Genomic DNA, 71,688 nt, shown 5'->3' on the forward strand with positions numbered 1-71,688 from the left:
AGAGGCAGGAGAGACCCTTGAAGACTTTGCGTTTCCAGGTCAGGAGTAGATAGAGGGTAACTGGAATCAAGATGAGGTGGGAGCTCAGCGAGCCTTCCCTGGCAGTCCAGTGGTTTGGGCTCCATGTTTCCACCGCTGTGGGTAGGTGTTCCATAGCTGGTTGAGGAACTAAGATCCCTCGTGCCACATGGTATGACACGGAGCCTGAGGCGAGCCTCATGTGAGGGGGTTGGGCAAGAAAACAGCGCCAAGTGACCCCATAGCTCATCTTTACAGATAGCAGAGAAAGGAGGTTTCCAGAACGTGATGGTGCTGAAGGCAGGTGTCCTCTGTTCCTTGCCTGTAGCTTCTTCTCCCTTTAGGGCCAGGGGACCATCTAACACCCAGCCTGGCTCATGGGAACTTTTCTCTAGGGCTGGACTGGCCCTGACTCCTCTGTGTGGCCCGGGGTCCTGCCATGGACCTCCTAAGTCTCTACACACACCCCAGTTGCAGCTGCTGAACTTCAGCCTGCTTAAGATCAAAACCCAGGAGCTCCTGAAGTTCCAGCCTGCCTCAGCCTCTCTTTGACCTTGAGTCCTGGAAATGCCCAGCTGCCCTGAGTGGAGCCAGCTCTGCAGCTCATCTGCCCTGTGCCCAGCTCGGTTCTTCTACCCAAAGGTGCGCGCACCTGCCAAGCCTCCTGCTCTTGCCCTAGGTTAAGATCTTGGCCACTCCTCCCTGGACTACGTCTGGTCCTCTTCACTGGACACTCTGCCTGGCCTCTCCGACACCAGCCCATTCTCCCAAACCAGCTTCCACACCATGTACTCAGATGCAAATCTGACCATGTCCCTCTCCTGCTCACAACTTTCCAATGGCTCCCCATTACCTATGACAGAAAGTTCTAATTCCTTAGCCCAGGATTCAGCGCCCTCCACTCTCTCTGTCCCTTGACACTTCTCTGAGCTACAGCCATTGCAAACATCTTTTCACACCTTCTTTACACTTGTTCTCACTGCCTGGCACATTTTCCTTAAGTTCCTACTCATTCATTAAGCATCAGTCCTACTCTGGTTCCCCCCTGAGTTTACAACACCCTGCACACAACTCCGCAGTGGCCATAATCGCATTGTGTTAGAGCCGTTTCATTGTGTTTGCTTCCCCAACCACTGGGAGTTCTATGGGAAGCCCTATTCTGCCAACAGCTTCACCCTTGCTGTCTGGCCCCTGGTACGTACATGCTGAATGAATGAGGGAAGAAATGAATGGACGGCAGTGAGTGACAGTGACATCCGCAGCACCCACTCTGGTGATGGTGTGGGTGGGATGGAGTGAGCAAGGGAGGGTCATGAAACAAAAGAAGAGAACCAAAGCATGAAGCCAAGGAGGTTGTAGTAACACCAACACCGTTCTAAATTCATCTCCCTGCATGGGTCCATCCTGTATGGGTTGCTGTGAGCTCTGAAATCCCGGGAATCCCTGTAATTTCCTCCTGTTTGTTATTTCTGCTGCCCCTGTGAGGAAATGCTCAGGCCTTACCCAAGGCTGTTGCCTTCTTTGTGGGCAGCAGGGTGGGGCACGGGGGGATATCACATAAAATATCCCTCTGCTGAGCACCAGGACCCTCCTAGCAGGGGGCACCCAGGGACGGCTGGGAGTTGGGCCAGCAAGGCCTGAGCCACATGGGAGAGGAGACTGGGCCTGTGGGACAGGGGGAGCCAGGAAGCTGTGGGATTTGGAGGACGGAACCACCGCTGCTGCTGTCTGAGCCCATGGGTGGGTCTCCTGTCCGTGTTCTCTTGTAGTTAGCCACATTCCCAATGCACTCTAAGCTCAGTCAACTGAGGGAGTCAGGAGAGATGGAAAGTTCTCTAGGAGGACACAGAGTGTCCACTTTATTCCCCCTATATCTCCAGGACCCAGCATCATGCCTGGCAAATGGTAGGGTGGGAAGCTCAAAAACTGTGTTGAACGGGTGGATGGATGGACAGATAAATGAATGGACAGAGAGAAAGAAGGTTGCCTTTCCTGAAGCCAGAGGGCTATAGGGCAGTGGCATCCCCAAGGTCCATCTCTGGTTGCAAATGTGACCATCAAAACGTGGATGTCCTTAGGAAGGAAGTGGGAGGCTAGGGGTCAAAGTCAGGGGTTGCTTGCACACACCTCCCCCATCCTCTCAAGTTCTCTGCTCAAATCTAGCATCCAGTAGTGCCTTTGCACGCTCAGAGACACCCCCTTCCCTTGGCTGGGTTTCCCATAACAGGGTGGGCATTAGAATTTCCTGGGGAGCTTTAAACAGTATAGATTTCTGAGTTCCACCTGAAACCTACCACTCAGAATATTGCCTGGTGGGACCAGGAATCTGTTTGTTTGATTTTTGCTTGTTTGTTTGTTTGGCCATGCCTCAAGATTTGCAGGATCTTAGTTCCCCAAACAGTGATTGAACCTGGGCTTTGGCAGTGAAAGCACAGAGCCCTAGCCACTGGGAAGCCAGGGAATTTCTGGATTCTGTGCTTTTAAAACATCTCAGGTGATTCTGCCAGGTAGACAGGTATAGGAACTCCCCAGCTACTAGTGTGAGTTAAAACCCCAGGCAAGGCATACTGTACCTAGCACCTCCCCTCCCCCAGGGCAGCCTCATACCTTGCCCTCCACCCCAGACCTGCAGCCTAATGAAAAGGCTTCACGTTCCCAGACATACTGAGGTTCTCTCACTACCAAGCTTTCACTCAAGTTCATCTCTCTGCCTTTCCCTTCCTCCACCTGAGAACTTCTACACCTCCTTCCTTCGAGGTTCAGAAAATGCCACTTCTCCCAGGTAGCCTTCCACACCTATTTTCCAGCCAGACAAAACTTTCATCTTCTTCCTGAGTCTCACAGCACCACCCACACCATCACAGTCCCTGTCACTCTGCCCCGTAATTATAGTCAACGCTCCAATCCACGGGTTACACATCCATGGCTCAACCAATGTATTTCAGGGAAAAAAAAGAAAATGGCAGAAAGTTCCAAGAAGCAAAATTTGAATTTGCCACATGCTAGCAACTATTTGCATAGCATTGACATTGTATTAGATGTTATAAGTAATCTAGAGATGATTTCCTATATCTGGGAAGACGTGTGTAAGTCATATGCAAATACTATGCCAGTTTATATAAGGTACCTGAGCATCCTCCGATTTTGAAATCCACAGGGATCCTGGAACTACTCCCCTGTGGATACCAAGGGACGTTGTATCCAATAATACCCCTGGAAAACAGTTTGCATCTATAGACTTGATGAAGTCTCCCAGGAATCCTTTGAGGTAGATGATGACGACGATAATGGCAGCAAAAACTCATTTTGTGAAAAGCTTGGCGCCTTCTACATATGCTGTTAGACCTTTGAAGTTTCACAACAACTGGGTGAGCAGCTGCCGTTATTATCAGGCCCATCTTACAGATGTGGGAACAGTGGCCCAGAGAGGTGAATTCACTTGCCCTGGGTCACACTGTAAGTGGTGGAACTAGGATCTAACCCAGGAAATGCTCCAACCCTTTTACAAATGAGGACACTGGTGCTCAGGGAAATATTTGCCCAAACACACCATTCTCATAAGTGCTGCCAAGTAGCTTCAGTCGTGTCCAACGCCTTGCGACCCCATGGACTATAGCTCTGTCCATGAGATTCTCCAGGCAAGAATACAGAGTGGCTTGCCATGTCTTCCTCCAGGGGATCTTCCTGACCCAGGGATCAAACCTGTGACTCTTAAGCATCTCCTGCATTAGCAGGTGGGTTATTTACCACTAGCACCACCTGCACAGTCATTATTTGCACCCAGTAGCCTCTGATCCCAGAGCTCCATACTTCCATGTGGCCCCAGTTTAAACTCTGCTAAGCCATCCCCAGATCAACCCTGTCCTTGGCCTGTTCCAGGCTCCCTTCCTCTTTCCACAACCCCCCACCCCTTGAGACTTGCCCTCTCTTCTTCCCGCACTGACCTGCCCTCTGATCTCATTTCTAGCCAGCCTGCCCCACCTCGAGTTCCCTGGAAGGAACACCCAGCCCTTGCAAAGGCCACAGCTCAGCTGGCAGGCACAAGTCCAGCGCCACTAGCAAGCTTTTCCCCATCACTTCCCCCTCCACATTCCAGAGTAAGCATCCTCTTCTCCCTGAGCCTCAGTCTCTCCATCTGTTGGGCAGATAATGGCAGGGCTAAAAGAAGATTCTGATGATCACGGGGTAAAAGGCATTGTAAACTCTGGTAGTCCAGGCCTGAGCATCCCACTCCCGGGGCCTGGTCAGGAGGGTGGGATCCTCAGTCTGCCTGGAACCCAACTCTACCGCCCTGGCTGGCTGTTACCTGCCCACCTAACGTCCCTGCAGTCCGCGTAACAAACAGGGTCACAACCAAAGCATATACATAAAACATACTTTGCAGAGTAATAGCTCCTTAAGTAAATTATAGCAGTTATTAAATGAAGAGCCCTGCCTCCCTCCGTGGAGAGAGCAGACTAAAGCTGACGTACAATCAGGCACCTTTCTGGTGGGAAACTCGGCTCTCCCAGGGAGGTCTCCAGCACAGCCATCCCACCCACCGAGAAGGACTCAAACCATCTAGAGGGAGACTGCAGGTTGTAACGGTAGCTATTCTGGACACATGTTGCAAAACTCTTTCACGTGCATGTTTCTCCTCCAATCCTTTACAAAATCTATAAAAGTTGCTGATGTGGGCTTTGTTTTCAGGTTGGCTTGAGCTCATTTCCAGCTCTGCCACTTATGTGCTGCATGATCTTGGGCACATTATTTCTTTCCTCTCTGCCCCACTCACATCTGCAAAGTAGGCATAATACTTATAATACTCATTTATACTTATTTAATACTCATAATACTGCAAAGTGGGCATAATACATAATATACATAATAACCTTTGAGGGTTCCATGAGAGTTACAAGGATCAGGCATAGAGGAAGTAAATTATAATCCTTAAAGCTCTATTACCTTCATGCTCTAGATGAAGAAACTGAGGTTCAGAAGCCCTATTGCTTGCTCCACAGCTAGTAAGAAGCAGGGCTGCCTTTGAGTTCAGGACCCCTGTTTCCACACAGGAAGGTGTCCCTCAATTCATGAATTTTTGAGGCCAGGAGGTAAGGCTCTGGATGCTCCAGGTCAAGGACTGACGTCTTTACACACCTTTCCTTACAACCCTCCTTAGTCATCGCTGGCCAGGTCCCAGGTCTCAGCATCAGGTCCTCCAGAGCAGGTCAGAGTGAACAGGGTAAGAGTCAGGATGGGCTAGGCAGGTGCAGCGGGTGGGGCCACGTGCCCTGTGTGCACCGGAAAACCTGCAGACACAGGACAGGAAAGCAGCAGGCTTGTTGCAATTGATCTGCCCCATGAGGACGCAGCAACCTCACCTCCACAGTTAAGAGCTCCGCTGTCAGCCCTGTGTTCCTTTTAACAGCCTGAGTCAGTGGGCAGAGACACCCCGCATGGCACTGCCTTTGAGCCTGCGGATTTATTAGGGCTGCTTCCCAGAGAAAAGCTAAGAACCCTTCCTAAGGATCTGGCTCTGGGCAACTTTTAATTTTCCCTTTGAAGACAATGATGAGATACCATTTCTCACCCATCCAACTGACAGAGATTAGAAAGATAAACCACACCAAGGATTCACTAGAGGATGGTGAAGAGACTGGTTACTTTACAGTCAATGGAAATGCAACATGTACTATATTTTTGAAGGGCAATTAGGCAAAACTTGATAAATCCCCCCCTCCTTTGACCCTGTAATCACTCTCCTACAAGGATTTGTACCTAGTTTTTGGTACAAAGTTGACCTTCACAGAGATATTTATAACTGCTCCTAAAATGAGAGCAACTAAATATTCATCAGTTGGGGACTGGTTAAATCAATGATGGGCTATCAGTGAGTCATTAAAAATCAGGCTGGGGAGAATATTTACTCACAGAGAAAATGCTCATTACAGAGACAAAGCAAGTCATATCCAGAATGATTTGCACTGATATGAGCAGGCATGGTAAGATTTTCTACACCTGGACATGCTCTTTCAAAATGCTCCCTCTTGGCCCCAGCCGTCATGTTGTAAAGGAAGTCCAGGTTATCCTGCTGGAGACAGAGGAGGATGCAACACTGCATGTGAAGAATGGCCCCAGCCAAGTACCCCACTGAATGCAACTGCATAAATAACCTCGGCTGATCACAGGAAACAGAACTGCCCAATCCCCTATATCAAGAGAGATAACACATCATTGCTGTTTTATGCCACTAAGTTTTGGAGTGCTAATTCTATAGCAACAGATAGCTGAAACACCCTGTCTTTCATTTCCTGGATTTTCAAAATGTGTACAGATCATTAGAACAGAAACACCTGTGTCTGAGCACCCAGACTATTGTTCAAACTTTGAAGGCAGAGCCTTGGGAACCCCAACTACTGAACCTCTATTGCTGGCCAATCACTGTGCAGCTTTCACAAGCACTGTCACATACTAGGTGCCTAATAAATATTTATTAAATAAGTGAATAAATGTCTTAGTTAACATACACTGCAGCCAAGTGTGGTAAGAATGATCATTTTATTATTTCTCAACTGATATTCATTCATGTGAGAAAAATCAGAAAAATGCAGATATTACAAAAGAAGAAATGAAAAATTACCCCTAATTTTACTACCCATAATTTCAATGAACATTTACCATCTCTGTAGGAAAGTCAATTACATTACATATGCATATTTACTTTTTAAACTGTGATACACATACTGTTTTGTAACCCACTTTTTCCATTCAAAAGTATCTTGATTGTCTTCCCATGTCAATGAACGTATATCCCTGTTTCACAGCATTTTTAACAGATGCATGTGTTTGCCTGTGTGACTCCATTAGGGAGTCACACACGCTTCCTCTGCCCCACCCTCACACAGACGTGAGTCCCGCCAGCCTCGTCCATTCCCTGTGACGCCATCACCTAACCATAGCCAATAGGACCCAGGACGAACATCTCATCCAAACTGGCCCAATCTACTTTTCTTGTCTAGAAACTTAGAATCGAGACCAGGAGAGAGCTGAGCCAGCCTTGAAATGGTCCCAGGTAAATTCTGGCACTGTGTGGTGGTCATATTCTGCCACGTGGAACAGGACATGCCTGTCTGTGAAGAGAAAGAGAAATGAAACAATTATGAGGGATGCCGACCATCCTGGCAGCAGCGTACTCTGAGCCCCAAGCTTAGTCAGCATCTGACTGCACCCCACCAGTTTGTGGGACACCTCTGGATCCCTTGGACTTCCCTGGTGGCTCAGATGGCAAAAGTGTCTGCCTACAATGGAGGAGACCCAGGTTCGATTCCTGCGTCAGGAAGATCCCCTGAAGAAGGAAACGGCAACCCACTCCAGTACTCTCACCTGGAAAATCCCACTGATGGAGAAGACTGGTAGGCTACAGTCCGTGGAGTCGCAAAGAGTAGGACACGACTGAGCAACTTCGCTTTCATTTTCTGTATCCCTTGATAAGGTCTCCTTTATTAGTTGAAGTTGCCTTAAATATATTGACACAGGCAACCAAAAATTTCCTAGCAATCATTACTCTAAGGAAATAAGGAAGATGAGACTCTCAGCCATAAGACCAGGTCTCTGGAAACCAATAAAAAGAATACACAGGATAAAAGACTATTGCCCCAGCACCTTCTATCAGCCATTTTACAAGTCAGGGGATACAGACTGGAATGCCAACTGCTCGAGGGGAGGGCTCCATAGCCTAGCAGTCAGGGCCTCCTTTGATACCATGGCCCCACCTCCCAGCCTCAGCAGCTAACATCTGCTGGGCACCTTCCATATGCAGGGCATGTGTGCATGGGACACAGATGCACGTGCATGTATAAAGTTCCATAGGTGGCTTTAGGCAAGTCATATCCACCTCTCCAGGCTTCAGTCTTCTCATCTATAAAAGGGTTGAACGGCACAACTCTAAAATCTCTCCAACTCTCACATCTACTGATCTAAGCCCGTCCCAGCACTCCAGGAAGAGGACATATATAACAAGCTGTAGAAGTGGCATTAGACTTTCCCAACACCTCCCCATCCACTGTCTTCTGTGAGCCTGCCAACAGCCCTGCAGGGCTGGACTCAGTAGGCCACTGGTAGGGATGTGGAAATGAAGAGGCAGAGAGGTTAAGCAACCTGCCTGAGGATATACAGCTGTTGAATGGAAGAGCTGGAACTTAAAATCCAATTCAAAGCCAACTGCCCACAACTGAAGGATCGTTTGACCTTTGCCCTCATAGTTTTGTCATTGTTGTCACAGTTTTAAAGACAAGGAAATCTTATATTAGGTACCTAGAGTAGTCAAATTCATGGTGACAGAAAGTAGAATGGTGTTTGCCAGAGGGCTGGGGAGCTGGACAGTGGAGAGGTATTGCTTAATGAGTAAGAAATTTGGGTTTGGAAAGATGAAAAAGTTTTATAGATGGATGGTGGTGATGGTTACACAACAGTGTGAATGTATCTAATGCCACTGAATTACTATATGCTTAAAAATGGTTAAAATGGTAAATTTCATGTTATGCATACTTTGCCACAATTTTTTAAATGAAGAAACCGAGCTCTAGCAGGATAAAAGGAGTAAGAATAAACCCACTTAAGCGAGTTCTGTGGACAGACGGGGCTAAATTCTCAGATCCGCTATGGCTTACTTGCTTGACCTGGGGCAAATTCCTCTGAAACTGTGCCTTGGTTTCCTCCTTTATGAAGTGGGATGGAGGCATTTTTTCTAGAACTTGTGATGAGAATTAAAAGTGATAATTTTACATCAGTCGCTCAGCTCTGCCCCTAGCACACAGCAAACTATTGACACACACCACTTATCATGACAAGGCTTCTCAGCCCAGAGCTAGAAGGGCCTTGGAAGTCACCTGTTACAACCCCTTCATTATGAAACCAAAGAAACTGAGGCTTAGAAAAGGACAATGACTTGCCTGAAGTCACCAAGCAAGCCTGTAATCTCCCAGAGTGGAGTCAACCACTGCCCTCTGAATTCAGAGATGTCCGCCTCCAGGCAGACCACGGTGCTTTCTCTTTCCTAAGAGCTAAACTGCCTTCCTGAGGAAGGGAGAGCTTCTCCAGGTTTTCAGGTTCTCACTTTCCATCTTCTAAAATGTGAGTCAGCTCCGGTATAATAGGGTGAGTCAGCCAGCTCCTCGGTGATGAATGTATGTGTGGCTGCCAGGTGGCATCCAGGTGGGGCTGGGGGTGGGGGAAGCGGGCACAGCCACACGTCAGTCGGGCCATAGCCGCTCACTCAGCAGGTGAGCTCTGTCCTTTCTTTTGACTCCAAATGCTGCATGGTGGTGGTGAAGAGGTCCAGGTCACACACCTTCTATTTGCTACCCAATACCTCCTTTGGTGTAATTTCAAGCAAATGGCTTTAACCTTGGTATGCCTCAGTCTATTCACCTGTGCCATGGGTACATGAATAAATCTGGTCTTGACCTCCTCACAAGGTGTGGGGAGCACTGAAGGAATGACATGCGAGAAGGTGTTTGGCACAGTTAAAAAGTTGTACCAGCACAAATGGTATTATTTCACTGCGAATAATAAGGTTCTAAGACCAAAACAGAGCCCAGACAGGCTATTTGTTTTTCCCATCAGTCCTTAGATTTCCCAGAGTCTCTAAGAGCCTCCAGTCTCCTGGCTCTTCCCCAGGGTGCCAACCTTAAAGGAACATGTACTGTGGGCTAGACTTAGAGACTCTGGGGAATCCTCCCCAGAGCCCCACAAGGTAAAGATTATTCTGAGTCCCATTTTACAGAGAGAAAAGTGAGGCTCACAAAGAAGCAACTCATCACAGATGACACCACCAGCAGGATGGAGTTGGGCTACCGGACTTCTGGACAACTTCAGCACTGGTCTTCTCTGTGGGCTCAAGGAAGAAAGTTACTGGGGAACCACATCAGGTCCCCTCCTTCCAACTCCAGAGATCCCCAAGAAAATAATACATGGAAATCGAAAGAGGTAGATCCCTGACACCCTGAAGTAAATCAGACTTTGAGAATGTGAACCACTGGAAAGAATACTACTGCAGTGACATTTTCCATGTGTTATATTCCAGTCACCCCAATGATCATTTCCTCACTTAATATTTTCATTACAGTTTTGAGGTAAGTACTGATATTATTCCTGTTTTTACAGTCGGGGCAACTGGTGCTCAGAAAGACTGAGTAACAAGCCCGAAGACACACAGCTAGCAGATCTGCCTCCCCAACCTGTGCTCCACTCACCACCTATCACTGTCCACCTCCTCATTCATTCATTGTTTGCTTTGTTCATTTATTAAATATTCAGATCCTCTTCCTGTCCTAAGTACCTAGCTGGACAGAGAGAAGACAGGTATGCCTGAGTCCCTTTCCCAAGGAGGTCGTCATCTGCAGAGAGATATGGCTCAAAGAACTGTAATCTCAGGTATAAAAGCCAAGCCCTGGTGCACCACGCCAGTACTGGATCAGGTGCCCGAGCAGCTACCACAGGTTGGAGTTTTTGTTGATTTTTTTTAATTGAGGTGCTAGAACTCACACCTACTACCTATGTGAACTTGAGCAAATCATTTCACTTCCCTTAAATCTGAGTTTTCTCCTTTAGAAAATGGAGTGAAAAAAAGACATTTCACTGAATTCTTGTTGGGATTAAATTAACTGGAAGAATATTGTATTCATTCATTCAACAACTATATATTACAACCCAGAGTGTGTCAGTACTATCTTGGGTCCTGGGGATGCTAGAAGAAGCAGAAAACAGTCATTTCCTTGGAATCACGGAAAGGTTTTTTTAAGTTAAAAAGATTATTTTTTAATTGAAGCATAATGTGCATAATGTAAAAACTGTAAAAATTGGGACTGTCCAAACTAATGAGTTGTCACAAACGGAACACACACATGGAACCAGCACTCATTGCAAAACACCACCGGCAGGGTCAGGACTAGGGCAAGTGAGACACTCACCTCCTGAGTAAAATGTAAGGGGGTGCCAAAAAGCTCAGTCATCAAGATAAATAACGTTTTAATGCAATATTTTTTAAAAATCAAAACTAATGCAAAAAAAATTCATGATGACAGAATATCAAAATGTTAGGTAAAGACAGGATTAGTAACAACGCCATGATGAGTCACATGAAAGCTTAGGGCAAAGGGTAATATCTGTAAGGCCGATCCTACCTCATCTGCCTCACCACAGCCCCAGCCCTGATCACCAGCCCCGCTCATGGTCACTACCATCCCTCCAAGGTAACTATTATCCAGACTTCTAATCCATAGATAAGTTTTGCCTGTTTTTGAACTTTGCATACACGAAATCACACTCCTTTGCATTTGGCTTCTTTCACATCTGTGAGCTGTAGCCACATTCTTGCATGCCAGGGAAAGATGTTTAAAAAGGGAAATGATGATGTGCTGGCTGAGTGTTTGAGAGACTAGGGAGGTGGCAGGTGGGAGGACGAACCAGCAGCTATAGCCAGGCCAGTGGGATGAAAGAAGGGGATGGAGTCCAGTGCCTGTTTTGGAAGGGCAGAGTCCACACGATTGACTGGGTTGAGGAGGAGGGAGAAAGAAGTGTCCAGGAAGATGTCAGATCTCTGGCTTGGGCTATCTGGTGGATAGAGGAAACGTCTCTGCAGTGGGGACAAGGAGAGATGGGAGAGGGTGATGATTTTAGACTTAATCATGGTGAAGGCTAGTTACCTGTGGCTAGGGACCTGGGGGGCACTCAAAGGGCTGTCTTGGAGGCACCTGGACAGACAAGCCTGGTGCGGGAGACAAGGAGGAAGGGTTCCCTCAATATCCCCCAGCGTTGAGAGCAGGTGGTGGCCCTGCTGAGAGCAGAGGGCCGGGGAGAGGCACGTGAAAGGATAAAGAAGAGGAAGCTGAAAAGTGCTCTGTGAGCAGGCGGTGTGAACAGGTGCGCAAGTCAGAATGAAAATGGTAAACACACCAGACTGTCCTGCCGGGCGCATCAGGCCTTCCAGGAGTCCAACACCGTGTTTACCTGCAGCCTGGGAGGATCGGGGTTGCAGGACGTCCCGCGGATTGGGGGCTCTCCCGTCCGTCCCAGCCCCTGTCAGCCCCACTTGCGTCAGCGGCAGCTGACTCAGCAAAGGCTTTTCTCCTGGCTGCCAAGGACGCTTGCCTTTAAAGGCAAAAAAAAAAAAAAAAAAAACCAGCGTCTTTCCCCAGGCAGCCTTACTCACTTGTGACTCCGGAGTTGCTAAGACCGCCCCCGCACAGCGGCCAGCGCGGCTGGGGACCTGGAGCGTGTTAGCGTGCTCACAGGCACGCACCAGGCCGCCCAGCCAGTCCCAGGGAGCTTTTTTCCTCCAACTGGCTAGGACTAGAACAGCCTGAATCCAAAAGTTCGAGTTCCTTCCAGAGCTAAATGCAGCCTCCTGCGAACAAAGCTGCCAGTGTGAGCGAAGCTTGGGGAGGGGTTACTTGGTCCTTCCAAGCGGAGCCCTAGGGCTTCACCGCCTCCTTACACTCCCCTTTAAATCTTAGGAGTGCGGTAGGCTTGACAAAGGGCTGAGACTTCCTCCAGTCCTTCCCTGCTCAAAAACCCTCGATGGCTCCCCACTGCCCACTGAATAAAGTCCTAACTCCTATACCTAGCATTTCACCCCGCCTCTTCAGCTGCTTCTCCCACTCAGATTCCGAGAACGTCATCCCCTTCTTGCTCCCAACCCTTTGCACTCCCGCCGCAGGGGCTACTGAGCCTGGCTCCCTCTGCCCTAAGCTGCACCTCCATGGCATCTGCTCTCTCTCCCCAGGCATCCCAACCTTCCAGGCTCACTTCCTTAAGCTTTCTCTGATGTTCCCTCCCTGGCTGGAGTTAAATCTGGTCGCGGAGAACTCAGCCATCCAAAAACTAAACTAGTCTACCTGCGAATCTAATATCTGGCCGGTGTCAACAGCGCCTGATGAGTTTACCTCTACACAGTACCTTCTAGGGATCATAAAGCTTTTACAATGAGAACATTTAGAAATGGAATTTCAAGAAAATGATAGGGGTCTATTGGGGCAAGTATGATGGGGGAGGGTGAAGGCAAAGCTGTTTTTCTAGCTACTCTGCTCTGTCTTCAAGTTCCACCCTGACCATAGCAAGGCAGTTTGATTGAATTTCTGACATCACAAATTGTGTGTGTGTGTGTGTGTGTTAGTCACTCAGTCATGTCCGACTCTTTGTGACCCCATGAACTGTAGCCCGCCAGGCTTCTCTCTCCATGGAATTCTCCAGGCAAGAATACTGAAGAGGATTGCCATTTCTTCTCCAGAAGAACTTTCCAACCCAGGGATAGAAGGCTGGTTGCCTGCCTCACAGGCAGATTCTCTACCGTTTGAGCTACAGGGAAGTCATAAGTTATTTGGATAAACTTTTGTACATAATCCGTTTTTCCTCTGGCCAACTCAGGAGGGGATTGTTACACCCATTTTACAGATGTAGGTCTTGAGGCTCAGAAGAGAGAAGGGATTTATCTGTTCAGTGATGTTTGGCAGGTAAACAGCAGAACTGGGACTCAGGAAACCGAATCCAGGGCTCCACCACCAGGTGTGTGGTCAAGAGATTCTTTCTTCCCTTCAGCAGTTACTCTCTGTCTGTCTCCTGTCTTTGCAGGTGATCTTCCCCTTGCCCAAAATGGCCTTCCCTCTGACCCACCTGCTGAACTCAAATTTAGCCTGCTAAACCCTGCTCAGCCTGCCTTCTCCCTATCCTGAAGCTCTCTCTACTCCCTCTCCTTCCTTTGTGGTACAAGATCTGCTCCAACACACATTCTTAACCATGCATACCCAACTCAGTATTGTTGCTGTGCACCTCCCCTCTTCATTCTCTCCAGTCTGGGGAATCCATAAGGTTAGCAACAGTCTTGGTTGCCTCTGTCCCTGGGGAAGCAGCCAGCACAGACAGGGCTGGCCTGGAGAAGGAAAGAGAGTCTGATAGTGAGGGTACCCCCGTGAGCTAGGTGGGGCATAGCCACAGCTGGGAAGAGGTGTACACAGTAGACTGAAAGTATTCGGCAATAGGGATCAATGGAGAGACTTGAAGCAGGAAAGTGGCAAAACCCAAAAGGTACTTCAAGGAACACTTGTGTTGGCAAGAAACAGGCAGACTAGCTGCTCATGTTTTCATTCATTTCTGCCTTCTTCCTTCACCTCTGTGTCTCAGCTATAGAAGCCGTCCTCAAGGTGCTCAGTCTGGAAGAAGAGAGAAAGCGCAGCAACACACTAAGAAACACCAAAAGGTAAAAGGGAGAACAAGCCCCTCGTGGAGGACTCGGCACGCCTCCTGGAAGGGGCCCCATTCTAGAGGTACTTTGTGCCATCAGAAGCACTTCGGCCTGATGAGGTAGGGGTGAAGGGAGTCAGGCAGAGGAAACAATCTGAGCAAAGGTACAGATGTGGCAAGTGCAAGTGTGAGGGGTGAGGCTAAGCCTGTGAACTAATGCCCTGAAGGCCTTGCTAGCCAGGCTGGACCTTGCTGCCTCTATGGCGACAGGGGACATACAAACAGAACAATGAGGGTCAGCACTAGAGGACGAGGGCCAGAGGTGCCGGAGGCCCCGCAGACAGCAGAAGAGAAGGAGGATGAGGTGGGACAGAAAGGTGAAATCGACAGGACTTAGGGGCTTGGGCACCAGATGCAGAGAGGTGGCCCCAAGCTTTCCGGGCTGCACAACTGGGAGACCTTAGAAATAGGAGCCATGGGCAGAGATGCACCGAAAAGGGGGTTGCCTTCCCTGCCAGGGCTTCTTGCCCAGCCAGGGAACCCCAATCCCTTGGCCAGCAATGGACCCATAGCCCAGACAGAGGACTCCAGGGGTCATGCCCAGGCTCCTCCTTTCCAACAGAAAATAGCCCCTCCTGACCCCTTCCATAGAGAAAGGGACCCTCAGGTTAACCTCAGGATTTTGTCCAGACCTTTGGACTAGGGGTCTTTCCCTTCACTGTGTCTCAAGTAAGACATGAATCCAGAAGAAGAAATAAGGTGAAATCAAATGAAATACGGTGAAAAAATACCATTACCACTAAAGGGGGCCTTACATGCAAGTCAACATGTGCTAAGTTCTTCATGGGCTGATCTGGACATTGTATCTCTCATGAAGCACCCGAAGTTGGTGGTGGTGGTCATTCCCGGTTAACCAGAAGAAAGCAGAGCCTCATCGGCTAGCACCTTGCCTAGGATCATACCAGGGCTGGTCTACAGCGGAGCTGGTTCAAACCCAAGTTCTCTTATGTTCTTACCATTCATATTTTTCACACTTACCTGTCACCATAGAGTCACAGGTACTCTCAGGAGTAGAGAAAAGCTTCACAGAGGAGGTGATATTAAAGTCCTAAGAAGAGGTGGGCATAGATTTTCAGGCAGAGGGCCCAGCCTGTGCTAAAGGCAGACTTGGTTTACAAACAGGAATGTGGGGTTGGAGAGGAGAAGGGAGAAAATCACGGAGCAAAACCTCTTGTAGTCTAACAAACACTTAAATACCACTTACCACAAAACAGAGGCTGCTCTAAACACTTTTCAAATATTAACTCACTTAATCTTCATAACAAACCTATGAGGTGGTATAATCATTACAGCTAGTTTCCCGAAGTTATCCCTTGGCGGAGTGAGGACTCCAGTCCTCACTCTCACGCGCGACCGCGTGCGGCTCCTCGTTTTGAATCACAGCCGGTACGAGCTCCTCCATTTTGCTACTGGCCGCTGAAGCCCAGAGAGGTGCGCACACTTGCAGAGAGTCACACAGCCAGAGAATTCTCAGGACTCAGGGAGAGGTGAAGATCCGCAGCCAGAACAAGGTACCCAGCGGGCGCGCTCCCTCCCCACCCCCCTCACTCGCCTGGACCGTGACCGCGGCCCCCTCCCCGCGGAGCCCCGCCCCGGACGTGCCCCAGTTCCCGCCCCTCAGGCTCTGCCCACCCCCTCCGCCCCGCCCCCCCAGCTTCGCTAGCCAATGGCTGGGGTCCTATAAAGGCGACAGTCGGAGTGCTCAAAGGTAACCAAAGCGAGAATTCGGACAGTGGGCCGCAGGTCTCAGCAACTAGCTCGCTAGGCAGAGGGAGGCCAAGCGAGTAGCAGACGGAGTCTCGAGACCGAAGCCGGAGCGGGATCCACAGAGCGCAGCCCGCCCGCGCACCCGGTGCAGCGACAGCCTCCGGCGCAGCGCGGCCATGGAGCCCACCAGCAAGGTGAGTCCGCGCGCCCGCGGGCCCTCCCTGCCAGGAACAAAGGCGCGGACCCCCGCTGATCGCTCCGCCGGCCTGGGCCTCTCCCCCGGCCGGGAGCGCAGCGCACTGCCGGGCCGGGAGACAGTGACAGGGATGGGCTCGGGATCTGGCGGGCGCAAGGGCGCCGCGTGCGTAGGTGGCGCCCGCACTGAGTAATTGGCTTCCTTCCGGGGAGCGGCGCGGTCCACGCGGCCCGGCGGGGCCCGGGGACTCAGGGCCCGGGCGCGGCACGTCGCTCACGATCCTCCCCGGCTGAGGCCCCGCGCCCGCTCCTCCAGGGGCGGGGGAGGGTCCGAGCGCGGCACCCATTGGCTGAGCCGGCCGAGCCCCCAGCCGGGCCCCGGCCCTTGCGCGCGGAGGAGGAGGGACCCGCCCCCGCTCGGCAGGCTGGGAACCGCTGCTCTCATTTCCCCGGCGCAACACTGGGCGCGCGGCCTTGTGCTGGGCGTTTTCCGCCGCCCCGCGAGGTCCCCGCGCCAGCCCTCTGGGGCTCCTAGGTGGAGGGCACTCTGTTAAGGCCCGGCTTCAACCCCAGGATGTCTGGCTGCAGGGCTGAGGCGAAAACCCCGCGTACGAGGCCCTTCTTTCCGTGTAGGGCAGGCCCAGAGCTTTAGCTAAGTGGGGTGATGTGCTCCGAAGTGGCACGTTTCCCTGTTCAGGCGGGGCTGATGAGGGCCGCGTGGAGAGCATATCCCTGGGGCCGCCGCTGCGATCCCGGAGGTGGGGGCAGGGGTTCGGGAAGGGGCCCCGGGCTTGAGTGGAGTGGGAGGAGCGCGCGCCAGGGAGCTGCGGGACGCGGGACTCTGAATAGATGAGGACTCTTCCCGCGGGAGCAAACTGCCTCGATACGATCTCTTTTCTTCCCCCCTGTCCTACAGGGGATCTTTGTGACTTTCCCAGAACGACTCCTTTCCAACAAGTATTTACTGGGCCCCACCTTTTGTGTAGGGCTTTATTTCTTTCCTCCCTCCCTTCTTCCCCCTTCTATAGAATATGTCGAGTCACTTTTTTTCTTTGAAACTCGGCAGGGAAGGCGCGAGGGTGTACGTTTTTTCACCTGGTATGTGTTAGTACTGAATTGCGCACTACCCTTCCTATGGGCGAAGGAAGTGTCCAGTGGAACTGAGAAAGGTTTTGGCTGAGCAGAGAGGTGCGTGACAGTGTGGCCAGGCTGTACTCTCAGCGGGAAAAGGCTCCTTTGTGCCTGAGGAATCCAGACGACTTGCTTCATCAGCCCACCCTGGCCGAAGGGAGACCCTGCGCCCAGAACACATTTCCCGACAGCCGTTATGCTGGTGTATAACAAAATACAAATAAAATGAGAAGCTCTTTTAGCTAATGGTAAGAACTTAGCACTGCAAAGTTTAAATGCTTGCTTGCTGTGTTAGCTCAGGGCTCTAGCAGGTCACTTAACCTCCCTGGGCTTCAGTTTCACTGTCTGTAAGAGAAGGATAACTTTTTCACTCCTTCAAGGGAAAGAAATATCTGTTCCGCATATGATGCAGGACCTAGGTGTTTATTTCTTGAGTGGATAAGTCAGTATTCTGAGTAGAGAAAAAAGTGGAAGAGAAAACAGCCACTTAATAGTTTACTAGGCTCTGGGCGCAAATGCTTTTCAATATCACTGACCCTCCATATGGTTCAGGAAGGGAGCTCAGAGAAGTAACTTTCCTGAAGTCACACATCTAGTAATTGGCTGAACTGGATTTGAACCCAGGCTAATCAGAAAGGGCTTTCAGTCTGCACTGTCCCTTTTCACCATGAGCCTTTCTTGAATTTTGAATAGAGGGGAGAGAGTTTGCCTGACTTCCAGGGCTGCCTATGTGCCAGCCAGTTCTAAATGCTGTAGCAGATGGGTGTTTTTCATGCAGTACCCTCCAAACTCTTGATTACCTGCTCCATCAATAAATAAATTTGGAGTGCCTCCTTCCCAGTGGTTTGTCTGCATTTATTCTTGCCTGGGAAATCCCATAGACAGAGGAGCTTGGAGGGCTATAGACTGTGGGGTCACAAAGAGTCCGACGTGATTGAGCATGCACACATAAATTCATATACGTGCACAGTTATAATAATTGATTACATGTGTACATAAAGTAGAAATTTCAAAAGGCAAATACAGATAGCAGTTATAGTAAAAAAAAAATTCATTTTTTTTGCTAAAGCTTCTACAGACCATCCTGTATACATTCTAGAAAAAAAGCCCTTCCCTTTGGATCTGCTGACTCGATCAGCACACCCAGTCCTTTTGTGCAGGAGGTTAAACTGAGGCCTGGAGAGATTATATCACTGGCCCAAGGTCTTAAAACCAGGGGTGTCTGATTCTGAAGTTCGATTTGCTATGTTCCTCCTCATCTCCTTGGAACTGGGAACTGACTCATCTGACTTCCCTGCACTTCTCTGCGGCTCATTGTGATGTTTACCTGAGTGAAAAGTAGGGAGGAGACAAGTTGAAGACCCTCTTGTTCCAGCCGGGAGTTTGCTCACACTCCCTATAGGGCAGCAGACAAGGGTGAGCCCTGCCCCCAGATGTCTCACCCAGCCCTTTGTGAAGACCCCTCAACTAGTCCTTCCTGGCACCCTAATGACAGCCCAGGATCTCTGCTGACTCCACCCTCTATACAAAGGAGAAATGAGAAATCTGTGGGGTTCCTCAGCCCTTCAGAGGTACAAAAAGCATAGGCTTTTGAAGTCCTGCATTTGTGGTTTTGAATTCCAGCTTTAGCTCAGTTACCACGTCCGCAGAATGATGTCATTTTCATCATTAGAGTGTCTGCAAGAACTCAGAAATACATGTGTCTGTCTGTCCCCATGGATGCTCCATAAATATCCCTTGCTTCTCTGGACTCCCATGATGCATTGCACTTACCTGGGCCCTAGGTGACCTGGGATTACCTAGGTTGCAGCCTCTGTCCGGAAGTCTGGCATTCTGGCAACGGGAGTCTTTGGGGAGCCCCAGTGTACCAGGGCTGTATCACTTGATCAGGCAACTCCTTAAAGTTCCAACAGGCCAGTTCTTCTCCACTTGGGGTTTGTCAGGAAGCTGGTTTGCAGAGCAGAACATGGGTGAGAGTGCCAGGCCCCGAGATGGGTCCGCTGATGGGGCTGCCCTGCCTTCACCTGAGGGTGATACCAAGTCATGATGATATCACAGTTCAATGGAAAATGACTTTTCCAAGGTCATAAACTAGCCTCCCACCAAAAAACACACTGCCAGCCTTTCTGGGATGGCCCAAGAAGATAAAGGAAAGTCCCCAGCAGAAACCTTCCACTGCATGGCCCAACCCTTTGTTTGACAGATGGTAACTGAGGCCAGAGAAGGAAGGCTTAACCAAGATACAGCTGTCCAAAAATTGGAGATGTTCTTCGCTATTTTTTTAATACTTCCTCTTCTACACCCCTTTTTTCTGTGTCACCCTCCGCTCACCCCAAATGAGCAGGAATTCTCAGATTCCAGGACTTTCCAAGCTCTTTCTGGGTACAGTCTAATAGTTGGGTTAGATATAATTTGACAACTGAAAGCCTTCTGTGAATGGAAACAAGACATCCTCAGAAAACTATGACCTTGGGGAAGTGACTCTCCTCAGCCTTGGTTTTCTTCCCCATAAAATGGAGGTTCACTCCCCATGGTGCTTGTGGTGAGACTGGTCCAGTGCCCTAAACCAGGGTGGTGGCTGTTTTAAATGGAAGGACCCTTTGCACGTCCAGTTTGGGTGTGCAGACATTGTAAACATCTCCATGATGATCCTTGTCCCATGCTAAGCCGTTTCAGGACCAACCCTAACTGGCCTGGAGCTGGGTCATCCCCAAATCCCCCCATAATCAGCTTGTGACTTCAAGAAGCTCAGCTTTACCCAGCACTTCCTGATCACAGGATGTCAGGGCCTAGAGCTCTGCTCCAACTCCAAGGATACAGTTATCCAGTTCTCCCCCAGCCCCCAACCCACCCCACCCTAGCTGGCAGAGCTGGGGAGGCCTAGGACAAAGGAAAACTGTGCAGCATTGGCTTGAGACCTGCAACCTCACCCTTCTCCCACCTCACTCGTGGGCAGAGAGGTAAAAAAGTCTCTCAGCATCCCCAGGATAGTGGAGGCTGAGAAGGCTCCTGGTTGGACTTCTGGGCTCAGAGAGGCTGTGTCTAGGCCTGGCCACCACAACAGACCTCCAGCTGTTACCCACCTCTTCCATGGGAAGGGTGGAGTGGAGCCTAAGGCTCTGCTGTCCAACCTCCAGGCCAGGGAGGCAGTAGGTAGTGCATAAACATTGGGGTTTTGCAGTAACTGAGCAGGGCTCCCAGACTTTGAACTCTGGTAGGCTGAGGACAGTTGACCCTTTCTAAGACTTTAGCACCAACACTTTACTGGCTTTTGCTTCCCCGGGGCCTTGGCACCGTGGAAGGGGAGAGAGCTCTTGCCAGACCCCAGCTTAGAGAACCTTTGGCTACTGAAGCCTCTGCTGGACAGGACCTCTGCCCAAATCACCTAGCCCAGAGCTCACTGGGGAGTGAGGAGGAAAGGGCTCCGCTGGAAACAGCTCTACCATTTCACCCCAGGCCAGCCATGCCTCCTGTTGGAGCTTTTTCCCCAACTGTAACTGGCTCAGTGGTAAAGAATCTGCCTGCCAATACAGGACTCATGGATTCAATCCCTGGGTCAGGAAGATCCCCTGGAGAAGGATATGGCAACCCACTGCCATATTCTTGCCTGGGAAATCCTGTGGACAGAGAAGCCTGGTGGGCTACAGTCCGTGGGGTCTCAAAGAGTTGGACACAGCTTGGTAACTAAACAACAACAGAAATAACACCTACCTCTCTAGGTCAGGTTGCAGGGCTTTTTTTTAAGTTACAGAAGTAATGGAGCCAAGTGTAGAGAAGCGTGCAAAGTAAGAGTGAACATCTTCTCCCAGTTGTAATCATTGGGTATTTACCCCTCACAGACCTCTTTTTGTGCATGTGTATATATGTGCCTATAAATGGAATTTAGTGTAATTTGATCACACTTCCTACATAGTTCTCTGCAGCTCTGTGCATTCCATCCTGTCCACCTGCCAATACCTATGGCGTTTTTCTCTGCACATATAAGCACTTGCTGTGATATAAAGTCATTATCTCCTCCTTCCTTACACACAGTGTACATTCTATACATTGTTTACTACTTTTCTTTCTTCCCTGGCACTCTTTTCATATCAAGTACATATAGGTGTGTTTTATTCTTTCCAATGCATAATATTCCATTACAAGATGACCTGCCTGATTAAGAATTAAGTGATTGTCCCCACCACTTTCTTTCTTCATACCACTCACCACCTGATATATTTTAGGTATTTATGTTCTACCTTCCCACTCCACCCACTGCTGCCAACCCCCAACTAAAATATCAAGTTTCAAGAAGCAGGGATTCAGTTTAGTTTGTTGCTGAATCTCCATTGACCAGAACCTGTACTCCAGTACTGTCTTTCCTTAGTAATATCACTTCTTATTCTTAGGAAGCCTCTTTTATGGAGAACAGGAGATCTTAGGGGAGGGAACTTTTTCAAGGTCACACAAGTTGGGGAGCTGGGACTTAACCTTGTCAGCTGAGAGTGTTGGGGTTGCATACTCCCATAGTCTTATCAAATTAATCTTTTCATAGTCAAATGGGGCACACCTCCCCACTGAACAGGTCCCTCTATGGGGTGTTGGCTTCTTCACATGCTCAGGTGCTGACTCAAGGAGTCAGTTGTTTGCATTTAACATCAGTTTGAAAGATGATTTGGTTTTGCCTGGAAGGCTTTGAAAAGTCCTGTGTAGCTATCACCTGTTGGGTTTGCACACAGCCATTCAGAGCACCTGGGGCTTAAAGTAGAGACTGGCAAATTTTTTCTGTAGTGGGCCAAATAGTAAGTCAATATTGTCAGCTCTGTGGGCCGCATGGTCTGCTGTTGTAGCACAAAGGGAACCATAAACGATACAGTCTTCACAAACAAGTATGGCTGTGTTACAATCAGATGCTATTAACGGTAACTGAAATCTGAACTTATTTTTTTTGGTTGTGCCGTGTGGCTGGCACAATCTTAGTTCTCCAACCAGGGATTGAACCCCAGGTGCCCAGCAGTGAAAGTGCTGAGTCCTAACCACTGGACCACCAGAGAACTCCCCTGAAATTTGAATTTAATTATAATTTTCATGTAGCACAAACTTTTGGTCTTCTCTCCCCACCCCACACCCCCAGCCACATAAAAACGTAAAACCCATTCTTAGCTGGCAGGCTGGATTTGACCATGACCACGGGCCATAGTTGACTAACCTGGGCTTAGAGCAAAATCAACCCAAGTGGCCAAGAGGTTTCTGAGTGTGGGTCTGGGCTGTCCTGACTCAGACGGAGCAAGGCACAGCAAGTTGCTGGGTTGAAATGTGACCTACATAGGAAGCAAGCACCAGGTAGAAACCTTGTTTCCTTCGGGCACCAGTACCCGGAAGCAGAGGGAGGACGTGAGCAGGAAGGATTTGGCAGCAGAGACCCTCGAAATGAAGCTTCGCAGCAGCCAAAGGCCTTCTGGCTATCCGCTTGTTCCTCTCTGAGCCTCCCCTGCTCTCCTCGGTGAAGTGAGAGCAATCTCTCCCCCAGAGCCTGGTGGTGGTGGTTAAATCAGGATGTGGAAGCAGCTCTGGCACGCTGCCTGGGGCCTGGCTGGTGCTGCTGGCGCTGATAAAAGCAGCAGCTCCCTCCTCTCCTCTTTGCTTTAAAGATTGATGAGCACCTTCTTGCCTCTAGGGCCACCGAGGGGTGCAGGAGTGGCTCAGCTATGCAGAAATCCTGACATCCCTGGAGGGTTTGAAGAAAAGGGCTTGGAGAGGAGTAAATAAATGCTTCAGGTCACCTGAAGGTCATGCTTCCCAGGGTTATCACACTTCTTGAAAAGACCTGGAAGGCTGGAAGAGTTCAAAGAGTAAAATGTCTGTCCAGGAATCCAAAGAACTCAAGTCCCAGGAGTGGCTTCTGTTTGCCAAGTATCCTGGCCCCTACCTTCTGACCTTAGGCTCCCCATCTATCACAGGAGAGCATGATAGCAATTCTGCAATTTCTTGGGCTTCTTTCTGTATTGACCAGAATTTTGTTCAAATGGAATCTTAGAAAAGAAATGTACACAAAATTGATTAAAAAGGAGCTGTCATAAATGCAATAAGCCCCTGCCCCACCCTCCTTAAAACTGGGGGCCACGCAGGCCTTGTTCCCCGGTCAGTGCACCCCAGGGCCATGTGGGAGCCGTGGGAGGAGGAAGGGGTACGAGCGACCTGTGGCTCATCCCGGCCCTGGGACCCCCCTCGCAGACCCTCCTCCCACAGGGAGTGACCTACCTTAGCGGCGTGGCCACATGCCCTCCCTCTGCCAGTACTGACCAGGAGAGCCCAGGGCTGGAGCGCGTGCCAGGGGAAGGCCTGGCCCACAGGCGCAGGTCAAAAGGCCATGCGTGAATTTCGGCAAGTTATGTGACCTGGCCAGGCCCCCCGGGCATCTCCGTGTGTGGGAGGAGAGGTCCCAAAGCTGGCAGGCACCTCACGGGTGGCTTCCTGGGAGAGGGAGCGCTCTCAGTGGGCCTCAGGACCCCCAGAATCGGGGTGGGGGTGGTGAGGGATGGGGGCATGGGAGCTGCCTCTGTGCAGGGCCCTGAGCCCAGACATTTGCCCGGGGCACCCCTCAGAGAATCAGGGTTTGAGCTCAGAGGCCTTTGCCTCCCTGCGGGGTGGGGTGGAGGCTGGAAAGTTCCTGTTGGGCTTTTTCCGGCCCTCAGAGCTGATGTTCCAGTCCTCATCAGGGGTTTGCCACACGACCAAGTTGAAATATGTTAGGATGAACACTGTGCTGGGGGAATAGATACTCACAGAGCCAGTTTTGCCCCAAACGCTAATTTCAAAAGTGACCGGTTACCTTTGTACAAGCAGTCAGCGCTGCCTCCTACTCTGGGCACTCTAGGTCCCATTCTTCAGGAGTTCCCAGTGTGATGGGGGAATAGCATCTGGGTATTCCCGACTGCTTGGAGCAGAAGCTGGAGACTGTAGAGGACACAGCAAGGGCAAAGGTCTGGAATGGCAAGGGGTATTCTAGAAGGTAGCCCCATTCCCCAGAGGTGGTCACGGGTGGCCGGGGCTCTCAGATTCTGGGCTCTCCGTTGCTCCTCCACCTCTATAAAAGGCTTCCATGAGAAAGCCATGAGCTGTGGAACTTGGAACGCCTCTCATCAACTAGTCCAGCAGTTTGGCACCTAAATAAATACACGTTGAATGAATGGACTGCATCGCTGCCTTTCAGTTCCAGCCACAGGACTGGTGGAGGCAGATGGCTTCCCATCCCTCCCTGATTCAGCAGACACCTGTCAAGTGAACTCTGCCGGCTCCATGATGGGCATTAACCCAGAACTCGACAGCAAGCCTTTAGGGAAGGCACTCTTACCCCATTTCCCATGTGAGGAAACTGAGACCCAGAGTCAAAGCCACAACAAAGACCAATTTCAAGGTGAAGGGAAATGCACTCTGCCTTTCAGCCTGGGTCTCCTGGTTCCTAGTCCAGTAATGATCACGCTGGGTGTGGTGGGTGCAGCAGGGGCAGAGATGGGTGCCGTGTGCCTACCCAGGATCAGGGCCATGCTCCTCCCCTGCATCAAGCATCCAGCCACACTGAGTATGAATCCAACTGTGCTGGGCCCCCCATCTTCCCCTGCACATACTGTTCTGTCTACCTGGAATGCAGTCTTGCCACTGCTTCTCCCCTTGGCAGACTCCCTGCATGTCCTTCTCGGCCCAAATCCAGTGTCACCTCCCAGGAACCCACCTTTGATTGATCATCCCAGGTGAAATGACAAATTTGTCCCTGCAGGGCTCCCGTAGTGCCCCAGATGACGCTTGGATCACACCAGTTTCCCCCTTCCCAGTGGACCTGATGCTTTTCCTTGATGTCAGGAACAGGGCCGGGAATATGAATCACTGAGCCCTTTAGTAGGTCCTGATGCAACAGCCTGCCCGGGTGGAGTGCATATAACCCCGTGGTTGGGTGGGCAGTTTTTCTAAAGCAGAGTTTGACCTTGACAGGTGGCAGCCCGCACTCCCAGAGGCACAGCTGCTCGGTGGGGCCCCCAAGACTGACTTCAGAGGCCCAGAGACCCCTGGCACATCAGAGCCAGACTGAGATAGGGCCTGTAGTAATAGTACAGATCCCCCGCAGAGCCCTTCCTGCGGTGTCATTCAGGCAAGGGCGTGATTTTTACCAGATCCGCATATCATCTGTATCATTTTTCACTTATGTTTGTTTAAATTGCTGTGTTCTAAATAATATGAAACCACAAGACTTGTAAAAATATTTTTGAATAGGTGATACATTCATGTGATACGAAGTGACAAAATGTACAAAAGGATGGAAAATGAAAATTTTTCCTTCTACCCTGCCTCTGCCACCCAGATCCCCAAGATACACTGTTACCTTTCTTGTACATTCCTTTAAATAAATAGGTATGTATATTCTCCCCCACCCCAGCCTTTTTTCCTCCACGCAAAAGGTAGCATACAACACACTGTTCTGAAGCCTTGCTTCTTAGTTATAACAAGAGGAATAGGCCAAACCTCTACCTAAAGAGCTTTCTTTTTTAGGTACCCTATTATATAGCTATGCCACATTTCTTCGAATCATAGGTTTGCATTGCTAGTTTTCTGTTTATTCTTGTGTGTACCAGGAAAATACATATCTTGAATACCATTAGTATCAGATGATGGCCAACCTCAAGGCCGACCCCAAGCTGATGCCTATGACTCACGGGCGGAAAGTGCCCATGTGTGGGCTTCAACAGCCACTGTCACGCCCTCCTGTCCTCGGGATATCTTCTTCCTTAGTCCTAGTGGTCACTCTGGGAGTTGGGCTCGGCTGGGCCCCTTCCCAGAGGAGGTCTATCCGGTGCTCACGCTCCACTTGGAGCCAACAGTCCAGAGTCTGAAGACTCCCTAAGCAGTTGAGAAGAGGCTCTGGGAGTGCTAGGGTATGCTGGACAGGGTGGGCCATGAGGGACCGGATTGAAAAAGAGTGCATCCTGCCAGGAGGAAAGCCCCACTGTCTAGGATGAATGACCAGAGTTGGGCCAGAAAGGGGCCATGGGAAGGGAGGACCCAGCTCCCACTCCCCTACCCCCGGACAAGAAATGGGCTCTGAGCTCCAGCTGGCCAAAACCTCCTTCCTCTTTCTCAGCCTCTGACGTGAGAACCTTGGCTTTTGCAATCGTTGGTCTCACGGCTTCTAGAGAATGAAAAGACCATACTAGGAACGTGTCTAGTTAACACCTAAACCCAGCAATATCTGTGAGGATCTTGAAGTTAGAGCTGCTTCTGGGTTCTGGGAGGGGAAGTGAGGCCGAGGCCTATAGCGAGGCTGTGGCCAGGCTGAGGCTCTCCCCTCCGCAGGTACGTGTGGCTCCGGATCTGTGCCTCTACCCCTCCCCTCCAGTGCCAACTTCAGTGTGTGATGCCCCTGGTGAATACCCGTTGTTTCTTTGGCCTCCCTCCCTCCCACCCCCAGGCTCCGTCCTTTCAGTCAGTTAAGAGCCTGCCTTAACTGGCTTCTTCATTTTACAAGGGAGAAAAAAAAAGTTCTCTCACTTTCTCTAGCAAGGCACCTCACTCACCCAGGCCCTCCTGCTGGCTGGCCTCCTCCCTGCCTGCCACCTTCCTGCCCTTGGCTTCTGGGAGACACAAACGCACCGCCCTTTTTCTGCCCCAGCCCTTTGCCCATTGGAAACGCCTTGACCCAGGACTCTACTCACCTTGTGTCACGTTACTTTAGCAAAGCACATTCCTGGCTGGTATGTCATCTGTGTCCAACAACCCGGGAAGCTCGTGGTCTCAGGATGGTTGTCCTGAGCTTCAGTCTGGTTCTCTGCAACCCCCTGAGTGAGCTGGAACTGCTCTCTACCTTGGTATCTGCTCTGTGACTAGACGCAAGGGTTTGCAGCTAACAGGGCTCGGGAAGAGTAGGGACGGGGATCTACCTGGTGGAATTCACAGCGCAAGGAAGTCAGTGGACTGGAATTAGAAGCCTGCATCTTCGGCTGCAAATCCAGGGTACTTCCCCCACCCATCTATGCTGCTCTTCCCGCATCACTGGGCACCCCCTTGCATTGGGTTCCTGGGCCTCTTAATCAGAATCTGGGGCCACCTCGACCCCAGGATTCACCAGGGCAGTGAGGTGAATGCCAGGCCCTGGCTTCAGAGAGAGAGAAGACCCTAATTCCCCTCTCCCCAGGAATGAGTCTGGCCAGCCCCGTGTCTAGAAGTTGGCAGGGCTGGTTTGGGCACCTGAGGTCAGGAAGTGGCCAAGTTTCTTGGGAGAAAGGCTGGTGTGGTGCCAGGAGTCAGGCAAGATATCTGAACGGGAACCTGCCAGCCAAGCCCTGCCCTCTAGTAACCTGGGCCCCAACATGCCTGTAACTGTGTGGGTTTTTTTTTTTTTCCCTCTGCAGAAGCTGACGGGCCGCCTCATGCTGGCCGTGGGAGGGGCAGTGCTCGGCTCCCTGCAGTTTGGCTACAACACTGGAGTCATCAACGCTCCCCAGAAGGTGAGTGCTGCCCCGTCCTTGGCTTCTCAACACCAGCAGGCTCTGCTGTGCACCCTCACCACACCCCGCCCACATACACACTCACCCTGCCTCTTGGATGTTGGAGACATCTCTAGCGAATATTCTGACCCTGAACAGATTAGAGACTTGTAGCTTTGGCCTTGGAATCTTAAGGCCCACAGAGTCACGGGATCTTTATAGATCGTCTCGACCAACCTCCCCCACAACATGGACATTTGTAGAACTCAGAGCCGTGCTCCATGTAGTGATGCATTCATGTGGCCCTTGGGTTACAGAGGCTGCCTTGGTGATTCTCTCACTTGCTGCTCACACTGCACTGTAAGGCAGGCAGGCAGGTAGCCATGCCCACTCCCACCCTGCAGGTGTGAGGAATGGCCAGAGCCCGCCCGGCATCACCAGCTAGTCAGGGATGGAGCCAGGATGCAACATCAGTCTGCCTTGGTGGCCTCCTCTCCAGGTGGTCCCTGAACCCGTGCTCTCACCCGTCCACATGTGGCACACTCCCTTGTAAGGGAGCCCACTCTAGGCTGAAACTGCCTGTCTCCCTGCAGGCCCCAGGGCCAGGCATAGCAAAAATGGCTTCTTTTCCTAGGAACCAGGGCAGGGTACCTATCCGCTTAGTCCCTTCTCCCCACAACACACCCCAGATCTGTTCTCACTTGTTCACTTGAGTGTCCGGACAGGGAGGGACCCCAGTGAGAATCTCCAGCCTAGCCAGCCCACTGCTTTAGGGAGGAGGGGAAAGGAAGGGGGCCAGAGAGGAGACTGTGACAAGTCTCTCCTCTATACCAGACCTGCTGTGTACATTCATAACATCAGGCTGTGATTTCCACTTTATAGACCTGAAAACCACGGCTCAGTGCAAATGAAATGACCAGGAGGCTCAAGGTCACATAGTTAGGGGATGTGGAGTCAGAAGCTAAACTCTCTTGTTTACACAATCTCAGGCCGTCTTCCTGACCAACCACCTTGTCAGTTTAAAAGTCCATACCTTCCCCGGGCAGGACAAAATGAGAGTTGACAAGTCCTCTGAACACAATCATGGTCTAGATGGGCGAGGCCAGTAAGTGAGTGTGGCTGGCTTCTGAGGATCCAGGCCTGTTTGGGGGAGTGGGGTGGCGACCAGGAGTCAGAGTGGGGCCTCCTCCAAAGAGGCAGAGAGTAGCAGCGGGGGCCACGCCCAAAGCTGGGGAACAGGTCACCAGCAAGGCTGGGCCTGCTGAGTCACGCTCAGCTGCAGTGGAAGTGATGGGGCTTTTCCATGGGCGACCTCGGGCCCATGCTTGGAACAGTCCCAAGCCTGCTTTTGCTAAGTGCTCTGAGCAGATCTGCCGAGGTGTGTGCCCTGGAGTTGGCTCCCTTTGGGAATCCTTTCAGATACAAAGTGTGTACTGTCTAAAGAGGGAGGTTGAGTTCTCCACTTGACTGCACACTGGAGTCCCCTGACAACTCACCGTCTGATCTCATTGGTCTGGGATGCTGTCTGGGCATCAAATTTTTAAAGCTCCCCAGCTGGTTCTCATGTACAGTCAGAGATGAGCAGTACTGGGTTAAGTAATCACACTATGTCAGGAGTGATCACTTGACTGTGATCACATGGGGAGTTACACAGAGTGACAGAACTAGGACTCTGGGAGCAGGATAGAGGAGTTTTTCAGAAAGAGAACAGGTTTGTAGCAAGCAGGGGCCCACAAAGATGGGAAGAAAGTGCCCAGAGGAGAGAAAGTCTCTGTGTCACCAGGGTAGAATGGGAGGAGGCAGAAGGATGGGAGGCTGACGAGGTGAGCCAGAAGCAGACCACAGAGGGCCCTTGTGGTCGGCAGTTTCATATGCAGAATCTCCAGCCCCCAGCAGGGCAGGGCACAGTGAGAATGGGCCCGTGGGCACCAACGCGGAGGCCGAGCTGGGGAGGGTGGCCTTCAGGGTGAGGACAATAGGGTCCCATTGAAGAGGACAGAGCGGGTCAGATTTGCATTTTAGGGAAATGATTCAGGCGTCTGGTGCAGTGGGCTGGGTCTGAGAATATGAGACTGGAGACGAGGAAACAGTGAGAAGGCAGCTGTTGTAAGAGGGTTAGAAAAACAAACACTGAGTAGGAAGAATGGGCAGGAGCTGGTCATCGGTTCAGCCTGAGGATGGGAGAGTGGGGTTTAAAACTGGCTTCTAGCTGTGACTGACGTTGGGGCTGGAGGAAGAGCAGGTAGGTGCTGTGGGACACGCAGAACCTGAGGTTTGGTGACACAGCATACAAACACTTGGACACGGGGGTCTGTTTCTTCAGAGGGTAGCCAGGGGAAGAAAGCCAACAGGTGGGTCACTGGTCTCCAACTAGTGGTAGAGAAGGATCTCCTGGAGGGACTGTGAATAAAAGAGAAGTGAGGGGCAAGCCCGGGACAGCACCCCCACTGATAGAAGGTCCTGGGAAGGAGGAGGACGAGAGCTGGCACCTCCAAGCTGGGAGACAAGACCCTCCTGAGCCAGAGAAAGAATGTAAGCGCCTGAGGACGAGGGTCCACGGTCCCCAGAGCAGTGCCCATCGGTAGGAACAGGCACTCGGATGTGGACAACTGAAGGAATGCTGTTGGGCTCCCGAGGCTGACCCGGGCACAGCAGCCAGTGTGGCTGAAGGTAGAAGACCCGATGGTGGCCCTGTGTTGCCAAGGCTGATGGAGCGGAGTCCTGTGGGTAGAAGCCCCCTGCAGTGGGCTGAAGAGGGAGGAGGGAGGTGGGAGAGAGCAGAGACGGCCCTTCCCAGGGACTGGTGGAGAAGGGGGAAAGGAGTGGTCACCAGAGGGGTTGTGGGGCTAGGATTTTTTCCTTTTCTAATACAAAGACTTCATTTTTAAAGGGATTGTCAGGAATCAGTGGAGGAGAGGGTGAAGCTGGGGTGGGGGCTGGGGGTGGGGGTCCTTAATGAGGCAGGTGGTGGTGGAGCAGAGGCAGTGGGGTTGCACTTGGCCGGAAGGGACTAAGACACTTCTGAGGCTGCAGGTGTGGACAAACCCAGAGTGACGTCCTCCAGTTCTTAGGGCCTCCCATCTAATCAGCTACCGGTGAAAGGTGAGAATTTCAGTGGCAGACGGGCGGGACAGCGGGCAAGGAACCTGGAAGCCTAATGGGCAGCCCAGAGGCCCAGTTGTAAACGTTCACGGGAGCACTTGCGGGCACCTGTCCAAAGGTCACTTGGGCAACCAGCCTCTGGGGACTCAGGCGAGAGACCTGAGTGGTGTTTCCAGGGGGCGCGTGCTCGGGCACTCCGCCTGTTTACTCTTGTGCTTTACAATCAACCTCTCATAAGTCTGGCTGTAGATTTTCTCAACCAGGAGCAAATGTGATAAACTTTAGTGAAGAGGGGAGAGGATGACACCAGAGTGGGAGATGACAGCAGGGCTCAGAGGCGACGGTCCTGCTTGGGGAGGCACCAAAGCCATCATCCTAGGACGGCACAGTGCTTCTGCCAACATCTTCATTCCACAGGGACGGACCAGCATTCCCGACTTGAGGCGGGATGAGCTGTGAACACAGCAGAGACCTCCTAGCCCTCAGGGAACTGCCTGAACACAGGGTCAGAGCTGGGCCCTGTCCTGCCCTCCAAAACCATCCAGAGGGCGAGGGTGGGGTGGGGTGGGGAGACTCCTTGGGAACAGCGGGAGTATTAATAGTGGAGGGCTCCTTGGTGCTATGGGAACAGAGAGAAAGGAATGACTAATGCTGGGGGTAGGGCTGACGGGAGAGACAGGAAGGGCTTAACGAAGGAGTTGGCAGCTGTGCTAGACCTTGGAGGGCAAACCAGCCCCAGGGGACAGATGGGCAGGAATTGCAGGCATGTGCAGAGATGTGGTGGCGTGAGGTGTCCCGCTGACGGCCCACGCCATGAGGCCAGCCACTCCTGTGTAGAAGCTCCTCTCTTAGGAAAACTGCCACGTTGGCCAGGGTGGCCTGCTCACCAAAGGAGGAGACCTTGCCCCACCAGAGGTGAGAATGCCAGTGCTGCTGTTAATTACCGGGAGCTCCGTCTCCCCTGTAAAACAGGCCCCAGAGGGCTTCCTCCTGGAAGTGGTTAATTAATCATAACATTATCTTAAATGTTTCCAAAGCACCTCCTCATAAATTATCTCCCCACAGTAGCCCCACATGGTGGGTGGGGCCAAGGTTATCTTCCCGCTCATAAAGGAGGCCTGGAGGCTGGGTTGAAGGCACCCAGGGAGTGAGACGCTGAGCTACAGATGGACGCCAGGCGGAGGGGAGCATAGCCACACAGAGGGTAAACAAACGAGCAAGGGCATCCTGACCACCACACTGGGTGGAGAGAACCGCCCTCCCCTCCCCAGATGGCATCTGATGGATGCCAGCAGAGATGACTAAAGGCCATTGAGGAACCTTGAGTTCCTGGCCGGGGGACAGTGTCAGGCAGGCTGAGGCACCCTCAGAAACCAGACCGTTTGGGCTGGAAGGGCCTGGCGGGCCGTTGGCTCAACGTTCCTTGTTTGCCAAAGGAGGAACTTGGTCTAGAGAGCAAGGTCTGCCCAGGACAGCCGAGTGAAAGTACTTGCAGGCAAGACGGACTTCTCAACCCAGGCCCAGGCAGCATCTCCTCCTGGATCCAAAGAGCTCTGGGCCCCTCTCCCCTCTGTTCATCTCCATTTACACAGACTCTCGCAGCTTATAGCTCACTGCACCAGGTGTTGTTCCAAATGCGTTAGAAATAGTAATTTAATTGTTACTTGCAATAACTCCATTAGGTAGACACAGTAACCCCTGTTTTATAAGAAACTGGGGAACAGAGATGTTAAGCAATTAAACCAAGCACTCCCAGCTAGTGATAGAGCTGGGATTTAAATCCAGGAAGCCTGGCTCCAGCCTGCGTTCTTGACCACCCGTAGAAGAAAAGGCAGTAGACGCCGAAACACTCTTACATGCCAACAACTGCTACCAGCTGCTCCTCCTGCTCCGACTTCAGGCCGAGTCAAGCTTAGTTACGCACAGACGTCTCAGTTTCCCACACACAGCTGCACAGCCTCTTACACCATGACACCCTGTCACAGCTCCATCATCTCTTAAGTCACTCAGATTCATGGCTTGTTTTTCAATTAGTGACAGTGCTTTCAACCTCTAGCCCTGTGCTGGGACCCAGATGAATCAGGCCATCCCCATGTTGAAATTTAGTGTAGAGGGCGCACACAGGGCCTCACAGTTACCTGTCCTAGTTAGCTGTCCAGGGTAGCAATGGAAATGCCGACAGACTGGTGGAAACAGACAAGGGGGAGGGAGAGGGTACCTGGCCCTTGGAGCAGGGTTTTTCTCAACACCGTAGTTTGGGACCAGAGAGTTCTTTGGCATTACAGGGGTTGTCCCATGCATTGTAGGATGTTTAGCAGCATCCCTGGCCTCTACCCCCACCAGGGTGACAACCCAAAATGTCTCCGAACATCACCCCTTCCCAGGGCGGAGGGGGACCAAGCTGCCCCTGTTTGGAAACCACTGCAGTAATGAGGAGGTGATTACAAAGGCTCTCCAGAGGGGGGATAGTGCCCAACAGCTTACCAGGCAGAAGGCAAAGGAGAGGCAAGGCGAAGGTGCAGAGGCGCTCAGATGGCACTGCACGTCGGGGCGTGGCAACATGGGGTGGGAAGAGACACTCATCCTGAGGGTGTGAGCTGTGAGCAGGGGAGATGAAGATCTGTTTGCAGGGGTGACCCCAGAGGCCAAGGACCGGTGAGGAGGTCAGAGGGAAGGCTTGGAGAGAAGCCAGGTCAAGACTCTTCCAGAAAAGCAACCTGGGAGGTCCGGTCATCTGCTCTGGGGGTGGGGCCTAGCTTCTAGCTCCATCTGGCTGCCTGGGCCTCTTCCCCAGGCCCCAGGGAGAGGCCCCCAGGGGAACCCAGAAGCTATCTGTCCAGCCTCATCTGGAGCATCTGTCTCTGAACTCCCAGCTGACCCTGGGGCGTGGCTGGGCCGGCTGTGGAGACATCCCCTCTGAGCTGAGGGGTGGCGGCAGCCCCAGATGTGGGGGAGAGATGGGGAGGGAATGGGAAATAGGGACTGAACTGGACAAGCCAGCCCTTTCCTCCTTCTAAGTGGAGCTCAAAGACTGAGTGTCTGTTTAACCCCCTCATCCTGACAGTATGTCTAAAAGAGAGAAGAAAGATTTGAGAGAGCACTGATTTTCCCTCTCGGGATGATCTAGAAGACCAGGCCTCTCCAGGGAAGAAGTTGAGACCAGCCAGAAGTTCCAAAACATATACCCCTTCTCTTGGCAGTAGTCTGGAATTCTAGAACATGGGTTGGCAGGGGGACCAAATCCAGCCAGCAGCCTGTTTTTGTAGGACTGTGAGCTAAGAATGGTTTTTCCCATGTTTAGAAGTTTGAAGAGAAAGGGAAGAAAAATAAGCAACAGAGAAGAGGCCATATGTGGTCAGCAAAGCTTAATATTTTCTATTTATCCTTTTATATGAATTGTTTATGCCAATCCCTGATCCAAATTTTGACTTGTATGCTCCCTGCTGACAGGGGACTCACTACCTGTAACATGGGTAATCTTATTTGAAAGCTCTCCTTACTACCCCCACCCCATCCCCAGATGAAGTCTATGCCCTGGGGTCCTGCAGACCTGCTGGGTCCCTCGGCCTGGGGCTGCCAGCAAGGTCTGAAGATAGAGCTTTACTCCCCAAGGCAAACGCCTAGTTATTCAAGTTCTTTCTCATACTATACATTCGTTAGGATAATGCTTTGTTTTTCAGCAATTTTAAAATGGAAAACTCTGTCCCTAATGCTCCTCTCAAGGAGGTGGCTTCTCTCCTTGAGACAACAGTGACACGCTTACTCCAAGTGCCAGACAGTAGGTTCTGCCTCATGCCCAGAGCCTCACTACAGACACTGCCCTGACAGAGAAAGTCAGAACTTCCGCTCCAGACGGGCAGATGTGTGGTCCTTCACCCACAGTTACTACTCAGGCATGGAAGGGAGGGGGTGTCAGACATGACACAAACCTCTTCCCACCCTCACCCCTAGAAGAAGGGCTGGAATGAGGAAAAGCTTGTTACTGGAAAGGGATGGCAGCTGCCCAGGGCCATCCTGCTTCTCCTTGCTGGCCCCCAACAGTATTGCCGAGGGAAACCCTGCCCTCTGGCTCCAATGAGGGGATGCCTGGACAGAGAGTCTGGCGCCAGGGCTGGCCAGGACCCGCCCTTTCTCCTTAGCACACAGCAGAAAGGGCTGGGGACGGGCTGGGACGGGGAGCAGAGACGAGGAGGGCTGAGCCTGGTCCACTTGACATCCAGGGCTTGACTGCCAAGTCTGGGAGTAATGGTGGGAATCGGAATCTGGCTTCAGTGGGTGGGAGGAGTCAGGAGTGGAATCCAGGTGAGACCTAGGACAGGTGCTGTGTGGGTAGAGAGGAGGACAGGTTAGGAGGTGAATTTTAGGGATGGGACCTGCTGAGTGACTGGATGTGGGGCAGTGGCAGGACCAAGGGTATCTATCTTCCTGGCTGGTAACCAGAATGTGAGGCTGGAGCATTCAGAAGATGTACGTGTGAGGCCTCGCCTCACATATGAGCCGCGGCTGAGGAGGCTGCCAGGAGCCTCAGTGTGGGTCTGTGGGATCCGGTTAAGGAAGCAGTAAGGAGGCTCTCAGACTGGAAAGAATCTGCCTGCAATGCAGGAGACCCAGGTTCGATCCCTGGGTTGGGAAAGATCCCCTCGAGAAGGAAATGGCAACCCACTCCAGTATTCTTGCTTGGAGAATTCCATGGACAGAGGAGCCTGGTGGGTTACAGTCCATGAGGTTGCAAAGAGTCAAACAGGACTGAGCGACTAACCCTAAAGAGTCTCTTCTTCCCTGAGGGCCACCCAGCCATTGCTGGATGATACTGAGGGCAGCAGCTGGGTGGGAGAGGTGACCCTAGAACTTCTCCCCGTGTAGGGTTCTTCTGTTCTTGAGGGACCCTCTGCCTTTCCTGAGCCAAGGGTCAACTTCATCCCCCACATAGGGCATGCACCCCCAGGGGGAGAGGATAGAGAGTCTACACACCACATGCGGGAAAGGAAAACCTCACTCGGCTTCTTCCCACAAATCTCAAGTACCAGGTCCAGAGGCAGGAACCCACTAGGCAGCCTTCACTCGGCCAGGAAGTGCTGCTGTCGGGTGAAGAGGATGAACCTGGGGCAGGGTAGAGGGGGCTGGCTTCTCAGCCTCCCTCAACCTCATACAGTGGTCAAAGCAGCAAGGGGCTCAGGAGCCGAGAAAGAGGCTCACCCGGGCTCACCTGGAACAGGGTTTGGACCCTCTGACTTGTCACCATATGCAGGAGATGTAACTGGGGAGGCTCTGGCGACACCTCATAAATGCTATACATATTGACTCTTTGCACACAATTCAAATGAGCTTCATTAACTGGTTTGGCAGATTTTAAAACGCATGTGGGGAGAGTTCTGTGAGACAAGCCTCTGAATCACAGAGGGTGGGGGTAAACTACAGAATGCAAAAATTAAATGCCACCTGGAGCAAACACCTCACCTTAGCCCTGCAGAGCCCCAAGGTCAGCAGTGCACTCAAGCCCTGCTTGTGCGTCCAGTTGCTCACAGCAGCAGAGGGTAAGGGATAGGAGGGCGAAAGATTTCCACGCAGACGATGGGCCCCCTGAGGGGTGAGGGTCACTTATCTGGGCAGTTTCTTATCCAGGACAGCTTGCTCTCTGCAGAGCCTGATAAATGGAGCATTGCTGTGCCCAAGCAGTCCTCCTCTGGGATTGGTTTTGTCCCTTGAAGAACACAAGCACTTTGTGTTTGTTTGGTTGAAATCTGCTTTCTGTGCCGCTGGTAGATGTAAGGGTTTCTAGGAGGAAAGCCTACGTACGCCCTTTCATGGCTTCCTTCATCCTGTGTGAGCCCTGGGACAGGCCCTGGGGTGAATCCACTGGGGTCCCTGCCCTCAGGGAGGACGGACTCCTGGAACCCTGTGAGCTGGATTTCAAAAGGTTTCAGCCTGGTAAGGCAGGGCAGGCCCTCGGGGAGTAACTGTGGAAGGTGGGGAACCAGTGCCTAAGCCAAAGGCAGCGTCACTACCAAGTGCCATGATTTTGACTTATGGGATGCAGGCTCCGTCAGCCTTTGTCAGTGGCCTGCACTGCCCTTGAATCAGAACTGAAACATGCATGGTGGGCTCCTCGGCTCAGCGGTGGTCCCAAGCACCGTGTGAGCACTGCAAGTGTGTTTCATTAACTCCCCACAGCACTATGAAGTGGGTATTGCTAATGTCATCATTCGAAATACAATCACTTGCCCTGGAGATGAGTGGTAGAGCTGAGTCTGAACTTGGTTGGGTCCAGCTTCCCTGGACAAATAGATCACTGAGTGGGCATTCCTGGGACCGTGGGCTTGAAAAGGTTAAGGACAGTCAAAGACCAGTGCCGACGGAAATCATGCTGTATGAGAGACTGCATACAGCCCAGGGTACCCGAACTTGCAGTGGGGAGGGGTGCACCTGGGTTGGGCTGGTGTGGAGTTGAGTTTGAGCTGCAGGTGGTAAGGGCAGCAGGGGCATGCAGGTTTGTGACTTGCTGAAGCCGGGAATACTCAGATTATGTGAGCACGAGTATGTGTATGTGTGTGTGAGTGTGTGATGGCCTGGGTACACAGGAAGTTGTTTCTGGGTACACTGGGCCTGTGCCCAGCTACACATGTGGCTGGGTGTGTCTGGCCCGTCCTGAGGCAGTGGGCATGTATCTGTGTCACCTGAGAGCAGACAGTGTGCGTAGGCAGAACCGGTGCTGCCCGCCTGCCACATTCCCGGGCCTGAGCGGCCAGGCCCTCCCCTTGGTGGGGGCAGGGCTAGCGGGCAGGCCTGTTCTAGGACAGGTGTCTCCAGTTCCTGGAACTGCTTCCTTGTCTGCAGCTTTTCCCCGAACCTCCCAGCTGGGCAACTGGGAGAGAGGACGAGGCCATCTGTCCTTCAGGGGGGATCTCCCAGGCCAGGCGGGAGGGGCTGGGCCTGGGGGATAGAAAGTGGCAGCTTGGTCTCACGAGCATTTGGGTGCAAGATGTTCACATCAGACCCTGAGTGCAAAGTGAGCCTGCTGCTCCCTTCCTCCCAGGGCCTCTGTTCAGCTGTATTTCCTCCCCAGGAAGGGGGGTTGGGGAGAGAGCCAGAGTGGCCAGTGGCCTTAGGCACCTTGCAGAAAGGGGGCATGCAGGCGGAAGCGCTGTCTCTGAGCCCCTCTGCACTGCCTGAACTCCCAGTGCTGGTCACTTGCCGTCATCCCCAGAAAAGTCCTGTTGGGCACCGGAAGCCACAGGGCCCTGGGTCCTGCACCTGGGGGTGGTGTGAGAGCTGGCACCACTCTCCCTTGCAGACCGAGTCCAGCCCCTTGTTTCTCACGAGGAGGTGAGGGTCGGGGGTCACTGAAGCCCACTGAAGGGGAAGGGCCTGGGGCTGGGGCCCTGGGCCCCTTCCAGCATCCCGGGGTAAAATGGTCCTCTTTGAGGAGGAGTGAGAGAGAAGAGAACGATGGGTCCCGGCCTCACCCACCAGGCTGCTGCTTCTCTTGCAGGTGATTGAAGAGTTCTACAACCAGACATGGATCCAGCGCTATGGGGACCCCATCCCGCCCACCACGCTGACCACACTCTGGTCCCTGTCCGTAGCCATCTTCTCAGTGGGAGGCATGATTGGTTCCTTCTCCGTGGGCCTTTTTGTTAACCGTTTTGGCCGGTGAGCAGAAGGGGTTCTGGCCCTGCCCAGGGAGTCCCAGCTTGGAGTTCAGGGGGTGAGGGGGCCTTCTCTGCCTGTCCTAGGGCATTATCTATGACCCAGCCCCTGGGGTTTCCAGGGGTCTCCAGGGACCTGCCTGACCTGTGACCTCCTCCACTCCTCACCTCCCCCCCCCCCCCCCCAGGCGGAATTCAATGCTGATGATGAACCTGCTGGCCTTCGTGTCCGCTGTACTCATGGGCTTCTCAAAACTGGGCAAGTCCTTTGAGATGCTGATCCTGGGTCGCTTCATCATTGGTGTGTACTGCGGCCTGACCACTGGCTTTGTGCCCATGTATGTGGGGGAGGTGTCCCCCACGGAGCTTCGAGGGGCTCTGGGCACACTGCACCAGCTGGGCATCGTCGTCGGCATCCTCATCGCCCAGGTAAGCACCCACCCATGGCTCCATCCCTCGGGTGTGTGTCCAGATTCGACCCCTTGCCCAGCCTTCCACAGCCCTGGAGAGGACAGCCTCGTGGCCACATCTGAGGCACAGGTCCCAAGAACACACCACGTTCATCATCCTCCCCACTTCCCCATTACTGGTGGGAGAGCAAGTCCAGTTGCCTTGACCTTTCTCATCCCCACCCAGTCAGCCTTGCCTCCTTTCTTCTCACCCTGGGCACCCAAGCACAGGGCAGCCTACTGGTTTCCCAACCTGGCATCGTCTCTCTCACACCTCCAGGCCCTGATACCTGTATATGTGTACGCACTCCCCTCTCTCAGGGCTCTCCCTTCTCCATCCCCAAATCATCCTGTGGCACGGTAGCAGTCCCCCTGCCCCCTGCCAGACACGTTTGCCATCCTGCTATCTTATCCCCACCACCCCCCAAATGCTGTTAAGCAGGTCCTGCTTCCCCCTTGTCACAGATGAGGAAACCGAGGTTCAGAGAAGTTAAGTGAAAGTGAAAGTCACTCAGTTGGGTCCGACTCTTTGTGACCCCATGGACTATGCAGTCCATGGAATTCTCCAGGCCAGAATACTGGAGTGGGTAGCCTTTCCCTTCTCCAGGGGATCTTCCCAACCCAGGGATTGAACCCAGGTCTCCCGCATTGCGGTCAGGTACTTTACCAGCTGAGCCACAAGGGAAGCCCAAGAATACTGGAATGGGTAGCCTTTCCCTTTTCCAGGGGATCTTCCCGATGCAGGAATCGAACTGGGGTCTCCTGCATTGCAGGCGGATTCTTTACCAACTGAGCTATGAGGGAAGCCCCCTCAGAGAAGTTAAGCCTCACATTAGTGGCACAACTAGACTCAGAACTACAGCCCCCTCTCTGAAGCGGGGAAAGGCTCCTGGGCGGAGCGGGGCAGGAGCGAGCCCTGAGCCGGGCGCTCACAGCCGCTGCTCCCGCCCTGCCTCCCCCAGGTGTTCGGCCTGGACTCCATCATGGGCAACCAGGATCTGTGGCCCCTGCTGCTGAGCGTCATCTTCATCCCGGCCCTGCTGCAGTGCGTCCTGCTGCCCTTCTGCCCCGAGAGCCCCCGCTTCCTGCTCATTAACCGCAACGAGGAGAACCGGGCCAAGAGCGGTACGGCGGGCCCTGCCCCTCCCCGCCCCCAGCCCCAGCCTCCTCCCCGCACTGAGCCACCCCCGCCTTCCCTCCGGTCCCCTCAGTGCTGAAGAAGCTGCGTGGGACCGCGGATGTGACCCGCGACCTGCAGGAGATGAAGGAGGAGAGCCGGCAGATGATGCGGGAGAAGAAGGTCACCATCCTGGAGCTGTTCCGCTCGGCAGCCTACCGCCAGCCCATCCTCATCGCCGTGGTGCTGCAGCTGTCCCAGCAGCTGTCCGGCATCAATGCTGTGAGTGTCCCGCACCCACCCTCTCCTGTGCCCCCTGCCAATCCCTGGGGCCCAAGGCATCCTGTGGACAGATCCCACACCTGAAACAGCAGACAGACCCCTGCCCGAGGAGCGGCTCTCCTTTAGAACCCAAACTCAGAAGGGCCCTTGTGCAGTGTCGTCTTCAGTGTCCTTTACTGACCGTGTGTTCTGCACCCACTGGGACAGAGGCTGGGGAAGCGCCAGAGCACCCGGCTGAGCCCCAACTACTGTGTCCCCGTAGGTTTTCTATTACTCCACAAGCATCTTCAAGAAGGCGGGGGTGCAGCAGCCCGTGTATGCCACCATCGGCTCCGGCATCGTCAACACAGCCTTTACTGTCGTGTCGGTGAGTCTTCCGCGTCATTGCCCACAGCCAGCCAGCAGCTGGGGTCCAGCCTGTGGTCTCAGGGCCTCGGGGCCTCGTGACCGAACAGCAGTCTCTACTGTGAGCCAGGCAGGCATCACGTGCTCCCTAAGTGCTCTCTCATTTCATCTTCAACAACTTGTCAAGTTCATCACTCGTATCAGTTGACACTGGTGCTCAGAGAAGTGCATCGGCTGGCCCAAGGCCACAGCCAGAATGCTCAGCTGTCTGGCTCTCGTGGGCAGCTCTCACCCCCTGGGATCCTATGTAGTCCCCGAGCCCAGCCCCAGGGAAGAGGCAATCCATCTGCCACTCCATCTCTGCGGCACCCTGTGGCTTTCCCAGCACTTGGGGGGGACCCGCCTGGAGGGAGGGGCACCAGGAGGGGAGGCATCGACACTCTCTCTGCCCACAGCTATTTGTGGTGGAACGAGCCGGCCGGCGGACCCTGCATCTCATTGGCCTGGCCGGCATGGCAGGCTGTGCAGTGCTCATGACCATCGCGCTGGCGCTGCTGGTGAGTTGCTGTGTTCTGGGGGTGAGGTGGGGTGGCAGGGGGGAGGGGGAGAGGAAGGGTGACGTGGAGCTCACGTGGGCATCTGATCCCAAGGTGCTCCTCTCAGTCCCAGGCTGGCTGGACCCCAGGTGGGGCTGCCCTCACCCCCATTCTGCCGCACCCACAGCCCCAGGCTTGGGCCGGACCTTCGGCTTCCTCGTGCTGTCTCTTTCCACTCTCATCCGGTCTTAAACCAGCTCCTCCCTGCCTGGTGCTTCCTCACCACCACACCTCCAGCCCTGCCAGTTCCCTCGCCCCTAGAGCTGCTCTGCAAAGTCTTCCTCTGCAGCCTCAATTCTTTAAACAGCCCTGGAAAGCAGTGCCCTCCTTACCACAGAGGCGTGGAAGCATGCCTTATCTCACTCAGTCCTCAGGACTCACAGGAGTAGTTCAGTCAATATTTCCACTTCTCCAGTGAGGAAACTTCCCCCTCCCCACCCCTTTCCGGGTGAGGTTAGTAATGCGGCAGATAAAGCCAGGAAATCAACCTCAGGTCTGCTGGCCCCAAGCCTGTGACTATAACCTCTATGATAACCTTATCCCAGGCACTTCACACACCACTCGCTTGTCCAGTGTTTGGGCAAGGAAAACACAAGGACACTTATTTTACAGCTGCACCAAGGCTTAGAGAGTATGTTCATGACTGAGAGGCCCAGCACGCCATAGGTGATAAGCAGGGGATCTGGAATCTGGAACAAAATCATATAACTCTTCTACTGTGGTCTCCTCGAGAATGGCTCTCTGTGGAACTTCATGCCTGCCCAATGCTGGTCCTGAGCTGGGTACCTTACAAGCCTCTGACAGCCACCCCCAGGAATGTTCTTCCACATCCTCCCGCCATAAGCAGACTGCTCCACAGCCAGAGCCAGGGGACCACAGGGACCTCTTCTTAGCACCTCCTGCATGCAACTACATGACCGTTCCTGGAGGCAGACGCAAGCTCACAAGCACCATGCAGGGCTTAAACTGTTTTGTTCAGATGAGAAAACAGACCTGGCACAGGGTACCTAAGTCACACAGCAAATCCAGGACCAGCCCGAGGCCTCCTGCCTGCCAGAGCTCTGAGCCTGCCCTGGCCTGCCCCTGAAGTTGGTTTCCTCTGTGGACCCAACACAGCCCAGCCTAACTTTCCTCCCCTGTCTCATCCTCAACAGGAGCGGCTGCCCTGGATGTCCTACCTGAGCATCGTGGCCATCTTTGGCTTCGTGGCCTTTTTCGAAGTGGGCCCAGGCCCCATCCCATGGTTCATTGTGGCTGAACTCTTCAGCCAGGGCCCTCGTCCTGCTGCCATTGCCGTCGCCGGCTTCTCCAACTGGACCTCGAACTTCATCGTGGGCATGTGCTTCCAGTATGTGCAGGTGAGAGCGCCAGAGTCCCCGCGCTCCAGAGTTTCTCTCCTGCACCCAGGACCCACAGCGCTGTGCAAGACGCTGTCCCTGCTATTCTTACTGGGATCACACTGGGGAGGAGACAGGCTCAGAAGGCCAGGCTATGGGCTCAGAACCCTGACCTCCACTCCAGGGTTCCTGCCTTAGCTTTGAATTGTCTATTCTGCTCTGCCATCAGAACCTGCTCTTATCACATGCCAGGTTCAGCAGAGTCCTGGGTTGTAGGTGGGTGTTCCCTTTTTCAGATCAAGGACCCAAAGGTAAAATGACCGTCCATCCTAAGGGCAGGACGTAGCGTCAGGTCTCCAACCAAGTGTTTCTATGTGTCTTTCAGGAACTGTGCGGACCCTACGTCTTCATCATCTTCACTGTGCTCCTGGTTCTGTTCTTCATCTTCACCTACTTCAAAGTTCCCGAGACAAAAGGCCGGACCTTCGATGAGATTGCTTCCGGCTTCCGGCAGGGAGGAGCAAGCCAAAGTGACAAGACACCTGAGGAGCTGTTCCACCCTCTGGGAGCTGATTCCCAAGTGTGAGGTGCCCCACACGTCCAGCCTGGTCTGCTCCCAGCAGCCCAAGGATCTGTCAGCACGCAGGCAGCTGGATGAGACTCTCAAACTGATAGATCTCAGCAGAGCCGGGCCTGGGGCTCCTTCCTTCAGCCAGCAGTGATGTCCAGAAGAAAATTCAGGACATTAACGGCTCCAGGATTTTAACAAAAGACTGTTGCTCAGATCTATTCAGACAAGCAACAGGTTTTATAATTTTTTATTACTGATTTTGTTATTATTTTTTTATCAGCCAGAGTCTCCTTCACCCACATCCCTGGCTTCACCCTAAACGGCTCAGTACCTGAGGGTGGGACCAAGCCCTGCCTAGACACTTGCCTTCTTTCCCAAGCTAATCTGTAGGGCTGGACCTATGACCTAAGGACACACTAATCGAACTGCAAACTATGAGTCTTCTACCCCAAGAGGTGGCTATGGCCACCCCTTCTGTGGGCCTGGGTCTCCCCAACCTAGGGGTCAGGCTCTGTTAGGTTTTGCCTATTCCCGTCTCTTCCTACCCAACCACTCAAATTAATCTTCCCTTGCCTGAGACGAGTTGGGAGCACTGGAGTGCAGGGAGGAGAGCGGAGGGGCCAGACTGGGCTGCCAGGTGCTAGTCTCCTTTGCACTGAGGGCCAGACAATCTCCATGAGAGGAGGGGGGCCATGGGAAACTGGGAACTCACTATGCAAGAAGACCTGGACACTCCTGCCCTGCTGTGTATAGTTGGAAGATATTTATATATATTTTTTGGTTGTCAATGTTAAATACAGACACTAAGTTATAGTATATCTGGACAAACCAACTTGTAAATACACCACCTTCCTCCCTCTGTAACTTACTTAAGCAGATATAAATGGCTGGTTTTTAGAAACATGGTTTTGAAATGCGTGTGGATTGAGGGTAGGCAGATTTGGATGGGAATGGGAGAGAAGCCACTCTTAGAACAGCTTCAGACTTTCTGACTCCAAGATCCAGTTATTTCCAAGCACCGTTGGTCAACACCCTCTACTGCTTAAAAATCTGTTTGCTCTCTATTACCTAGAGATTTACCTAAAAATTGTGGCATTTGAGGCATTCCCATTTTTCTTCACAAATGATAGCTGGTATTCAAAAGAATGACAGCTATGTGCTGACCTTGATGCTCAGGCCTTGATATGCATTATCTTGAAAGTGAAGTAGGTACTATCTCTGTATGTTTGACAGACTCAAAGAGGTTAATGTGCCTGAAGGTTCACAGCAAATATGCTAAAACCCCTGCTTTTAAGTTATACTGCAGGAATTCCCTGATGCTTTCACTGTGTGGCCCAGGTTCAGTCCTCAGTCAGGGGAACTAAGATCCTGCAAGCCACATGGTGTGGCAAAGAAGAAAAAAAAAATTATACTGCACACCACCTACCCTATAGCTCAGTCCTCCCCTCAAACTCCCATCCCCTCCAATGAACCATGTTCACTGCATGGGCAGAGTGAGCTGTTAAGCTGCCTTTTTCCATCTACTTAATTCAGAATGCCCTGTATGATACAGCCTATAGGCTACTGCATACTCTGGAAAGATTTCTCATGCCATTCTCCCAACCCCTGAATTTCAAGAGCACTTTGTTTCTTTCCTGTGGCACTATATGTTTATCACAAGTTCCTATTTCTTCCACTAGCCTCAATTTCACAGAAAGAAGTCAATTTGGTTCTTCTGGCTGTCCAGTACTAAATACAGTGCTTGGCACAGAGCAGGCAGGCAGAAGACAGTTGATGAAATAGAAGCACTAAAGATATTTGTCCCTAGAGGTTCATCTGACAAAATCTTGGGGGGTGGGGTGGGATATACCTGTGGAAGCTTTCATAACTGCACACAGGTGAGACTAAAACCTGCTTGGCATGAAGAGGGGTTGTAGAGGGCGAGAAGGGAAACAAAGTACATCCTAGTTGGCAGTGCCTATCGGTATCATTAGGTATAAAGAACCTGAAGAGTCAGCCATCATCTCACAGAGGGAAGTTCAGAGAAGGGGTGTGCTTTGCCTGAGCAGGCAGGCAGGGTGGTGAACCGATGACGGGCAGGGGCCAGGTGCGATGAAGGAGGACTTATCACATGTCCATGTCCTCAAAAGTCTTCTGTTGAAAGGAGTTAGTTCGCTGGGGCCCTAGGCGGGTTAGTGCAAAGAGTCAGAGACCCCGGCTGCCAGGTGTGCACTCGGGGCTCTTAAAAACCTATGGTGACACAGGCTGCTGTCCCACCGGAAGGAAACGGACTAGGGGTGGGGTTAGGGCCGAAGAGGCACGCTAGCGGCCAGAGCTTAGGGATGCAAAGCAGATAGCGCCGAGATAGGGCAGAGCCTGGAAACACTCTAGCCCCGCCACAGCCCAGGGCTCCAGACCTTGGTTTGAAAAGGTCCGAGAATCTACTCCCCGGTTCCCGCTCTTCACAAGGCTTGCACCAACGTGCCGGATGCCACCATTTCCCAAACTGCGAGGTGCACGCAGGCGCCTGGAGTCCCCGCCCGCCCCAGCGTGGGTCCACATTCTTAAGGAGGCACAGTTTCCGGTCCCTTGACGCCTGTTCTCTAGAGGCCGCAATCCATCATGAGTGTAGATTTGGTGCCAGGGCGATCTTTCATCTTCCCCATAGACCCTTAACACCGGTGCTTCAGAGCCGGCTGGGCACTCCCGCACCCACGTGGTTAACCTCCATTGTCTACTCGCGGGGAGGGCGGGGCTACGCAGTGTCTTCACCAATCAGAACCGCAATGTTGGGCTGGTGAGGGGCGGGTCCCAGGCTCCCACCAATCACAGCCTGGCTGCTCCTGGCGGTGGTCCAGGACCAAGTAAGGGACTCTGTGGTCCTCTGTCTTCAGGGAGGTGCGTTTGCTCTAAGAGCTGGCGACCGTGTCTGGGTTAGCGCTGGCATCCTGAGGAATGTAGCTCCCCTGGGATACCTTATAGCACAAAAGGTGACGGCTTGTGACGAAAAGGAGTAAATAGGTAACGGGGCTCCTCCCAAACTCCCTTCTTTGCCAATGCTTAGCTTACAGTTTTGTGAGAACCTTTATCTGATGTCTCAGGCTCAAAAGTCTATTCTCCCTGGATCCCTGGATCAGGTTCCCCCGCTGGACCCCACAGCATCCTATATTTCCTTCAGCAAAGCCACCTCCACGCTGTACAGGAGTTGACTTATTCCCCCAGACTGGGGAGGCAACTGCTAAATCATTCCTTTGTTGCCAGTTCCCACCACAGACTGGTCAGGATTGCTGAGTGAATTTAGACCTAAAAGAAGTTCCACGATCTGAGTCCTCCCAATGCAGTTTTAGGGAGAAATTCCAACAATTCAGAATGTGTTCTTAATAATGGGGAGAGAATATTCATTCTCTTCTATGAAAACTACATTTTGATGCCCTCTTTCTCATTCTATGGTTTTTATGTAAGTCTCTTACAAATCTGACCTGTTCTGTCCACTGCCATTGCTGGCCCTGGTTCAGACCACTTTTCTCTACAGAGGTCACTGCAGCACCTCCTCATTGCTCTCCTCACTTCCTGTCTCTTTCCCTTCCTTCTCCACACAATCATCTTTGTGATCTTTCTAAAAGGCAAATCTCGGCATGTTTCTCTTCTACTTAAAACCCTTCCTGGGCTCCCATTTCCCTCAGGGTAACCTTCAGCTTTCTTAGCCTGGAAACTCAAGGCTGTTTGCAATGTTTCTAGCTCTCAGATGTAGCCTCCTCTCTCCACTGCCTCCAGCCCCCACCCCCTACCCCTGCCCCAACGCAACCATCCTTCAGGCATTGATCACTCTGTCCTCTGACCTCCACATACTCCTTCCCCTATGTACCTTTGGGGTTCCCGCCACAAAGACTGATCCCCTCACTTTCTCTGTGTTCCACCATATCCCAGGACAGCCCAAGGAGTTGGCTGAGGAAGCTGCTACTTGCAGGGGCTGGCTCACTGATTTCTTGGAACATTGCTGCCAACTAGTGGCTATTGTGTGAATGTGTGGGTGGGGGCTGGTTTTAACCTCAACTCTCAACCTCTCTCATGGATTGAGAGAATTGATTTCTTTGGCAATAACCCTTCACAGGGACTATTACAAAAGATGCTTTTTTAACCCTGTCCCCAGCGCCCCAGAATGACTTCCCAGAGTAGTGTCTGACCACATTACTGCTTAATGCTCCCTGTTGTCTCGTGGTAAAGCTCAAATTCCATAACCAAGCTGTCAAGATCTTTCACATTCAAGTCCTTGGAGACCTGATCTTCCCAAATGCTCCTTCAACACTTTAAGACCCAGCTAAGCTGAGATACTCAGTGTTCCCTGGACAGCTCCTCACCTCACTGCCTAATCTTAAAACTTTCTGTCCAAGCTGCTTCTTTCTCTTGGTCTGCTTTTGGTCTTTCCCTAAGGCTGTTTGATCTCAAAAAAGACCAAATGAACAATCACTTTCTCTATGAAGCATTTTTTCATTCCTTCAACAATTACTTAACTGAACAAATACCCTTTGCCAAACTTTCTCCTCAGCTGTGTGGTGTCTTGGAAAGAACATGGTTTCTAGAGTCAGATAGAGCTGATTTCAGATTCCGGCCCTGCTACTTTGCTGAAAATCTTTGGGTAAGTCACTTCACCTTTCTGATCTTCAATTTCCTCATCTGTTGTGATACTAAGATGAAATAAGACGATGTGTGTATGAGACAGGTATCCGTTAGAGTTACTCCATATTTCCCCTTCCACTCCTTTCATAAAGTCTGGTACTCACCCCAAGGTTTCTCTGAATCCCCAGGGATTTCAAGGTCCTTTCTGGCTCTGTGCTCTGCAACTTCTAAACTACCTGGTACAGCGTTCCCAGTGCAAGCTCTTTCCTGTCATGGAACCCAGATCTTTTGATTAGTTTCACTTGATTCATTTACTGAGTACCTGCTGGGCACCAGGCATTGTTCCAGTGCTGGGGATACAGCAGTAAACAAAATCAAGATTTGCTTTCATGGAGCTTACATTCTGGTAGGGGAAACCAGCAATCAACAATCAACAGGTATATAATAAAGTATCAGATGGTGACTTGTGTCATGGGACAGAAAAGGCAAGCCAAAGAATAGAAGATGATGGATGTGAGCATGGGGTGGGCGGGTCAATTTTAGATGAAATAATTTGAAGGTCGCCCTGAAGGAGTGATCAGTGATAACAAATTTGAATGAAGAAGTGATAACAAACTTGAATGAAGTAAGGGAGCAAATCAGACCCTTAATCAGGGGGAGAGGCTTTTCTAAGCCGATAGAACAGCAAGTCCAAAGGCACAAAGGCAGGACCATGTCTGGTGTGTTAAAGGACCAGCAGGGAGGTCAAGACAGCTGGACCAGGGCAACAGGGAGATAAGAGCGAAGAGGTGGCAGGACACCTGACCCTGTAGGGCCTCATATGTCACTTGAGGACTTTGGGTTTTGTTTTGGGGTTTTTTTAATATAAGAAGAAACTTCCCAGTTTTGATATTTTGTTTGCATTCATTATAATATGCAGTTATGCTCAGCAGGTTAGTTATCATAGGGTTAGTGAGCAAATCCATCTTCCTATGACCTACTTTTCAACTTTGGAGAGGACCTACATTGTAACGCATTTAGTTTTCTATAACAAAAATATAGTTGTAAGGTGAAAACAACCCATAAAGATAATTATAAAAGCAAACCTCTGACTCTTACAGAAAATTCATTGGCATTTCCAGTAACAAGTCTTGGAAATTTCAATTAATTTATCTTAGCTCTCCAAGATAGAAATAAGTATAAAAAATAAGCACAGACTCCTACCTGGGTACCAACTCCCTACTGCTCTGTGCACGGTGGGCTGGCATCAGGCCAGGGGAAGAGGATCAGGTCTGCAGGATTAAGTGGTGTGGCAGCGCACTTGTGGTGAGAATCAGCGGAGCAGGAGACAATGAGGATAGGCCCGGGAAAACAAAGAAATGGAACAGCCTATGCAGAATGGAGAGGAAGACTGTCCTTTGGGCAGGGGCTAGGGCCACCAGCCAGCAGGAAATAATAGAGGAAGACAGGCTTGCCACCTTGCCCCTAATTTCCAACAGACCATACCCAATAGGTGGGTCAGTGATGGAGATAGAGATGATATGTAAATATTCATAGCAGAGATGAGAAAACTAAGGGAGCTGCAGCTGAGGAATTGTCTACGTATCCTTATGGGGAAGCTCTCAAATCACCATGACCACCATGAGGAATTTTGCCTTATGCCTTGACTCCTGCCATGTTCCATGAGATTAATAGTGCGATTCCCACTGTTGGCCTCTTTTTCCTTGCATTTTACCGATACACTGGCTGTGAACCTTATGTAATTTCTAAGTGCCAGCGTATTTTGTGGTTCTGTATTCTGGGTTCTGTGTTACCAGCGTATAGCTGGAGATTGCCTTGGCACTCTTAAATTTCTGTCAACAGTAGAGTTGCACTATTTGCGTGGGAAAGTGTAAAGTTAATAAAGCAATTATAAAACAACAACAGCAAAAAAGAGTAAGTATAAATTTAACCCAAACTTTATAAAAACTGGGAGGTAGATATTTTCCCTCCTCCCTCCTTTCTTTCTAAACAGAGAGTACAAATCTGTTGGTGTTTTGAACTTTCAAATGCACTTGTGTCAACAGGCTTCACTCAGAATTTCTCAGACAGTACCATTGATTCTTGTGGCCTAGGGTTTAAAATCTAATTTTAAAGGAGGGAACTCAAAGTATTTGGGGGGCCTATAATCTATTTCCGCAAACCTGTGATGTAATTGTGGTGTGTCATATTGCCCAGACAGGAATCCTCATCACTTTTTTTTTTTTTTGAGTTTTAAAATGAATTTATTAAAGAATGATCTTAGGAAGGCAGCAATGTTTGATTTGTCATTTTAACAAAATTTCTACTTCTTCATGCTGTATAATAAAGGTAATATAAGAGGGTACAGAGTGATAAGCTTCTTTCTACTGGAATTATCTGATAGTATGGCACAGTGTAGTCATTTCCTCAATGCTAGGATACATTTTTTTTTAAATTTTATATTTATTGGTTGTGCCAGGTCTTAGTTGTGGCATGTAAACTCTTATTTGCAGCATGTGGGATCCAGTTCCCTCACCAGGAATCGAACCCATGCCCCCCTGCGTTTGGAGCATGGAGTCTTAGCCACTGGACCACCAAGGAAGTCCCTAGGATTCATTTTTTTAAAAGTTTTCTATGCTTTTCTTCAAAAAGACTTGAACGATAACTGAATGTCATTAAAAAGCCATTTCTCCCCATTCATTCTGTAGCACTGGAGCCAGTGTTTTTACCATCACAGGCTACAATTTTCACTTTATCCAATTTAATAAGTTCTGTCACCTCTCTGAATTCAACATCATTCAATTCAAAATTCTACACATTATTGCAGAATTTGTGTGTATTTAGAGAGCCCTTCAATTCTGCAGACAATGTCTCAGATGTTTGAAATCTCAGTAACTCCTCAGGGAAGGTAGTCAAACATACACAGGCCTGAAACTGACTCTGACCTTTTGTGCCAGTGTTGAATTTACAGCTTTATCAAACTGAAGTAGAACTTGAAGGGCAAGTTGGGGGTAATGTGTCTAGATGGTATGAACTCATTGAGGCTCTCCCGAAGACTGCTTCCCATACTGGTATTTTCCTACAGCTGATGTGCCATGGCTTAGGAGGGAGAAATTATTTTTCTTACTCAGACTTGCACTGATGTCCTTGGAAAAGGCACTTAACTGCCTGGAAGTATAGAAAAACATTGCCCCCAGGAACCCTGCAGGAACCCCACCCCACCCCCCATCCCCCACCTCTCCCATCACTTCCTATTGTCTTTTCACAGAGGTGGGAGTGGAAGAGAAAGTTACTAACACCTACCCCACAGAACTGTGAGGATTAGGCAAGACCAAGTTGGGATACTCTTTTTTTCCCAAGTTGGGATACTCTTAATGTGATGCTTGATTATAGAAATGGTAAAGATTAGGAGCTATTATTATTTTCTGATAAACTTATTTCTCCATCCCTGTCATATTCTTTGAGCTCTGCTTACCATTGGCCAAGATTATAGCTAGCCAATCATCCTAACTAAATGCCTACCGAGAAAAAGCCAGGGTGAATGGGGACTTCTCCCCTATCTCTGTTTGGTGGTTACATATATTTATGGCCACAGGGATCCCTGGTAGCCAAGTTTCTATTTTTAATACCAACAATGGCCAATATTTAGATAGTGAGTGCTATTTGTCAAGCACTGTCCTAAATCTATTACATATATTAGTACACTAGATCCTTACCAACACCCTAGGAGGTAGGTACTATTATTATTATACCCATTGTCTAGATGAGGCAACTTCAGTTGGGCCACCTACATAAACCACACTCTGTAAGTAGCCTCTTATTTCCATTCACAGCTATGAACTGACATGGCCTAGCTGCCTCCTTTGCAATCAAACCAAGAGGGAAAACCAGTCTTATCTCCCATTACTCTGCCTGATAAAGAGGCAGCTATTATTTACACTTATTGCTGAACAAATCAAACATAAAGAAGTCAAGCAGTTCTTTTTTGTCACATCATCATCCTTGGGGGTAGTGCTGTATGCTCCTGCCAAGCACAGTGCTTAGGTACATGAAGTGCAGTGGGTAAAGATGTGATTTTGAAATAAGAAGCACAGCATTTTAATCCAAGTGATGCTGTGTATTGACTCAGGCCTATCTTAAACTTGGTTTCCTTATCTATGAAATGAGGATAATAAGTGAATCTTTGTCATTGGGTTGCTGTGAGTATTGAAAGAGGAAAGATTTATGGTACCTGGCTCATAGCAAGCACTCATTCAGTGGCTGCTATAATTTTTTTGTTGTTTATTTGTTTTTGCTTCCCTTGTGGCTCAGCTGGTAAAGAATCCGCCTGCAATGTGGGAGACCTGGTTTCAATTCCTGGGTTGGGAAGATCCCCTGGAAAAGGGAAAGGCTACCCACTCCAGTATTCTGGCCCAGAGAATTCCATGGACTGCATAGTCCATGGGGTCGCAAAGAGTCAGACATGACTGAGTGACTTTCACTTTCACTTCATTTGTTTTTAATTCTTTTTGTAAATTGAGGTATGGTTGATTTATAGTGTTGTATTAGTTTCATTATTATTATATTGTCACACAGCCTAACTATGCTGGTTCTCTTAAAAACCAATTAGATTCAAAGTAACTTGGTCAAAATCTATAAATGTGTTTTTTTCTTTTATTTTGGAGCAATAGGTGCTGGAACTTAGGCAATCTTTAGCCTTTTATTATATACTTTCAAAAATCATGTCTAACTCTGAGACATATCTTCAGAGGCAGGCCCTATTAGGAATATTTTATATCAGGACATTTATGGAAAAAGGTGGACTGTTCTCTGAGTAAACTGAAATATCTCAACCCAATTCACTTCCTCGGTGCTCTTTCCATTTCATTCTTCAGGTCTGGGATTAAAGCCCCTTCTTGGTGGATGACCTTAGTGACTGCACACTACAGAAAGAATACCTCAGTTCAGTTCAGTTGCTCAGTTGTGTCCGATTCTTTGCAACCCCATGGACCACACTATGCCAGGCCTCCTTGTCCATCACCAACTCCCAGAGTTTACCCAAACTTACGTCTATTGAGTCAGTGATGCCATCCAACCATCTCATCCTCCATCATCCCCTTTTCCTCCTGCCTTCAATCTTTCCTAGCTTCAGGGCCTTTTCAAATGAGTTAGCTCTTCGTATCAGGTGGCCAAAGTATTGGAGTTTCAGCTTCAACAACAGTCCTTCCAGTGAACACTCAGGACTGAGTTCCCTCAGGATGGACTGGTAGGACCTCCTTGCCTACCATTTAAAACTCTGTACCCTCTGGCCTGCTTTTTCATACACTCTACCCCTGTGGTGTTGGAGAAGACTCTTGAGAGTCCCTTGAACTGCAAGGAGATCCAACCAGTCAATCCTAAAGGAGATCAGTCCTGAATATTCATTGGAAGGACTGATGCTGAAGCTGAAGCACCAATCCTTTGGCCACCTGATGCAAAGAACTGACTCATTGGAAAAGACCTGGATGCTGGGAAAGATTGAAGGCAGGAAGAAAGGGGACAACAGAGGATGAGATAGTTGGATGGCATCACTGACTCAGTGGACATGTTTGAGCAAGCTCCAGCAGTTGGTGATGGACAGGGTGGCCTGGCATGCTGCAGTTCATGGGGTCACAAAGAGTTGGACAGGACTGAGCGACTGAACTGAACTGAACCTCTACTAAAACCCCTAGTTACCTGTAAACTTTCTTGACTAAAAGTCTATTTTGTCTGATATTAGGATAGCTACCTTTGCTCTCTTTTGGTTACTATTTACTTGGAATATCTTTTTCCATCCTTCACTTTCAATCTGTTTGCGTCCTTGCATCTAAATAAATCTTTTGTAGATAGCATTTATTGAATTATGTGTTTTCTATCCATTCTGCCAATCTGTTTTTTGATTAGAGAACTTAATCCATTTACATTTAAAGTAATTCCTGGTGAAAGTGAAAGTCACTCAGTCATGTCCGACTCTTTGTGACTGCATGGGCTATACAGTCCGTGGAATTCTCCAGGCCAGAATACTGGAGTGGGTAGCCTTTTCCTTCTCCAGGGGATCTTCCCAACCCAGCAATCGAACCCAGGTCTCCCGCATTACAGGCAGATTCTTTACCAGCTGAGCCACAAGGAAAGCCCAAGAATACTGGAGTGGGTAGCCTTTCCCTTCTCCAGTGGATCTTCCACACCCAGGAATCGAACCAGGGTCTCCTGCATTGCAGGCGGATTCTTTACCAACTGAGCTATGAGTGAAGCCCAATTCCTGGTAAGGAAGGACTTACTTTGATCATTGTACTATTTGTTTACTATATGACCCCATAGCTTTTTTATCCCTCACTTCCTGTGCTACTGTCTTATTTTTTGTTTACTTGATTTTTTTGTAGAAAAACATTTGCATTCCTTTCTCATTTTTCTTTGTTTATATTCTATAGTTCTCTTCTTTGTGATTATCATGGGAACTACATTTAACATCCTAAACTTTTAACATTTTAATTCAAATTTGTTACAGCTTAACTTCAATAAGTTTTCTTGCCTGGAGAATCCCAGGGATGGGGGAGCCTGGTGGGCTGCCGTCTATGGGGTCGCACAGAGCCGGACACGACTGACGCGACTTAGCAGCAGCCGCAACAGCAACTTCAATAAGATACAGAAAGTCTGCTCCTTTATATCACCATCCCCACCACTTTTGTGTGCTGATGCCACAGAATTATAGAATTGGGCCCCAAAACATAAATTAATAATTCTTTTAAGTTCATTCAGTTCAGTTCAGTCGCTCAGTCATGTCCAACTCTTTGCAACCTCATGAACCGCAGCACGCCAAGCCTCCCTGTCCATCACCAACTCCCAGAGTTTACCCAAACCCATTTCCATTGAGTCAGTGATGCCATCCAGCCATCTCATCCTTTGTCGTCCCCTTCTCCTCCTGCCCCCAATCCCTCCCAGCATCAGAGTCTTTTCAAATGAGTCAGCTCTTCGCATCAGGTGGCCAAAGTATTGGAGTTTCAGCTTCAGTATCAGTCCTTCCAATGAACACCCAGGACTGATCTCCTTTAGGATGGACTGGTTGGATCTCCTTGCAGTCCAAGGGACTCTCAAGAGTCTTCAACACCACAGCTCTAAGGCATCAATTCTTCTGCACTCAGCTTTCTTTATAGTCCAACTCTCACATCCATACATGACCACTGGAAAAACCATAAACTAAGTTCATTAGTCTCTCAAATGATGTCACAAACAAAATTTGGAGTTACAAACCAAAGTTAGAATCATACTAGCTTTTAGACTAATAAATGGGTTTTTTTCCTTTAAATATGTTAGTCTCTCAAATCATGTTGATAAGTAAATATGTAGTTACAAACCATTGTTATAATAATGCTAGCTTTTGTAATTGCCCATGTGTTGTGCTCCAAGTTACTGTCTAATGTTGTTTCATTTCATATTGCAGGACTCCCTTGAGAATTTCTTGCAGGTCAAGTTTATAGATCACAAATTCCTTCAGCTTTTGTTTGTTGGAGAATATCTTGATTTCTCCCTCACTTTTGATGGAAGTTTTGCCAGCTATAAGATTCTGGTTCACAATATTTTCCCTTGAACTCTTTGAATATGTTGGCCCACTGCCTTCTGGCCTCCAAAGTTTCTCATGAGAAATATGTCAAAAATCTTACTGAGGATCCCTTGTGTGTAATAATTTGCTTCTGTCCCACTGCTTTTGTATCTCAACCTGAGTCTCTTTGAGTTCATCTACCTGAAATTCATCAAGCTTCCTAGATGTTTATATTCATATTTTTTCATCAAATTTGGAAAGTTCTCAAAAGTTGTTCAGATAATTCTTTCAACCCCTTTCTGTTTTCTCATTCTGGGACTCTCACAATGCATACTTGATGTTGTCTGCTTGATGTTGTCTCACAGGTACCCTAAGCTCTGTTCACTTTTCTTTCATCTTTTTTCTTTCTGTTCCTCAGGCTTAATTTCTATTGTCCTATCTTCAAGTTCACTGATTCTTTCCACCTTCTCCAGTCTGCCTTTGAATCCTCTAGTGAATTTTTCATTTCAGTTATTGTACCTTCTAGCTCCAGAATTTCTTTTTGGCTTCTTTCTAGGTTTTCTCTCCCTTTACTGATATTTCTGTTTTGTTCATACATTATTTTCTTGACTTTCTCCACATCTTGCTGTAAGCATCTTTAAAACCCTTGTTGTAAGGGTTTTCTGGTAGAGTTGTCATCAGACTTTTTTCAGGCATAGTTTCTGTTAGTTTATTTATTTGTTTTATTTAAATGGGCCATAGTCTCCTGTTTCTTTGTATGCTTTGTGATTTGTTGTTGCTGTTGAAAACTGGACATTTGAATCTAATAATGTGGTAACTCTGGAAATCATATTCTCCCTCTTCCTAGGACTTGCTTCTTTTTTTGTTTGTTTTATTGTTGTAGGCTGTCTCTCTACCAAAAGTCAGCCTGAGATGTAAACCTAAGGTCTCCTCAGGTCTTTTCTGGGCTTTCGTCTCTCCCTGGGTATGTGCAGTCACATTCTAATTTTCCCCATATATGCAGTTGTTTTTGAATATCCTAGTCTTTAATGTTCTGGCCCCAAAAGGAGAGAAAGAAAATGAAGGATGTGAAAAAGAGTACTGGTCCTTTAAATCCCCTGGGAGTCATTTGAGCCAGAGGGAGAATGGCTTGTAACAGCAAGGGAAAGAGCAACAAAAGCTGCCCGCTTTGCACCCTGTGAGCAGAACCTGCAATCAAATGCCATTGGCAGCAACATGGATGGCCCTAAAGATTGTTACACTGAATGAAGTAAGTCAGACAGAGAAAGACAAATATCCTGACATTGCTATAGGTGGAATCTAAAAAAATTAAAATGATACAGATGATCTTATTCACAAAACAGAAACAGAGTCACAGGCATAGAAAACAAATTTATGGTTACTGGGGGTAAAGGAGAAGGAGGGATATATTGGGACATTGGGATTGACATATGCACACTACTGATATAAAACAGGACCTACTCTATAACCCAGGGCACCCTACTCAATACTATGAAACGACCTATATGGGAAAAGCATCTGAAAAAGAGTGGATATATATCGAGATAGATAGATAGATATGTATAACTGATTCACTTTGCTGTATACTTGAGACTAACACACACTGTAAATCAACTATAATAAAAATTAAAAGAAGCAGCAGCAATCAGAACACAGATCCCCAGTATTTGGAGGACAGTGTCCTTTTTGCTCACCATGGCTCCCACTCTCTGTGTGTAGGTTACTCAAGAGATGTGTGTGTTGCCTGCCATGAGGCTAGAGTGGAGGATGAGAGCCTGCCGCTCTACTGAGAGCTGAAACTGGCTGAAATAAACTAAGCCTTCCCAGGGAAGTTGCAAGCCTTCAGTAGACTCCAGATCTCCCCAATATAAAGTTACATCAGACAGATTCTGCCAGTTTGATTGTTGTCTTGGTGGGGATACAGATTCCAGGTGCTTCCTACTCTGCCGTCTTCCCAGAATCCTCCCTCTATAATTCTTTTTATACATCGTTGGATTCTATTTACTAATATTTTCTTGAGAATTTTCGCATCTATGTTCATTGATATTTTTCAGTAGTTTTCTCTGTTTGTAATGTCTTTGTCTAGTTTTGATGTTAGTTCAATGATGACATCATAGAATGAGTTAGGAAATAGTCCTTCTTGACTCTATCTTCTGGAAGAAATTGTAGAAAATTGATATAAGTTCTTCCTTAAATATTTGATAGAATTCACCAGTGAAGCCATCTGGATCTAGTGCTTTCTGTTTGGGGAAGCTATCAAATATTGATCAAATTCTTTAATAACTATAAACCTATTCAGATTGTCTGTTCTTTCCTTACATGAGTTTTGATAGCTATGTCCTTCAGAGAATTGGTCCATTTCATCTGTTAATGAATTTGTGGGCATAGAGTTGCTCATAATATTCCTTTATTATCCTTTAATGTCCATGGGATCAGATGTCCCTGTTTTAACTTCTAATGTTAGTAATTTGTGTCTTCTATTTTATTAGGTATCATTATTTATTACTAGCTAGAGGCTTATCAATTTTATTCATCTTTTCAAAGAACCAGCTTTTGGCTCTGTTAATTTTTTTCTGTTGATATCCTGTTTTCAATTTCATGCTCTAATTTTTTCTGCTTACTTTGGATTTAATTTTCTTTTTCTAATTTCCAAAGGTGGAGCTTAGACTATTGAGTTTAGACCTTTCCTCTTTTCTAAGATATGCTACTCAATGCCATCAAAGCATTGCCTTTGCTACATCTCACAAATTGTGATTAGTTGTGTTTTTCACTGCTGCTTCCCTGGTGGCTGAGAGGGCAAAGCATCTGCCTACAATGCGGGAGACTTGGGTTCGATCCCTGAGTTTTTCACTTACTTCAAAATATTTTTAAGTTTTTCTTGATATTTCTTCTTTGGCCCACATTAGAAGTTTTGTGTTATTTAAAGTTTATTTAACACTTTAACTTCCATGTATTTGGAGATTGTCTAGCTATTTTTCTGTTGTTGATTTGTAGTTTAATTCCACTGTGGTCTGAGAGCACCCACTCCATGGTTTCTGTTCTGCTCCTGAGTGCCCCAAGCCGTGCCAGCTTGGGAGAAGGGCTATTGTGAGTGAAATGAAATGGTTCCCCTTATCTGTTTCAATGCAGCTGTTCTTGGCTTTTAGTTTGCCTGCGTACTGTGACTTCTTAACTGGTTTCTAGAATTCTCATAAAAGCTTTTGGGACTGAATGCTGTTGTTAAATCAGTGTCTCTATTGGGGAAGGAAGAATGAGCTTCCAATTCTACCATCTTGCTAACAGAACTCCTGTTAGATTAATTTTTGTAAAGAGTACACTTGGAAGCTGAGGATCTTTACACTGATTTCCTTTAAACTAAATATGCTCACATCCTCATGGAAAGTTTTTGTGAACCGTCAGGGGTATGCATACCAAGTCTGAAGACCATTTTTCTGGAGGGTCCAGATTAGTATTCCTCTGCTTCCCTTGTTTTGTTTTCTAACCCTGCCTCTGTTATGCCAACAGGGTGCCAACTCCCCATCCAGGGTCTCATCCATCCCCCGCCTGGGGCATCTGGACCAAGGGAAGTCTCTGGCATCTCTTGAGTGATGAGTGTTGGGTAGCTGTCCTGACTGAGGTCATGTGTAGAAACGGCAGGGTTTCCATTGACCTGGAGGACAGGCTATCCCCTCTTCTCAAGAAGCCCTCCACGTTTATTTCAGACCCACAGACACTGAGAAATGAGTATCATGGTGGGCCTTTTATCACCAGCCTCTCCCCCCAGGAAGGTAGGAGGGAAAAGGAATGAGCTGTGCTCTCATAGAGCCTAATGACTCCTTCTCCAGCTCTGCTCCTGTTTTCCCACACTTCCTAAACAAGCCTTGGCTTCTAAAAGACCACAGTCAGGTTTTCAGAATGGGTGCAGTTTAGCAAAGATGTGCTTCCTCTGAATAGCCAAGGTGAAAAGTGTGATCAACTGCATTTCACAGAGTCTCACGTTCAGGCACCCTGCACACCCTCCCTCTGAAACTAGTCAGTACTATTTCCATATCTTTAGACATGCCATCTCTGGGACAATGCTCCATTCTCATGGGTGTCTGGAAGCATGGTCTTTGCCCAGTTTGCCCCCTATGTCAATGGTTTTTGGGTATCTGGGTCTGTTTGTGGCTAGGTTCTTCACACTCTGAAGTGGTAGTTTTAATCCTAAGCCAGGATCTGGGCCTATTCTGGGAGATTTCTGACCTGTCTACCCCCAAGTGCCCGGCCTTGGATAGCAGGAACTTGATAGGGGTGCTCAAATAAATGGCTTCATTTAAAACCCTAAACCCAACCAACATTACACATGATAACCCCAACCCATTACCAAGGGCTCTGTGGTGGCCCATTCTAACCTGGATCTGGGCCAAAACCAAATCACAGAAACCAACACCTTCCACGTGTCTCTTCCTCTAGACTGGTTGCTCCATGAGGGCCACTGGAACACTGTCCCCAGTAGGGATCAGCCTAACACAAAGAAGTTATCAGTAAGTGTCTGGTGAATTTGACTCACCCTCCTTACACTACTCTCTGAGCCACCAGGGAAGCCAGCCCACAATACCATAAAAACTTGTTACCATCTTCCTTGTTTCTTTTTTGGGGTAACAAACCCAGGCTCCTGTAATCTGGGTTTCATTCCTTTAGACAAGTCCCTGAACAGCTTTTATGTCAATCACTGAAGAAAGGCAAGAGATCCCTGCCCGCGAACTGACATAATGGGAAGAATAAAGGATACCCAGTTAAGTGATAGGGTTGCATCATGATTCCTGGTTGAAAGGAAGAGTCTGTGTCAGCAGTACCTCTGAATGGTACAGTGAGGTACTGAACTAAGAGAGAAGATGCCATGGTGGACAGCTGTTTTTGCTGCCTGTTGTCCATTCAGCCTCCTTGAGGAGGACTGCCCCTTCCCTACTCTGAGCCCACATATTTGAGGTGGATCTGACTCCACCTCCAACTCTTGTGGTCAGCCTGAGACCTCAGACATAGTCAGTTAAACCATCACATTTCTTCAGTCACAGTGATTAGTTCCAGAATGGACCTATGAGCTAATCGGAGTCAGTGAGATGCAGTGGTTCCTTTGTGGAAACATTGGAAGAGAGGAAGCCACATTTTCTAGCTCTCCTTGAGCCCAGAGATATAACGCCAGTCATCTTGGCCAGTGAGGGAAAAGGGAGCCTGTGTCTGAAAGGAGCCAACACAGACAGATGAACAGAGACAAGCAGGGTTTGAGTCTGTAGCAGCCCTGCCTGAAGCCAGAATTTTCTGTCATATGAGCCAGTAAAGTCTCTTTCCTTGATCTGAAAGCGACTCTTAGTTGTGAAGTCGACCTAAAATGCATGTAAGCAGACACTGATTAAGTCACTTGAAAACATTTAATTATTCTGAAGTCACTTGACTTTTTAGGAGGTTGGTCCATCAGGAAACCACATGCACGCTGGTTAAGAGCACAGGTTTTTAAAGACACACATGCATGGAGTTGATCCCCTGTTTCTTAACCTTTCTGAGCCTCCATTTCTCCATCACTTAAATGCAGATAATAATAGTGTTGATATGTTTTTTCCTATGTCTAAGGGCAGATTTTGTGAGCCACAAAAGACAACAGCATCTTGAATTTAAATCAATATTAAATTTTTCATCTATAAACTCAAAACTTTGGTTTTGTTCAGGACTTGAAAGTTCAACTTGTAAATGTATTATTCTACTTTTAAATTGATTATATTTATATAAAACTAATGATTAAGCCTAAGAGGATCTTATATTATTGTTCAGAGAACTCAGGCAGAACAATGTAAACTCTGTTAAACAATTAATCCCATTTTAAAATTTATAAAATGTAATTTCATTAAGTAGTGTAAACCAAATATAAATTTCACATATTCTCTTTTCATTTTATACCTATCATATGCTTGCTCAATCAAGTTTCATTTCTAATAAGCAAATTCTTACCAAGTACTTAACAAAAATTTGCTACATATATATATAAATAACACATATACTAGATCTAGTATTCTAATATTATTTACATGGGACCTCCCTGGTTGTCCATTGATTAGGACTATGTGCTTTCATTGCCAAGGGCCCAGGTTCAATCCTGGTCAAGGAACTAAGATTCCACAGACATGTGGCATGGCCAAAAAAAATATTTTTAATAATATTATTTATAAACAATTAAATTCCCTTACATTTAATAGATCTAATCTATCAAATTAGGTTAACCTCTCAGATTTTTCAATATGTCATATTATTTCAAAATTACATTTAAGTACCAAACACTCAGAATTATTTTAAACACAAAAGTATTTATATGATGGGTTTGATTTATTTATCATGTCTAAATTTAATTCTAAACCTTTTCAGACTTGAAAAGTCACTGAGTCACCAAGAAAGACGTTCTAACATCTCTAGGGAGTTCAGATTACTGAGTCAACAATTCACAGTCATGATAGAATTACCATCTAGGGGGGCAACATTGAGGTGACTGGCTCAACAATCCAGGCCATGATACAGTTACCTTCTTAGGATCCGGCTGAGGTTGATACCTTAAACAAGTCAATGCTATTGGGTTGACAATTTATTAGCACAATAAGGTCATTATCAGTCAGAGATTTGACCCTGGGGTCTACAACCTAAGCTTCACCTGCCTCCAGGATGACTCCACCTGAGCCACATATGGATACAGTGAGCCCTTTTTACAGTCTCCGCTACAGCGGGGCACTTCGAGTCCCTGTCCTCCTGGGTTCAAATTACACCCCTCTGTAATTCATCTGCTTGGGGTATGCAACTTCACCCAGGGTTTAAGAAAGGAAACTTACACCACAATTTGAGTGGATTCTTGAGTTCTCCTAAGACATGTTAGTGCAACTGTTCTTTAACAACTCCTGAGACTTCTCCACCATTCTTTCAAGATTCAGTTGTAATTGGTTTGGGTGTAGCCTGGGCATCAGGATTTTTCAAAGTTCTCTGAGTGATTCTAATATGCAGCCAACATTGAGAATCACTGTTGCACCTTCTCTTCCAGCTATAAAGACAGGTTAATTTTATCACATTGGCTCTTGAATACCTCTCTCTGTCTGTCGCAAGTTGTGTTGATCACAATAAAGTCATCAAAGAGTGGTTAAAACTTAAGGCTCTAGAATTAGACTGCTTAGGTTGACCTTGAATGAATTTCTTACCTTCTCTATGCCTTAGTGTCACTATCTGTAAGATGGGGATAATAGTTATACCTATCTCCTAGGGTTGTTTTAAAGTAGGATTAAATGGCATTTATACATGTAATGCTTACTGAACAACTTATGCATATATTAAATGCTTAATGCATATTAGCTATTCTTATGATTATTTTAATGCAAATGATCATATAATCTGCAAATATATCTCTCTCTCTCCAGTTCTTACAGTTACTCCTTCATTTTCTGGTCTTATATCGGTCAGGGCCTCCAACATCAAGTTGAGCATTATTGGTGATAGAGGTACCCCCCATCTTATTGTTCTCCTTCATTACCATTGTTAAAGGAAATGCCTCTGAGGTCCATAAGGATACTCGTACTTTAACATATGAAGTTTGATAGAGGTTTTGCTGCAATGCTGTTTCTCACATTAAGGAAGTTATTTTCTTACTTTTTAGAAGGCACAGAAGTTTATTGCATGCGCTCCTTGCATGGAGGGTAACAATCATATAATTTTCCTGCCTTAACCTATTAAGGTGAATTCCACTTTTTGAAAGGACAACATTGATTAACGAGGAGACCTGAAGAGGGAATTTTTTATATAAGAGGGTGGAAAAGGCATCAAGTTTAACTCGGAAGAAATAAATTCACTAAGTAAATTCAGGAGAAGCTATTCATATGAGTCAGACCTTATGAGGGTAGAGGAGAAAAACAACAAGTATGGAATGTTTCCACTTTTGTGACCACAGAACTGAAGATTTTAAGAACACAGTGGATGATTAACCAAGTAAGATTCAAGTTTCTGTAATTTAGCACTGCACATCCTTTCTCCCTTGCAGCCCTTGCCTTTTTCCAACTGTAGTAGGTGCCTTTTTTTTTTTTTTTTTGGTGTTTTTCTTTTTGCTTTTCCCCCCAACTTTTTATTTTGAAAAATAATCCCCAGAAAAGGTGAACTTATGATATTAATATAATGAATTAATAGTTGATCCATTACCTAGATTCACCAGTTATTAACATTTGGCCACATTTTATTTATCTAAGATACATCTGTGTACTTTTTTCTTTTTTTTTGCTGAGCCATTTGAAAGTTCCAGACATGAGGAGACTTTATACCTGAATACTTCAGCACATAGCTTTTTACAGAACATTCTTCTAAATATCTGCAAAATCATTACCACATCCAAGGAATTTAACATTAGTACATTTAATATACAATAACATAGTAAAATTTCATCATTACCACCAGTTTCCTTTATAACTTTTTTCTTATTTGATCTAGGATCCAATGAAGGATCCAATGGTGCATTGGGTTGTCAAGCCTTTTGCATATTCTTTAATCTTTATCTTTAATCAAGAACAGTACACACAGACATGCATGTCTGCATGCATATACATATATGCATGGTCTTTCATGAATCTACTGTTTTTGAAGAGTCCAGGGAAGTTGTCTTTTAGAATGTCTCACAATTTGGATTTGGTCACCTTCCTCCCACAATTACTGGAGAAGGAAATGGCAACCCATTCCAGTATTCTTGCCTAGAGAATCCTGTGGACAGAGGAGCCTGGTGGGCTGCTGTCCATAGGGTTGCATAGAGTCAGACACGACTGAAGCAACTTAGCATGCATGCATGCGCTGGAGAAGGAAATGGCAACCCACTCCAGTATTCTTGCCTGGAGAATCCCAGGGATGGAGAAGCCTTGTAGGCTGCCATCTATGGGGTCGCACAGAGTCGGACACGACTGAAGTGACTTAGCAGCAGCAGCTCCCACAATTAGATTTAGGTTAACCATTTTTTGGCAAAAATACTATATGTGTGATGTTGTGTACTTCCCCTTATATCCCATCAGAAGGTACATAATGTCAATTTGTCTTGTTATTGGTGATGGTAAGTTTGATCATTTGTTTCAGGTGGTATCCATCAGAATTCCATTTTTAAAGTGCCTTTTCCTCTTTGTAATTAATCAAGTAACTTATGGAATGATACTTTGAAACCATGTAAATATTCTGCTCTGCAGCAGTCTTTCACACAATGGTTTTAGCATCCATTGATGATCCCTACCTGAATCTGCTCATTACATGATGGCTATAAAATAGTGATCTTCTAAGGCAATAATACCACCTGCAAATGAAATAAGTGGTGATGTTATTAGAGGAGATGAGATAAGCTAGAGATGTTAACTCAACCTTGGGGGAAGATCTGGGGAAGCACCTACAGGGGATTTATGTAGAAGATAAAGACATGAGGTCCTGAAATAAAACATAATCTTGAACCTTGACACCCAGGAGAGCTTCTGGGTTCTGGATCCATAAGACAGGTGTTTTTCCTGTCAGCTTCAGTCTAGTCAGTTTAAGTTAACAAATCATGCAGTTGCACATCTGTTTTATCTGTATGTTGAAATCATTAGCCTTGCTGTATGAATGAACCCCAGACACTGATTTCGTCATCCCCCGTATAGTTTGGTCTGGATCACAGTGACTGTAGTGACCTACTGCTTGGGTTGTTCTTACTTAAGTCATGGGACTAGGTTAGGGAGTCAAAAGCACTGATAGTCTCTAATTTTCAAAAATCCTTATATTTCTAGATTATGCTGTACTCTGATTCTAATACATTATTTTGAAATTTACTACTGGATTTAAATTTTAATATTTTATTTAAAAATTTCACACCTGTGTTCACAAATGAGCTTGTCTATTCTACTGCCCTTAAGTGGTCTTGGTATTGGTATTATATTAACCTCTTAAAAATGAGTTGGATAATTTCTCCCAATGAGCTGGCTGATTTCACATGGAATAACAAGTATAAGATAAGAATTATCTGTTCCTTTGAAAGCTTAGTAAAGATTCACCAGTAAAGCCATCTGGCTTTAATGCTTTTAATGAAGAGAGTAGTTAAATAAGTTGTGGTGTTCCCTAATACAATAATATTCATACAATAGAGTGGTGAAAATCAAATACAGCTTTGTGAAATAACATAGAAAGATCTTAAAACTATGAAGCCATCAGTTTTGTTATTATAGGCAATGCAGCTATCAGCATTCCTGTACATGTCTCTTGGTGCCAAGCTGCAAGAGCTCTCTAGGAAATACACCTCACAGGAGAATTCCTAACTTGCAGAGGATATGCATTGCTCAGCTTATTAAGGTAATAACATACTTTTTCCCTAGGGAACTTCTCCAGTTTACACCAATATCAGCAACACGTGAAAGTTCCCATTACTCCACATTCTAGCTAACATTTGGTGTTATCTCACTTTTGCATTTAGTGGCTGTGTAATTGGGTTTTATTATGATTTCAACCTATATTTCCCTGATTTCAAATGAACCAGAAATTTTTTTCATATGTTTATAGATTATTTATGCTTTCTCCTAAGTGAAAATACCATTCATTTCTTTGTCCATTTTACTGATTGAGTTGTCTTTTCTTATTGATGTATAGAAGTAATTTATATAGTCTAGATATTAAATCTTACTTAATTTTATGTGTTGCACTTATTCTTTCAGTTTGTAGCTTATCTTTTCACTTTATGTGAATCTAAATGCTTAATATAAATGTAGTCAAGTTTATTGATTTTCTTCCTTTTGGTTTTTTCTTTTTGAACATTAGGAAATATTTTCCTATCTTGCAGTCACAAAGACAATTTCCATATTTCTTGTCTAATAATTTTCTATTCAGATTAAGGCCTTTAATATTCTAGGAATTGACTTTTATGTATATTGTAAGATAGGGATCCAATTTTATTTTCTCCCTAATATATGATCAGTTGTTGAAGCACCATTTATTTTAGAATGTCTGTGGGTTTTTTGTTTTTTTTTTTTAATAATTTTATATTCACAGATAGTTGCAAAAATAGTACAGAGGCCCCATATACTCTTCGTGCCGTTTCCCCCAATGGTTATTGAGTTAGAAAAACCCAGTCTTCCTCCTGTGTTTCTCCTTTACTCTCATACCACGTCACACACACCGCCTCACACTCACAACACTCTGACACAAATGTGGGAGTAAGGAGGTTCCTCACAAGCAGTTCTCTGCAACACCAGCTAGTGTCCTGCAACCTAACTCCAGTTTAGCACAGTCTTCCTGGAGAAAGTATCAGATCCCACAGGTTAAGGGCTCAGTCCCACCCTAAGATGCTTCCCCCACCACCAACCACACACACAGTTACAGGCCAATAGCAAATGGTAGGACCCCAGATTAGTCACAACTTCTGTCCAACTTGGTTCCCATGACCTCCTCTCCCTTCAGTTATTTGCTAGAATGGCTCATAGAACTCAGGGAAACACTGACTGATGTTTAACAGTTTAGGAAAAGATATGATGAATGACATAAATGAATAGCCAGATGAGTGGATAGATACAGAGGGTGAGGTCTGGGAGGGTCCCAATTACAGGAGCTTCTGACCCTGTGGAGTCGGGTTGCATCACCCTCCCAGAATGTGGACATGTTCACCAACCTGGAAGCTCCACAAACCCCTTCTGCTGAGATTGTTATGGAGGCTTCCTCAGGTAGGCATGATCAATTATTAACTTCATTTTCAACCTCTCTGATGGGGGAGGGGTTATGCAGAGTGGAAGGGAGAATTCCAAGCTTCTAATCATGGCTTGGTCCTTCTGATGACAGCCCCTATCTAAGAGCTATCCAGGAGTCCACCCAGAGTCACTTCATTAAAACAAATGACCCTCCTATCACCTAGGAAATTCCAAGGGACTTAGCACCCTGTATCAGGGATGGTGTTAAAGGCCAAATACTGAAACAAAAGATGTTTTGAGTTCTCTTATCACTTAGGAAATTGCAAAGGTTTTAGGAGCTCTGTGCCAAGAACCAGGGGCAGAGACTAATATATATATTTTCTATTATCTAACATTATATAATGATGATATACTATCAAAACCAGGAATATAACATTGATACTGTTATGTATTATTTATAATATGTGCATATTTGTGTAATCACACCACTATCAAAATACAAAACTATTTTATTACCACAAAGATCTCCCTTGTTCTACCGTTTATAGTCACACAACCCGCCCTCACTGGTGTTTTTATTCTCTTAACAGTGTCTTCCAAAGATGAGAAGTTTGGGGTTGAAAAAGAAAACAAAAAACCCAATGAAAAATGGGCAAATATTTGAACAGACGCTTCACCAAAGATGATAAATGGGTAACGAATAAGCTCATAAAAAGATTTTCAATATTATTAGTTATTTTGGAAATGAAAATTAAAACCACAATGGTACACTTTGTAAAACAGTTCAGCAGTTTCTTCAAAAAGTAAATAAATATATGTCTATCGTCTGATCCAGTCATTCCTAGGGATTTACCCGAGAGAAATGAAAGCATGTGTCTACACGAAGAATTCTACAGGAATGTTCATAGTAGCTTCATTTGTAACAGGCAAAAACTGGAAACAATCAAAATGTCCATTAATAGGTGAATGGACCCTTATGGCAGAAAGCAAAGAAGAGCTAAGGAGCCTCTTGATGAAAGAGGAGAGTGAAAAAGTTGGCTTAAAACTCAACATCCAGAAAAACTAAGATCATGGCATCTGGTCCCATCTTCATGGCAAATAGATGGGAAAACAGTGGAAACAATGACAGACTTTATCTTTTTGGGCTCCAAAATCACTGTAGATGGTGACTGCAGCTATGAAATTAAAAGACAGTTGCTCCTTGGAAGAAAAGCTATGACCAACCTAGATAGCATATTAAAAAGCAGAGACATTACTTTGCCGACAAAGATCTGTCTAGTCAAAGCTATGGTTTTTCCAGCAGTCATGTATGGATGTGAGAGTTGGACTATAAAGAAAGCTGAATGCTGAAAAATTGATGCTTTTGAACCATGGTATTGGAGAAGACTCTTGAGAGTCCCTTGGGCTGCAAGGAGATCCAACCCATCCATCCTAAAGGAAATCAGTCCTGAATATTCATTGGAAGGACTGATGCAGAAGCTGAAACTCCAATACTTTGGCCACCTTATGCGAAGAACTGACTCATTTGAAAAGACCCTGGTGCTGGGAAAGATTGAAGGCGGGAGGAGAAGGGGACGACAGAGGATGAGATGGTTGGATGGCATCACGGACTCAATGGACATGAGTTTGAGTAAGCTCTGGGAGTCGGTGATGGACATGGAGGCCTGGTGTGCTGCAGTCCATGGGATCGCAAAGAGTTGGACATGACTGAGTGACTGAACTGAACTGAGGTGAATGGATAAATAGATAAATGTACAGCTATATGATGGGATACAACTCAACAATAAGAATAGATGAACTATTTATGAAGTCTTCATCATGCATGAATTTTAAAATAATTATGCCAAGTGAAAGACAAACAAAACAAGAGTACATACTATATAATTCCATGTATATAAAATTCCAGAAAAATGCAAGTGATCTACAATGACCGAAGCAGATCCATTGGTCACCTGGAACAAGTAGAGGGTGAAGATGAGAGGGAGGATCACACAGGACATGAAGAAATTTGGGGGATGATGTATGCATTCAGTATCTTGATTGTGGTGATGGCTTTACAGGTGCATATCTGTGTCAAAATTTAACAAACTGTAGACTTAAATATGTGTAGTTCATTGCATGTTTTTTAATACTTCCTTTTTTAAATATTTTTAAAATTTATTTATTTGATTGTTCCAGGTCTTAGCTGCAGTACCATTGCATGTTGACTATACCTCAGTAAAGCTGTCAAAAACAAACAGCCCACAGACTTCCCTGGTAATCCAGTGGTTAAGAATCCACCTGCCAATGTTCAATCCCTGATACAGGAAGATTCTACATGCCAGGGAGCAACTAAGCCCATGCACCACAACTATTTTGGCCACCTGATGTGAAGAGCTGACTCATTGGAAAAGACCCTGATGCTGGGAAAGATTGAGGGCAGGAGGAGGGGTGGGTGACAGAGGATGAGATGGTTGGATGGCATCACTGACTCAATGGACGTAAGTTTGAGCAAACTCTGGGAGATGGTGAAGGTCAGGGAAGCCTGGCGTGCTGCAGTCCATGGGGTCACAAAGAGTCGGACACAACTTAGCAACCGAACAACACCTAGAGCCCGCGAGTGGCAACTACTGAAGCCTGCGTACCCTAGGGCCCGTACTCCACAACAGGAGAAGCCGCCAGAGAAGCCTACACACCACAGCAGAGAGTCATCTCCACTTGCTGCAACTGGAGAAAGCCCACAGGAGCAACAAATACCCGATGCAGCCAAAAACAACAAGAGAAACACAAACAGCACAGTAAAGGTTTGCTTCTTAACTCATGCTCCATGTGCATCATGAATTGCTTGTCATGTTTTCATTTTCCTCACTCTGGGTCCCAGGCTGATGGAGAAGGTACCATCTGGACAGTCCCGATTGCATGGTGGAGAGAAACGGGCATGTGGCAAAGCACATAGTAATTCTTAGAGCTTCCACCCAGAAGTAACAAGGCCACACCCAACTTCTGAGGTTTTACTAGATTCTTAAAGCTTCAGGATCATTGTATGTTACTGATGAGTTACAATTCATCATTATGTGACCCTTTTTAACCCTAGTAATACATTTTCCCTTACAGTCTGATTTCTCATATTAAGGTAGCTACACACTGACTTACTTTTGATAAGTAATTGCCTGGGATATCTTTTAAATTCCTTTACTTTCTATGTTCTTATATCTTACTTATGTATTTTTTATTGTGGTAAGAACATTTAACGTGAGATTTACCCTCAAATTTTAAGTGTACAAGCAGTATTGTTCCTTTAAGCACTGTGTTTTACAGGTAACGCTATGTTACTGTCGTTACTATGGGCACTATGTTGTCTTTAGAACTCGTTCATCTCGCAGGACTGAAACTTTATACTCATTGAACAATACCTCCCATTCCCCTGGCACCTAGCAACCACCATTCTACTGTTTCTATGAGCGTGACTATTTTAGATAAGTGGAGTTATGCAATATTTGCCCTACTGTGACTGACTGATTTCACCTAGCATGTCTTCAAGGTTCATCCATATTATTGCACATGGCAAGATTTTCTTTCTTTTTAAGGGTGATCAATATTCATTGTATTATATATTGCATTTTCTTTATGTAGTCTACTTTAATGGATATTTATAAGTGGTTTCTGCATCTTGGCTATTATGAATAATGCTGCAATGAACATGGAAGTGTAGATATCTCTTTGAGATCATTCTTTCAATTATTTTAGACATGTGCCCAGAAATGGGATTGTTAACCATAGGTAGTTCAATTTGTAGTTTTTTGAGGAATCTCCATAGTACTTTCCATAGTGCCTGCACCAATTTATATTTCTACCAGCAGTGTACAAGGGTCCAATTTCTCTGCATCTCATCAACACTTGTTTTCTTTTTTTTATACTGGCCATTTTAACAGATGTGAGGAGGTAACGTTTCGTTATGGTTTTGATTTGCATTTCCCTGATGCTTTGTGCTGTTGAACACTTTTTCATATACCTGTTGGCCACTTGCATGTCTCCTTTGTAGAAATATCTATTCTACATTTTTTTAATCAAATTTTTATTTTTTTAACTGGGTTGTAGGACTTTCTTATTTATATATTGTGGATATTAACCCCTTAAGTATAATGTTCACAATATTTTCTTCCTACCAATAAGAGGTAGGTTACCTTTTATTTTGTTGATTGTGTCCTTTACTGTTCCAAACCTTTTTAGTTTTATGTGGTTACAGTTATCTACTTTTGCTTTTGTTACCTATGATTTTGGTGTCATATCCAAGAAATTATCAACACCAATGCCAAGAAACTTTTCCCGTATTTTTTATTTTAGGAGTTTTACAGTATCAGGTGTTATATTTAAGTCTTTAATTTATAAGGGTTCGATTTCATTATTTCTATATGTGGATACCCAGTTTTCCAAAACCATTTGTTGAGGAAACTATCCTTCCCCCTGTGCATTCTTGGCTGTCTCTCTTTTTATTATTATTACTGACGTGTAGTTGACTTATAGTGTCGTCAGTTTCAGGTGTACAGCCAAGTGATTCATTATGTATTTATATCATGTTCTTTTTCAGACTTTTCCCATTATAGGTTATTACAGATATTGAACATAGTTCCTTGTGCAATACAGTAGGACCTTGTTGTTTATCTCTTTTATGTATAGTAAGGTATATCATTCATCTCAAACTCCTAATTCACCCCTCCCTCCTCC

The 71,688-nt window shown here is 47.9% G+C and overlaps 1 protein-coding gene and 1 pseudogene across 1 annotated transcript; both read left to right on the top strand.

The window, feature by feature from the left end:
- The first annotated feature begins 15,976 nt into the window (after positions 1–15,976).
- SLC2A1 (solute carrier family 2 member 1) lies at positions 15,977–44,128 on the top strand. The gene is made up of 10 exons (XM_020914723.2): positions 15,977–16,196; positions 27,708–27,803; positions 38,374–38,534; positions 38,719–38,959; positions 39,942–40,104; positions 40,191–40,378; positions 40,641–40,745; positions 41,179–41,280; positions 42,474–42,677; positions 43,042–44,128. Exons 1-10 carry the CDS (start codon positions 16,179–16,181, stop codon positions 43,240–43,242), a joined length of 1,479 nt encoding a protein of 492 aa, XP_020770382.1. The 5' UTR covers positions 15,977–16,178; the 3' UTR covers positions 43,243–44,128.
- A 97-nt stretch (positions 44,129–44,225) lies between these two features.
- On the top strand, positions 44,226–50,167 carry LOC139035261 (protein BEX3-like; annotated as a pseudogene).
- The last annotated feature ends 21,521 nt before the right edge of the window (positions 50,168–71,688 follow it).

Source organism: Odocoileus virginianus, chromosome 5 (genome assembly GCF_023699985.2).
Source record: "Odocoileus virginianus isolate 20LAN1187 ecotype Illinois chromosome 5, Ovbor_1.2, whole genome shotgun sequence".
In the NCBI taxonomy this organism is placed as follows: Eukaryota; Metazoa; Chordata; class Mammalia; order Artiodactyla; family Cervidae; genus Odocoileus; species Odocoileus virginianus.

Excerpts from the sequence above, each read along its gene's own strand:
- SLC2A1 (XM_020914723.2), top strand. Across the intron at positions 40,746-41,178 it reads CAGCCTTTACTGTCGTGTCG|CTATTTGTGGTGGAACGAGC; the intron begins GTGAGTCTTCCG and ends CTCTGCCCACAG. Across the intron at positions 41,281-42,473 it reads CCATCGCGCTGGCGCTGCTG|GAGCGGCTGCCCTGGATGTC; the intron begins GTGAGTTGCTGT and ends CATCCTCAACAG.